Source organism: Ambystoma mexicanum, chromosome 1q (assembly GCF_040938575.1).
Source record: "Ambystoma mexicanum isolate Mex_15411 chromosome 1q, UKY_AmexF1_1, whole genome shotgun sequence".
NCBI classification, from domain to species: Eukaryota; Metazoa; Chordata; class Amphibia; order Caudata; family Ambystomatidae; genus Ambystoma; species Ambystoma mexicanum.
Genome location: NC_090922.1, coordinates 1,100,103,036 through 1,100,175,124, shown reverse-complemented (window position 1 = coordinate 1,100,175,124; position 72,089 = coordinate 1,100,103,036).

The following is a 72,089-nucleotide window of genomic DNA, read 5'->3' as shown; positions in this document are numbered from 1 at the left end:
TGTTGGGGCACTCACAGTACCCCTGAGGCAATTTTGTGTGCTCGAAATGCATCCCCTCATGCGTAAACACGGGGAGGTACTGCGAATCGGGGTGCATGGGTATGGAGAAGGTGGTGTTTTTTTAGGTCTACCATGGTTAAGTGGGTGGCCTCCTTGGGGATACTGCACAATATCATTGCAGGGATCGGAACTTACAGAGGTTCTACCTGAACAATGTCATTTAGACCGCAAAGGTCCTGTTTCATCCTCCAACTCCCCCCTTTTGCCTTTTTTATTGGATAGATAGCTGTGTTGCATGGGGAGGTGGATGGCACTATTATTCCATGATGCAGGAGTGCCACAATGATGTCCCGTATGCCCTCCTCTGCCTCTTTGGACAGCGGATACTGTTTAGCTTTCGGCAACACTGCACCTGGCTTGAGTGTTACTCAAACTAGTGCCACTCCCTGCAAGAGCCCCCCATCATGGGTGTTAGTTGTCCATAACCTTTCTGCAACTTGCTCTAAGTCACTCTCAGTGAAGGGGGACAGGGTGACAATGCCCATCAATGAACTCTGTACCTTCCTATATTGCACCATAATGTCACAAGGGATACAGATTACTAACACAATCTCTCCATCGTCAACCCTGTCTTCAAACAATTCTGCATCTGTCTCTTCTTTGAGGGGCACTGTTGGGTCAATACAGTATGCCACTCGCAGCCATCAGAGCCTATGCCCACCACAAACATCCTTTTAGCTGACACAACCAGGCTATGTAAATCGAGAGAAAGTATCATTCCTGCCACAAGCTCTGGGGTCACCACAGGTCGAAAGATGAAGTCTGATGGTACCCACTGTAAGGAAGGTATGGTATCAAAGTAAGAGACACAAGTGATCACAGTTCAAGGGTGTTTATTAAACTGTACAAATGGGTGAGATAAACGCCTAATCTAAACCTAAATCTAAGATGGGAGCAAGCTATGACCATCAAATAATAAGAAGTGGAGAAAAGGGCCTATACTAAGAAAACCTATTGGCAATCCTTACTGCTATGCTACAAAATAATGTGGGATAGTGTTCACAAAAGGATAAGTCAGGATGTTATGGCCGAGTCTCCCTTCCCCACATTATTAGCACGGGACAAGGCAGGACCATCTGTGTCCAAGTCTCTTTCATGCAAAGTCTCTTGCTTCAGAGGGCCTGATGTATCATTAACAACAATAACAAAAGTTCCTTCTATTTATTCATTTCATAATATGCTTACAGCTTGTGATAGCTTTGCATATAAAAACAATACAACATATAGACATATTTAATACAATAAAAACGTTCGACAGAAAACGTTTATAATATTACAGCACAGTTACAAGATACAATATCACAGCGGATAGAGTAGTTAAACTATTCAAACTTGGAGCAAAAAATGTCATCATATAAAAAATCAAATTAATATCATTGCCCTCGACTAACCGAGTTCGTCTCCCTTTCACATTGTCCTCCCATTTCATATTGTTATAGGCTTTCATATGCCGATTTCAAAGAGAGGTCAAGCTATTACAGTAGCTCATAATGTGTTCTGCCATTTCTATAATTTCCTCGCCACACAATCTGCATAATCGTTCCTTGCGGGGTATATCAAATTGTGCACCTATAATTGCCAATACTCCTGAGATATTGAACTTAAACAGGAGATATTCTCTAACGGAGACACAGTTAGGAAAGGCATAGATGTATTTTGGGGTTTCATGGCGAGATTGTAGGGATTAAATAAAAACATTGCTATTAGTGTTAGTAGACAGGTGAATGAGATCACATTCTGAAAAATTAGAACGAATAATCGTTTTGATTTTATTTTTCTATTTTAGAGCAGATTGCCAATAGCTCTCAGTTGACCAATTCATCCGAATGTATCTCCTGCCGTGATGGTTTTGTAAGCTTGCATTACTTCTACCATGACAGTTTAATTGTCCAGGTGTGTCAGTGTCTCATAGCTGGTGGTGAGATTATATTCTTTTCTGGCTGCAAAATCGCACATAGCGCGGTGCACACAACAAAAGTAGGAGGAACAGAGGGCGTGACACGCGGAATGGGAAACAACGCGTGAAAATGTGGGCGTCACGGGGGAAGTACAGGAGGCAAATGCGCAGAACGCTCACACGCACGTTCAAAACACGTATTCATGGATTCGAACGGGGTTAACGCGTGCGCCAAAAAAGACGCGCTAACCCGGAAACACGTACGGCAGCAGGAAGCAGGCGTACGTGGACCCGCGCAGCATAAAAGTGCACGCAAACAACAAACAAGCTCAGATGCCAGGATGAATATACTGTTTCCTAGCAGCAGTGGTCGTGGGATACCGTAGGGGGAGGAGGAGGATAGTCAGGCCCAGAATTTTCACTCCCAGACCAGCCTTTTTGGGATGCCTGATGACCAGGTGTATGGGAGGTACAGGTTTCCACCTCACATAATACTCGACCTGGTGAGTGAGTGGGAGGATGACCTCACATCACCCTCCCTGTGCTCCCAAGCACTCAGCCCCCTGGAGAAGGTCCTCAATGTACTGCACTTCTTGGCCACTGGATCATTTCAGCGGACAAGTGCTATAGTGGAGGGGGGGGTGTCACAGGCCACGCTGTCACGCTGCATTATGACTGCACGCCCATCAGTCCGCAGGCACATATATCTGCCCAGAACACCTGCAGAAAGGCAGGCTGCGGTCCAGGATTTCTACAGGGTGGCACAATTCCCCAAAGTCCTAGGTGCCATTGATTGCACCCATGTGGCTCTACGTCCCCCCAGGGCATCAGAGCACATCTATAGAAACCGCAAGCACTGGCATTCCATCAACGTCCAGGTAGTATGTGATGCCAAGGGAATCATCACCTCAGTATATGCCAACTATCCAGTTTTATTTACAGAATGTCAACCCTAAACCGGGACCTAGAAGCTGGGCGGCATGGCGATACATGGCTGCTCGGTGAGTATAAATGCCACAGCACATGCAATGCATGCATGCCAGATACTGAGTAATGTCACAACCCAACTAATGATACCCATCACCACCTCCCCAGGTGACAGTGCCTACCCTCTGAGCACCCACATGAGGACGCCAATTCGGAACCCACCACGCCACCCGAGGTAAGATACAACACAGCCCACATTGCAACCGGGGCATAGTGGAGCGCACATTCGGAGTGCTCAAGTCACGCTTTTGCTCCCTTGACCGATCTGGCGGGCAGCTGTTATACGCATCCCCAGTAGTGTGCAGGATCATAGTGGCAGCATGTGTCCTGCACAATGTTGCAACACGCCGGGGGCGTGCCCTTGGACATGGTGGTGCCCCCACATCCACAACCACATGCACGCCCGCTGCGCATGGGAGGGGAAAGGGCACGGGGTGAGGCAGCCCGTACGAAGCTGGTGGCTAATTACTTCACCTAAAATCACACCCCTGTGGAGTGCACACAGCCCTGGCACATACCATCTGACAATCAATGATGATGACATAAGGGACAGTCAACTGTCACAACCACACCAGCCTGAGATTGGTCACCTGGAAGTGGTACATTGTGTGCATCCCTACCTACACAAACACCACCAATGCTGTGTCATCAAAAGACACACTTCTATGCTGCTAAATTCATTACCCCCTTGCAAAATACAACATGACACCAGTGCCATGTCACCCAACCCCTACCCAGCACCGCCACCCAACACACCATGGCATGTGATGCTATGTGAGAGCAAACAAAGCAATCCCCAAAATATGACACAAGTGTCACAAAGTACAGTGTCCCTAATGGAAACTGGCCACACACAATATGCTCCCAGTAATGTAGAACTAACAACACACATGACCAAATACCAACAATACAATGCAGCTACATAACCTCAAACATAGCATAAACATGACAGTACTAAGTTAAAGTAGTGGTAGTCTTACAACCTGATTATGCCAGCACATCGACCACTTCCAACTGTACAGTGTTGCTGCCACGCAAATGTGTAAGTCCACTGCTTACAACATGAACTCCATCTCCAAAGTAGACGGCCTTGTGAAGACATGAGGAATGAACCTGCAAATTAGGAGGAAGACATGGATGCACAAGCACATATCAATACACCATGCAGTGTACAATACAACAACAATATCCACTAGGAATGTATACACCGTATTGACTACAGAATGCCCACACAGCTCATGGGAGTCCAACGTCACTGTGTAAGTCACTGTCACTTGGACACACCCTTTGCAAGCCCATGGAAACGGGAAACAGGAGGGGTGTGTGTCTCACGAACCCAAGCATCTAACCCAAACTCAGGACAAGCCTGCATGTGCCGAGCCGGAATACAGTGGATGCCCACGGGAGCCACACAAGGCAACACACTGTAAAAAAAAAAATCAAAAATGAATAATAAAAAATAAAAAATAAAAAATGGCCATGTGGGGGCTGGGGGGGAGAGACCACCCAGGAGGTCCGAGGAGAGGGTGTGCACCAACAGCCACCTGTATGGATGTTGGGAAAAAAAAACACCTCCATGGGCTCATGGCCTGCACAGCTATGCCAATTTGGGAGAACTGCTGCTGTCGCTCTCATCACCCTCTGCTGCTGCCATAGGAGGTGGTGGTGCTATGGGAGGCAGCCCACACAAAGCCCTGGTATGGTCCTCCATGGCAGCAAGCATGCGGGTGTGGAAGGTCTCGTTCTGGAGGATTATGACGTGATGCCCGGATCTCCTCCCGAGTTGCCTGCATCTCAGCTGAGAGCGAACGTGTGAGCCGCTCCAGCTGCTGTTCTGTCCTCAAGTTAGTGGAAGTCTCAAGGTCAACAAGAGTCTCCCTGAGGTGATGGAGTTCTACCGTCAGGGCTTCCCTGTGGCCCTGGGACTCTATTGATATCGATTGGCGTAGAGTCTCCAGTGCCGCCCGTCTGTCCCTGTTGGACGCCAACATGTCCTCCCTGTGTGATTGGCAAATGGAGTCTGTTGCCTGCTGTAGTTGCTCCATCTGCCTTTCAGGGGGGACAATGGAAGTGGCCACCCTCTCCATTGCTTGAGCCATCATCTCAACTGATGCTGCCTGTTGGGTTGCCATACCGTACATGGATTGTTCCCATGCGGTATTGCCTGGTGGCGTACGGCCACCGCGTCGGCGGGCACCACACCTGTTTGGGGCTAGGCGATCTGCGCCTTGCTGTGCCGGCACTGCCTGAGGCTGCAGGACTGCATTCCCCCTCTGATCTGCTGGCCCAGGAACAGGATCAGATGTTGTGGAGTGTGACCCTGCATCCGTAACATCCCCATAGAGGGTTCTACCCCTGGTGCAGGTGGGTTGGACAGAACAGAATCCCTGCCAGAAACACTTACCTGCGACGGCACATAGGTCTCATCATCTGAATCCGCACCTGAAAAGAGGTCTGGGGAGTTGCACCCAGAGACACCCCTGGACAGAATGGTCTGCAGCAAGATTGGGTTCTCACCCACCACCACACCACATCCCCCACTGGTGCCCGGTCGTGCCTGAGATCCCTCTATGGTCTGCACCATCTCCTCAACAGCATCAAGTGCGTCATCCCCTGCAAAAACATGAAAGACAAAAAATGGAAACAGGCATTAGCACCATAGCACACAAATAGGCTCCGCATCTATAGCATGGCCTAACCGCTGCCACACGGAAGACACTTCCAGTCCTGGGTCCTCCTGCCCTCTGGCCGATGCCTGCCCCTCCGATGTTGATGGCCCCGAGCCATCATTGCTCCCACCTAGAGCCTGCTCCTGCTGCTGCTGTCCATGTGCTGTGTCTGATGGTGCCTGCACATCCTCCATCAGCTGGTCTCCAGTTGTGGTGTCCACCCCTGCTGGGCCGCCGACTCCCAACTGTGGCAGGGATGTGAGCTCCACCAAGCTGGCTGTGTTGATCGGGCCAGGTCCACAGGGGGCCATGGTGGAATCTGGGCCGGAAGACGGTGTGGAGAACGACTGGCGCATAGTCTCCACAGAGAAGGAGAGGTCCGCCAGAGTGCGCGACACATGTAGGAACCCACCAACCAGGGCCCCTCCCAGCAGTGCCACGTCACGACGCTGCTCTCCGTGATGGCGTGCGTTCTCCGCCCAGGAAGAACGCACGTCATCACGAATGACATGCGCCCACAACGCGACACCAACCAGGACAAAGCCCATACATTCATGGGACCCCTCGTCCACAAGTAGTGGAGAGGCAGATGACATGGCACTCTCCCCTACCTGCGGACGGGCCTGGGACGGGGCCTCCCTGCTGGTGCATGGTGGTGCAGTCACAGGGTCAGGGACAGCGACATGCATAGGCCCCTCCGCGGTGACCTGTGCTGCCTCCTGACCCTGGCCCTGGACTGCACCACTTGCACCAGTGGTACTACCCCCACCAGGCCCCATGTGCGGCTCAGTAGCGGGCTTCTCCTCCTCTGTGGAGACCACCAACCTGGATTTCTGCACACCGTCTTCTGCCATTGGAAGCCCCTGTGGGGGCTCACCCGGCCCTTCCGCCACAGCCGTTGTGGCAGACGCAGCACCAGCCCCCTCGCTCCTGGATGATGGTAATTCCTGGGAGGGTGGCTGGGCCTTGCATCGCCGACCAGTGGAGGCATCCCCGCAGCTTGGCTCCACAGCGCCGTCTCCGCCCTCTTCTTCACTTGACGCTGTGTAGAGGGAGGCAAAGAACACAAGCATCAGGGTACAGTACAAAATACCCTAGACAGGAAGCAATAACACATGAGTGGCACTGTCAAATGTCACTTCCATCCTGTCATTCCACAACACATGGGGAATGCACACAACACACATGCATAAACAGTCCTGGCGCCTGCAATCAACATCAACATCCATGTAGAAGGGCCCCTGTAAACCAAGATGTTGCCTTCAAAGTCACATGCATTCATGGCGTTTCAAAGTCACACACAAACTTCTCAGGCACACACACACACACACATGTGCACCATACATGTACATGACATCTGCACCCATTCCTCACCCCCCTTCATGTCCAGGAACAGAGACAGCCATGCTTTCATGTGTGCATTCCGCATAGAGCTCCCCATGTTGCATTAAAACACATGCACCAACTATGTGGTTCACACATAACTGGTCTCACATGCATGACCATGATGTCCCTGCACACACACACATCCATACATGGCCTATGTCACACATACAGGCAAGCATCAGACTACCAGCACACTGCAACTTGCCCTGTCTCACACAGCAGTGCTTGCCCACTTACCGCTCAACTCCAGACGGGTCTGCCTCCGAAGGATCTGGGCGTGGAGCGCTGGGCGTACGCATTCCAGGACCCTCATCTGGATGTTACTCATGCGTGCCCGGCCCCCCTCCGCGAGGTGCCGGGCCTTGTGGAGGGTCCTGGACGTGAAGTCCTCCCAGCGCTTCTTGACATGCTTGATGTCGCAGGTTGCCACCCCCTCCGCGTTGATGGCAACCACTACGTCGTCCCAGATCCTCTCCCGTCCTTCCTTGTTGGCACGTGATGTTCCGAAGAGGGCATCATAATGCCCCAGGACATGCTCCACCAGGACACCAACTTCGCTGGCAGTGAAGCTGGTGGCCCTCTGCCTCTCTGGCTGGGGGTTGCCAGTGGTGCCAGATGGCGATGTGCCCGACATGGCAACCCCAGAGGCAGGAGTGGGTGGGCAACTGGGTCCTGGGGCTGGGCTGTGGAGCGATGGTATCCCAGTCCGGAGTCTTCTGTTCCAGCAGGGGTGGACACAGCAACTGGACCCCTGCAGATGGCTGATGTGCAGGCACCAAATAGCAGGGCACGTGGGCAGCAGACAGGCAGCAGCAGATGGCAGGTGGGAGCGTGCTAGGGGCTCTCGGGGGAAGGAAAATGGCCTTCAGGGCAGGAGCGTGGTCTTCCGTGTGTGTATGCGTGGCCAGCTTGATAAGGAGTGATTTGGCACGTGAGAAAATTGCACATCGGCGTGTAATTCGAGGAAAGGCCCTTAGCGCGTAAGCGGGTCAGCACACGTATGCGATTTCATTGGACCAAAGGCCCTTAGCGCGTAAGCGCGTCTGTGACGTATCGCGCACGGGCGTTGCCCATTCGCGTGTAAAACTTCAAGCAAACCCCAGGAATACACGTACCCCACTCGCACAGGCCATTTCGCGTGTGAAACTTCCCGCGCACCCCCGTAATACACATACCCTGCTGAAATCACGTGTGAGACTTCCTGCGAACCCCAGTTATACATGTACCCCACTCACACAGGCCCTTTCGCGTGTGAAACTTCCTGCAAACCCCGTAATACACGTACTCTGCTCCAATCGCGTGTGAAACTTCCCGCGGACCCCAGTAATACATGTACCCCACTCGCACAGGGCCTATCGCGTGTCAAACTTCCCGCAAACCCCAGTTATACACGTACCCCACTTGCACAGGCCCTTTCGCGTGTGAAACTTCCCGCGCACCCCCAAAATACATGTACCCGGATCCAATCGCGTGTGAGACTTCCTGCGAACCCCCGTAATACACGAACCCTGCTGAAATTGCGTGTGAAAATTCCTGCGAACCCCAGTTATACACGTACCCCACTCGCACAGGCCTTTTTGCATGTGAAACTTCACGCGAACCCCAGTAATACACGTTCCCCGCTTGGCGTTTGCTGTTTGGCAGCCCTGTAAACTGGTCCAGGGTTAGCGCAGCCCTTTGCGCTGGATTGGGGATTTTGATGGCTTTTCCTTGCGCGAGGGCGTTCTTGGGGGCGTAACTGGCGCTGCTGCAGGGTCGCTGCGCCACTCTGCGCCACGGCTGGTTTTGGAGGCTAAAATCCATGAATATGCTGTGCGCGGAAATCGGTTTTCGCGCACGCGGCTGGCGCAGACATTCGCATGCGCACCCTGTGCGCCAGCCGCGAGCACCACTTGTGCGCGAAATTCTATGAATTACCCCCTATATATTATATTAAAGGTACTTATATAGATTACGTAAATGGCAGATGGCGGTTACTTAATTTGCATTATGAAGGGCAAAAGAGAGGTGTAAAGGCATAGCAGCCTCCACTCCATACCTCCCTTTTGTGCCTAGCCGTACAAATATTTAAAATAACGTGGAGGGGGCATTTGTCACATTATGTGGATTTTGTACGCAGGGGTGCATGTATGCTGGCTGTTACAGGAGGTTGTGCCCTCTGCATGTCATTTCCCCAAATGAGAAAACTTCTATTAAGGATGAAATCAGGTTGATATGTGTTCATCAGTACCCTGTGTACATTGGTGCGGACAGTCTGTTTGTCGGAAACTGTTCCCCTTGCGGCTATTTTAGTCATTTGCATATTTGCTTTGGTGTTTTAATGCAAGGTTCGACCCCCAACCTCCCTATAACCCACCCCTGCCACCTCACCCTGCCACTCACATCATAATCCCCTTCCCCAAACGCAGGTGTCTATTTTTCTTTTTAATGCATCGAAAATGGCCGAGGTGAAAACACCATGGCAAATATGCAAACGGCTAAAATATGCAAACGGCTAAAATACCCAAGTTGAACACACAGTAAGCGGTTTGAAACATATCCCGATTGCATCCACCAATGTCGGGCAGCATGGTGACGTGAGAATGGGAGTGGTTGGAAACCACAAGTTTCATCGATGATGAACATAGATTGAAAACAAAGGATATGATCTCAGTTATATCAGAAGGAAAAAAAGGAAGATTTCCAGGTGATGGGAGGCACACCATAGCAAAATTCAGTGAAAGAAACGTTAGTTTAAAAACAGTTATGGTGAACACATTTAGGGCAACAAATCCCTTGAAATTAAGTGAAAAATGTTTAATTAACATCACGTTAAAGTGCTGATTCGATATATTAAATATGTCATTTATAATGCGCCATTGTAAACACGTGTTTCTCAGCGCGAAACAAAAACCCTGAAATTGTTATTTGTGATGTTGTTGTCCTCTAGCACCTTGAAGCGACTCTTGTGCTAGATGGAATTACCAATAAAGATCTCAGATGAAATAACCGGACAGACTCAAAGAATATGGCAAAGTACTACTTTATTGTAATAAAGCAGGGTCAACTGGCAGACATCAGACTTATAGCTTGCACACTTGCACACAAACTTGATCACACAGAGGTCTTATACCCCAATATAGGTCATCTATGATGTCTTCCTACGTGGCAAACTATGAAACTTATTAGCAGGAGGAATTGGTTATGGGAACATGTCTACTTACAGAATACACAAGGATTAGTACACCATTGGCTGGCTCTGATCGGTGAGGGACGCCTCAAACTATCTCCAAATACATATAATACTGATTATAGCGAACAAAATGGCAGCGGATTGGTCTATGCAATATTGGATAGCAGGTTGCCCCATAGAACCACTGATTGGTTGGCATTCTCACCCAACCTTGGACTTTCGGCTTGGCTAGCAGCACGTAAGCGAAGCGAAACCCAGGTGCTTGACTCACGTCAGATTACTCCCCACTTTCCCAATTAGTCCATCATCTCTCATCAGTCCGGCCATGAGCCAAAGTTTCCCGTCTCAAGTTGACCTTGTAGCCTGCTTGCTGTTCTGGGACATTCAAGGGATCCTAAGTACATCACTGTCTTCATCCAAGGGTTAATGAATAGCCCTTGTTTTTGACTTCTGAGTCGCATGTCAAGAGACCACAAATGTGTCAATTTCGGCCTCTTATTTACTGTTATTTGATTTAATTATACTGAGTGTCATTGCTCTTCTTAGACTCTAGAGACTTGCTCACTGTACCTTGTATAGACTTAACATTTAATTGTCAAATACTTGGTTCTTGCAGATGTTTTCGTCTTCTTTAATCTAAGAGAAGTATATCTCGTACATGGCCTATCCATCTGCTTCCCTTTGTGCTTTGAAGCTATTTCTTAAAACTAGCATCCTTGATCCCAAGCCAACCTAGACTCCCCTTTGTTTTGCACACAAAGCTGTTCTTCCAGCGTATCCTGACTTTGCAACCCTGATCTGTTTCTGAGGTAGCTGAATTGAATTTTAACACGAGCCAGCATCCATTTTCCAATAATGGCCGTCCTTGCAAAGTTATATATTTCTCTATAGCAAGCTTCTATGTATCTCATCTATCTTTGCTTATTGCATATTTATACTTATTGGTCAGTAAATTACTTTGTCTTCTTTTGTATTCATGATTACTTCATCATTTTTATATGTTTCTCTTATTTCATTTTATTTCTTTTATTTGTTTAGTTTTAAAAAAAAACTTTACAAAGTTACATCAAAAATTACAAATGATAAATTGCGAATTACTTCTTCAAATTACAAATTACATCATCGGTTGCATTAAATTACAGCGTTAAAACCATTTAAGACTTTAAAAACTTTAAACTTATATTTTCTATTACTCACATTTACAGTAATTTCCATTCATCTTTATTAAATTACTATATGTTGGGGGGCCACCAGGGGGCGCGAGCAAGAGGGCCGCCAAAGCTCTGAGCTCCGCACCCAGCCCTGGGTAATCGAAGGAGAAGAGACGGAACGGGAGCCCCGCCAACCAAACGACCCCCACCCAACGCCACATGAGATCGTGGCCCCCCACTGGGTCCAACTGCGGAACCTCTCCGACATCCACGGGCCGAGATCTGCGGCTCGAGGGCCTGTGCGGCCCCTCCCCCACAACCTTCAGCGACACGCTGGGCGAGATATCTCGCGCCGAATCAAGGAGGAGGGAGTCCACCACGGTGAGGGACAAGGCCGCGGCAGAGGAGACTGGGTGCCTCGGCGGGCACCCAACGAAATGCCGGGGCTCTGTGCCCCACTGTCCACGACAGGCCTCCCGCAGCTGTAGCTATGCGGCCCCGTGGGACGGGCGCCTGGCGCCTCTGCCCGCCTCACTCACCGCGCTATTGGTGGGGTAGTGCCACCCCAACCCCTGCCGCCAGACTTGCCTAAGCATTGGGGGGCCGATGCGGGAGCGCACCCCCCACACACTTTCACCACCGGCGCAGGCCGTGAGGGGGCATACGGATAACCGGACACGGACCCCCACAGGGGACACTGCGGAGCAATCTCGCGGGACGCGAGCATCACGCCTCCTCGCCCATGTGCTGCCTACCCGGGGGCTAACACCTGCCAGAGCCCACCCTGATCCCAGCCACCAGGCGGAGTGAGGCTCCGGGGGCCGACGCGGGAGCGCGCCCCCCCGCCCACAGCGAGCACTCAAAGGAGGCATTTGAGGCATCAGGTGAGGACCCCACCCACCCAGGCGAGGCCCAGCCCACATCTCCCCATACCCCACCTGTGGCAGAGGTGCATCCGGGGGGACCTCGGACTCCCCCCTCCCCACCTCCCCCCCTCGGTTTGGGCCGTCGCAGGAGCGCGCCCTTGTGCCTAACAACTGGGGGCCACAGGAGGCCACACGTTGCCATCCCCCCTCAGGAACAGTGCCCATGGGGGTAGACTACTCAGAAAAGGGTCTTGACCGTAGGGCGCAACATAAAGGACATAATACACGCTAGACCCCCGGATGGATGCATAGGGCACACCCCGACCCAGAGGACATCGAGTTGTGCCGCGTGGCCCGCTAAGACCCCGGAGCCCGCTCTCCAAAAAACCCAGAGAGCACCATCACAGGGGCACCGATCCGCTTCACGCAATCCTGACTCCCATCGGGTGCCACTAACCACGATCAATGCATCCCCAACCCCTCTCCCCACTCGGGTTGTTTCCAACACGGCCACAGGCTGAACAACGTGCACCGAGAGAAATCGCCCAGAACAAACACCCCATGAGCTGGAGAGAGAGCCTGTCTAAATATCAATTTGTGGCCAGCGAGGACGCCATGGCTTCCGGAGGCTCACCCACCCCGCCTCCCGACCTTGGCGCCATCCAGAACAATATCCAGATGATCTTGGAGGAGATTCGTGGGATAAGAACCGACATGGGCGCCAAACTGGCCGATCTCACAACCAAAGTCACCACCTTAGAGGACCGCATGGAGGGAGTCGAAAACAACCAGCTCTCCACAGCACTCCTAGAGACACAGATGGAAGCCAGATTCCAAGAAATGCAACGGCGCGAGGAGGAACTCCGGCTCAAGGTGGATGACATGGAAAATAGGGAGAGGAGAAACAACCTGCGCATTTTTGGATTAGCTGAAGCTGAAGGAGAAACTATACAAGGCCTGGAGGGCAAAGTGCACAACATCATAAGAATTGTCATGGGGGCGGACGCTGATGGCGAGATCAAACTCGACAGGGTCCACCGCGCGGGCGGAGGGGGCAGAGGCCCACGCTCGGTGTTAGCCCGCCTACACTACTATAAAGACAAAGCCAAGATCCTAGAGAAAGCGAGGAATCTCAGTAACATTCAATACGGAGACTCTAGGGTGTCTATCTTCCAGGACCTCTCAGCCCTCACCCTGGCAATGAGAAAGAAGTGCGGCAACCTCACCAGATGGCTTCAGGGAAGGGGGGTCAGATACCGCTGGGGCCACCCCTTCTACTTGACGTTCGAATGGCAGGGGGAGAGACATCACTTAGTCTCGGAAGAGGACATCCAACGGGTCACAGACGACCTGGTGGGCGACCGCGCTGGCTACTCCGGTGACCGGGGGGAGGCCCGGGACCCCCCACAAGGTCCTAGCAGACTGGAGAAGCTCAGTGGCAAATCAAAGGTCAAGGGGGCCCGCAAGTTCCAAAAAACCAGGCACCCATCAACGGCCTCGGAGGACCACCCAAAGTGACACCACCACCTCTGCGGAGGGGGAGGAAATTCTCTTAGGCCTATCGTCACTGGACTGCATCACTGCAACAATGAATCGATCAGCGGAGTGCGGATGAGCGACTCCCACTGCAAAATCAGCCTGTTTGCCGACGACGCCCTCCTCTATGTCACCAATCCCTCACTAACGATTCCCCATGTAATGCGGGGACTGGCACATTACGGGGATCTTTAGGGGTACAAGGTCAACCTGGGCAAATCAATGGCATATGTAGGGGGTCACCTATCGGAAGCAGAGACAAAATACATGGAGGAACTCCCCTTCCGGCTCCAGAAAGATGGGTTTCGGCACTTGGGGATCCAGGTCACGGCCAACCCCGCTGACCTTTTTCCGAACAACTTCACCCCATTATGGACAGAAGTCAAGAGGGGGATAGAGAGGTGGACGGGATCGGGATTCTCATGGATGGCACGTCTTAACCTAATCAAAATGGTGGTCCTCCCCAAATTCCTGTTTCATTTCCAGAGGCTCCCCATCCAGGTGCCCAAGACCTTCTTAAATTCAATAAAACGCACCTTACTCAGGTTTCTTTGGGCTGGCAAGAAACACAGGATTTCATATGACGTACTAACACGACCCAAGGAGGACGGCGGTGTGGGGTTCCCGGATTTTGAAACATACTATAGGGCAGCCCAATTGAGGATCCTCGTAGACCATTTTAACCCCGGGACAGAGAAACAATGGGTGGCCTTAGACAACAGGCTACTTGCCCCGGTCACACTTGATGAGTGGCTATGGGTCACGAGGTCACGGGTCCCCAGAAGTGTTATAAACCATCCGGTGTTGGGAGTCCTGTGGTCTATCTGGAGGGAGGGGGGCTACTATAGATGGCTCACAACCTGGCCTTCCCCGTTGAGCTGTATTTGGGCTCCCCCATTTATAGATAAAGTGGCCGAACCAGCCGCCTACCAGCGGTGGTATGAAGCTGGTCTCACCAGGGCGGGCCACCTCTGGGAGGGAGGGTCATTCATGCCGCTACTGGACCTGGAGAAAGCCCTGGGTCTGGGAAAACTGTCACAATTCCGCTGTCTCCAACTTAAGGGGGTCCTCACTGAGCCTTCATGGGGCGACACCCTCAGGAGGGACCTAACGGACTGCGAGAAAATGATCATCTCTACCCGGGGCTCGAAGGGGATCATATCCCATCTATACAAACTCCTCCTGTTCTCAACTCCAAGGGACCCCTCGCCAGCACGGACGCAATGGGAGAAAGACCTGGGGGTGGCTATAGACGACAAGAGGTGGACGAGGATGTGTATCCGAGCCCACCGCTCAACAACCTCCCCAAGCTCTAAAAGTATTACATAGGTGGCACTATCCTCCACAGAGGATCGCCAGAACGAGCCCGGGTTACGACCCCCACTGTTGGAAATGTCGCAAAACAAAGGGTGATTACATTTACATGTGGTGGAGGTGCCCCAGGGTACAGATGTACTGGGAGGAGGTCCTGTCCTGGATCAGGGGTGTTGATGGAATCCGCAGACCCTTGTGCCCTTGGTTGATTCTCTTTGGGATTGGGGTAAGGGATGACCACAAAGACATCCAGGGGCACATGCTGCAGGTCATGCTAGTGGCAGCCAGGTGCTGTCTGGCCCAAAAATGGAAGAACCCGCATATGCCCGAGGAGAAGGAATGGGTCACCAAGGTGCGGGCCATATATGACATGGACTTCTTGACTCATGTCCTCGATGAGTCTAGGACCAACATTGAGGAACTCTGGCTCCCTTTTTTGAAAAATATGAACGCCCGGCCTAAATGGAGGAACCTACACCTGGAGTCATGTCCGGTCATCAGACCACGACCAAAAAGTTGCCCCACAAACAGAAACCAATCTATAAGGGATCCCCTCAATGAGGCACCTACGAACTGAGCCCATGACACGTGTGCACAAGATAAATGGACAGTCGGAGTCTACGAACGAACTCTGAGGGCTTGTTGGACATATTAGAAAACAACACTTGATCACTGGCTAAGGGAGGGTGGGGGAGAGGATAAGGGTTATTATTAAAAGGTTTCTTTTTCTTTTCTGTAACAATTCGTGGTTGAAACGGCAGACATGATGTAATAACCTACAAAATGCTAATAAAAATTCTATTTACAAAAAAAAATTACTATGTTACTGAGTCTATACCTAGTCTTGTTCTCAAATAACACCTTGCATCGACTCACATAATAGCTTTTTTTATACACATCCACAATTGATAGAGCCGCATGTGTACTGCTCGAGATTCTGAATTTAAGCAGTATAACCAAAAAGCATAACTTTTAATATTATCATAATCATGTACTAGATGGCCTAGATTGATCATATATTCGGTTCCTAAACCAGGGCATTGAGAATGTACATGCTGTGGAGTCTCCAAGTTATTGTGTTTCTTACAAATTCTGCATATTCTCTCCTCTCGTGCTATTTTTAATTGTGCCCCAATTACTGCTAGGAAAGGCAACTGGTTAGTTCTTAACCTTAAACGAAAAGATCTACCTGCCGGACTTGGACATCTTCTTAAATATGTTTGTGTTTGTAGGTACTTATGTACTATTCCAGTCACATATTTGTGGCTACTTAATAGTTCGAGATGTTCATAATTGTGTATCCAATCCCAAGCCTTAATTTTTTCCGCAAATATTCTCTTACAAAATGGATGGCATGCAACCAGCTGCAGCTTAATGCAGCAAAAACAGAGGTGATACTGTTCAAATCAGAGAAAAAGAACAGAAGCATAGAATTAAATATGACACCGCAGATTCTGGGCGAAGAGATTCCGTTTGCGAAGAAAGTGAAAAACCTTGGGTGTATATGGCAAGAGAACCTGGCTAGTGAGGCACAGGTAGGGGCCAAAGTAAAAGCTGCATACCATTCCTTACGGATGCTCAGGATCTTTATAGCACCCCAAGATCACTCTGGGGTTGTAGGAGCGCTGGTAAACTTACATCTCGACTATTGTAATAGTCTGATGATAGGGATTCCAGCGAAACAGATGTTGAGACTTCAGAGGGCACAGAATGCAGCAGTTAGGCTTATCGCTCATTTAAAGAAAAGAGACCATGTTTCAACATCCCGGTGAGCACTCCACTGGCTCATGGTGGAGGATCAAGTAAAATTCAAAGTGGCATGCCTTATGTATAAGTGTTATTATAAAATTGCACCCAGATACCTGACCACAAGAATCCACCATCATCAACCAACCAGAGACCTCCGACAGGAGATAAACATTTGGTGGTTGTTCCACTGACCAAATGCACCTCGAAAGGTGTCAGGAGGTTCTCTGTATCTGGCCCAAAATTATGGAACGAGCTACCGTTTGCCATACGATCATGCAAGTCTCTAGAGGGTTTCAGGAAAGAATTGAAAACCTACCTATTTAAGTGAACCCAACTATAGGACAAGTACTGCCCCTCAAAGCTAAATGTCGACTCTTAGTTAACAACTGCACCCGAATGCAGTTTGGTCTGTCTGGTGCGCGTTTAGAAATAACCAAAATCAAAATCAATTCAGTATCTCGTATGGAGTCTTTTGTGGATACAACGGATGCCAGTTTATTGTATTAAATAATGTTTCGATTATACTTTCAAAGCTATCATTCTTTCTAGTTCTATCTTCTAGCAATCCTAACAGCTTGCATTGTGGAGATTGTTAGGCAGAATCCTATGCAGTTCCCTTAGGGAGCACTACAGAAGATTAAAACTACAGGTATGAGCAAGAAAAATCCCCTTTGATATCAGTCTGTACCACAAAGATTTAGTTGGTAGCTGTGGCTAAGCAGTCAGACTTATCTCAAGAGGGAGATGAGCAGTATTCAATGTTTACACAATAGGTATCACAGTACTATGGCACAAGGAAACACTGACCAAAGCTTTGTATCAAAAAGAGAATATATTTATTTTTTACACATCTAGTACAACACCTAAATCACAGTTGATAAAGAAAGTAAAGTCAAGGAAAGTATATACAACTCCCTAGTCAATTGTAGACAAGTTTGCGGTAGAGTGAAAACTGAGCAAAACGTCACAGTGGAAACCAACTACAAATGGCACTCTAGCAATTTAACGAAAGGGTGGGAAAGTGCAAGTTAAACCGAAATATCTTCAGACACCCCCTAGCAACACTTCCCTGAAGTTTTGTGAACAAGTAATGCACAGTAATACTTTAGCAGAAAGATAAGTAATTGAAAACTGAGCAAAATGGCACTTCACAAGTTAAAACAGTTAGGAAGGAAGAGGTGTTTAGAAGATTCAGGTGCATCAACACATTTCTCATTGAGAATCAATCTAGTGAGAGCAGATCTAACAAATCAGCCAGAGTCATTAGGCCAGAGTCAGTGGTACAGGACCAAGAGTTTAGGAGCAAAAATGTTCTTGTAGCTGCAGTCAAGTCTTTGGTTAACGAATATTGAAAAGGTAGATGCAAGGTGAAAAACAATGTTAGACGAAAGGGCGGCCAACCCAACAAGTAGCTAAAGGATTTAAAACACCTTTATGGCTACCGTGCAGAAAGGGAGGCCTGGCGGAACAAAGTACCTTTGAAAGAAGAAGTGGCTCCTGTGGTGGCGGTTGTTCCTGGTAGTTTCTGCAGTTCGGGGGATCCAGCAGAGGAAGAGAGGCTCTCGTCATGGAGAAAGGTTTGAGTTACTGAACTACCCAGGGATGAAACCAGCCGCGGTACTGCTCAACGAAAAAAAGGTACGCTCCTTTAAATCACAAACCGGGTGGATGGCTGCCTGGCTATCCGGCCTCCAAGTGCTGAGCACTGGCGATTCGACCAAGGCAGGTCCGAGAAAGCGATTGGTGAACTGGTTGGTCCCACCAGCTCAAGGGAAGAAGGCTCTTGTGAAGAAGATCTCCTCTCGTCGTGTGGAAGGAAAGTGGTGAGATGCTGCAGCAGGACTTCACCGGTGGTGCAGGTGCTGAAGATGTCCGTGGCTTCTCTCCCCTTCGGTTCCGTAGTTCCAGTGGCGACGTCTTGCTCTTCCAGTCCTCAGGACCCTGCTTTATGCAAAAAGAACCCCATTCATACAGCCTAGCTGTCACTCACACAGAGGAATGGTCATCTTGGCGGGAGACCCTCACGCCTATCAGGATAGAGTGCAACATGGGTTGCGGAGGCAACCCTGTCCAGGGGGCCTACTCCCCCTCCCACACAATGGACCCACCCCAGACTCAGTGGCGCCGAAAGGAGGGTTTCTTGGCAGAAGCCAGCCAAAAAGACGAACAAAGGATCCCTGACCTGGGTTAGGAGTTTAGAGTAAGACACGAGAAAGAATTTATATTAAAGTTCTGGCAAATAAAACCCACCGGGGTAATGTTAATCATAAAATAAACCAGCGGTATGTTAGAGGGGGTCAGAAAAAGTGGTAGCCTCGAACAATGCGAAAATCCCATAGAAAAATATTCACGGTCGAATATTTATGGTAGTGACCACTGCCACCAGCCAGAAACTTTAGAGAGAGGGACTTTACGGTACCCCCTCGAAAATGAACCTAAGGGAAAAACTATTACCCCTTTCCAGTACCTCCATAGTAAGATGGGTTGTACTGGTTAAGTTCATAAGATTTGACTAGTAAAGTCAATGGGGACTTTACATGCCCTGGGAGACAGTAGTCCGTCCCAGGGTATAGAGTCTATGTTTGGGGGTCGCTACGACACCCCTGGGTCACTGCACTGAGGGTGCTGTGTAACACATGTGAATAAAGATGGTTCCTATGGGGGAGAGAAAATCCCATAGGCATTAAACACAAAAATAGCCTAGAACACACATAGCAAAAGTGCCTAAGAGTGGGAAAAAGAGTCTCACTCTTAGCAGGTAAAAAGAAACAAACCCTTCAAGTCCAGCAAAGCTGCTGGGGGACTTTATAGGTAAGGGAAATTAGCCATAGAATGAGAATTCTCCCTAACACTCGCCCCCCCCAGACTAAGGGACAGGAGGATCTAATCCACTCCTGAATGAGTCTCTTACCGCTAGTCGGTTATAAGCATCCTAGAGAGACCATCAGCATTTTGGTGGTGACATCCTGACCTGTGCTCAATGGGAAAATCAAACCCTTGGAGGCAGATTGACCATCTTAGCAGTTTTGGGTTGAAGTGGGAGAATGGGATAGTACCCTCTCCTCAATCTCATCCAGACCATGGCCTAGGGGATCGCGGGCCAGACACCCTCCACGAGACGAATTCGCCTACCTGCCAGATGACAAAATACCCTGGTTCAGGAATTTACACATAAGAGGAGTATGCCCACCAGTACGGCCAACACCAGCCCGCACGGCTGATGACGACATCTGTGGCATGGATGAACTCGACTAGAACAACGACTACAAGTATGCACATCGTTTGAGATGCCATGACGACATAGCTAACAGACAATAGCACACGTGCCACCATGCACACTGGTCACTCACACACCAACCTACACGAAGAACATACTCAGTGCTATGACGTAGCGGACTGTCACACACACGGACGTGCATCGGTTTTTATTTTTCACATAGGCCTTCTACAGCACCGCAGAAACGCAAGACACCTGAAGAGATTGTGTATATGCTTGCTGATGCTTCCTCGCCACCTATCTCTATGAGACGCTATCATGTATATCTAGTGCTACATATGATGATTTGTCATTCCACTACCACCGTACTATGGATTATGTACCGCCACCCATCAACTAGGCCCGAGTAGGCCGCGAGCAAGAGTCCCCAGGCCAAGGCCTCGCAAATGAAAACCCTCTCGGAACGAAATACAAGTGCTGACATGCAGAAAAAGCCCCTAACGAGGGCCTGCAGCCAAAGCCACGATGTTGCAACCCGCATGCCGAGAGCCCAGCGCCAAGGTTACACCTGCAAACGCCAAGCCTCCAGACATCGAATACAAAATCAAATGCCTATAATTCTGCTCCAGCTACAGTCTCTCTACACGTGACCAAGCCAAACTGACAAGGTGCCAAGCCTACGAGACAGAGAAGCCGCCAGGGTCTCACAGGTTGCAACAACGAAGCAGCAAGATGGACACCTACAGCGATGGGAACGACTCGCGTATGAGCCTATGAGCAGACCTGTCCGTTGTCCGCACAAACACATAGTTGCACATTGTTGCTAATGACAGGTACACCGCGAGCTGGGAACAACGATGGTCCCAGGCTTGGGGACTTGCAGGAGAACCAATCCGAACACAGGGGGGCTCACTACAGACGCCATTACTCAAAGCCAATCATCGAGGGTCCCCTTGTTGCAATTCTGAAGTAACAAATGTTAGGGACAGACCAAGTATACCACCTGATCTGGTTCCTTCCAATAACCTACGTCTCTATATGCTAACCATACTAACCCTACCACTCGAAGAACCAATCCTGAGTGGCAATAGGTTTTTGTACTAACTTTCCCAGGTGAGGTGGGTAGCACGTCATACTGTAGTAAAAAGGGCCTGCGAGCCCATCTGGAGGTTAGGTGCGCTTTCTTGGATGCATACGAGAAACCCATCCCTGCCGTTGAAATAAACAGCAGTCTCAGCCTTGCTCCTTGTGTGTGTCTCATACTCATTTTTGGGGACACGGGAGGAGTTGGGGCCTCCCCAGCCCGGAGGTCCGCGGACGGCTCTGGCGACCCCGGGATAATCACCCCGACAAGTTGGAGGCACTGCTGAGATATTTTTGAGGTCTACCTCTTTCATATTTATTCCAAGGCCTCTCGTTGCGAGGCGGCCCGGCAGCGCGGCCCCCTCTGCTGCTGCCCCCTTTTGAGGACTATAGGCCCATGGCGGAACTGCGAGAAGACCAGACGGTGCAATCCAGATATTGGCCCTCGGGAGCCAATTGAGAAGTATCCCGCCCGCGGTTGGCGAGTGTCCGGACGAGTCCAGACGAGGGGAGGTGGCGAGACGCTTGGAGTGGTGAGGGCAGTCGAGTGGCCCCGCATCAAGGGAATTTGGTGAGTATGACACACCCAACAAGCAACGTGATGTTGTGAGGGAGGGGGGAGGAATTGAGATAAGTGTGGCGGGAGGTATTTACAGTGTGTGCTAAGGATTTGAAAACTAAGTGACGACAGGTGAGCGAGCGGTGGCCAGACAGGCACGAAAGCCATCTCCCACTGTGGCGCGGATGAAGGTGGGTGGAGCCGAAAGGCGCCACACGTGATTGTTAGAAGGCACTGATTTGTTCAAATCGAGCGCACTTGTAGGGAAAGGGGTGTGGATTTCCTATGAATTTGCATTTTAGGTCAATGAGTAGATGTGGATACCTATTGAGTATTGAAGCTTGTTAAGTAGATGACGTTTTCCCGTAGGAGGTAGCTAGAGTGTTGCCGAGTGTGGAAGATAATTGGCTGGTTAAGCTCCCACGTTAGGGGCCTATCACACGCGAAGCGACACCACGTTCGCAGTCCGATTATAAGAGTTGTATTGTTGGTTCCCTTGTTACGGGCATAGCAAGAAGACAGCTGTGGGGTTGACGGGGTCAACGAATTAAAGTATATTGTACATTTTAGTAGTGTAAAAGTTCTTACCGGTAATAGGGTAACGAGGTTGGTGACGTCACCTGTAAAGATACCATAGGACACCGCGGCTGCCTAGTGTTTCGCTCGGTTCGCCCAGGGGTGACCGGGAGTAAAACAACAGGGAGAGGGGCGGAATAGAAGAGGTGGGGTGGCCGTGCACAGAGAACGCCGGTCACTCGGAGCACAGTGGTGAAAAGGTGGAGAGTGAAAGATGGGGCGGCTGTACAAGCATGTCACACAGGGCACGCAGCCGCAGTGTGCTTCGTGTACCAGGCCGCAGGGGGCCGTACACGTGATATCAAAAAAAAAAAAAAAGAGAGACTGTATATTTGTGAACTGAATTGCCTTTCAGCGGACAGTCTGAAGTCCTCAAATTACGGGGCCAGGTAAAGAAGGTTGCAATTAAAGAGTGACAACAAAGTACAACCATGTCTTGCGAGTCAGGGTCCGGAGGGTGGGGAAATACTCTAACTACCCCCCTCCAACATATTTGTAAGACGCTACAACCACACAGGGAGAAACTTATCAAATACAGCATAGCATGGACACATGGAACAGACAACAAAATGACAACACCATGGCCGCCTAACTGCAGTTTTGACCCATACGTCCAACACTCGCTATTGTCGCACATACACAACACGTATAAAGGGAAGAAGTTAGCTCATCATGTGGAAATGTTTAACTTGTGGAGGATGTTCCAGGGGTCCAGGCCAGGACCAACATGTATGTTTACCATGGAAGGAACAACAGATGAGAAAGGGAACAAGGAAACAAGAGAGGGCAAAGGAGTTAAGGAAGAAGAAGGGAGTGTGGGAACGGCGGTTAGCCACGCACGGTGCAGTGAGAAGAACAAAGGGGAGGACGAGGGGCCTGGCACCACACGCGATGTGGAAGTAAAGAAAGAAAGGATTGAAGAAATGCCTTTAGCGAAGGCGGTGGAAAAAGAGGAAGGTGGGCTGTATCCAGTGACGGAGTTACGAGAAGAGAGGGGTACTCAAACCCCATATACAGCCCTCCACCATATACGGCTACTGGTGGCTACCAGAGGGGGGAGGTGACGAGCACGGTAGGTTCCGGTTCCTCAGAGATGGGCGAAAAAGGAGGGAAAAGAAGTGAGGGACACATCATGACCATAGTGCCAGACAAATGGGTAGCAGCCCAGGTGCTCTTGAAGCTGCGGGGGTCACTAACAGGAGAAGAAGAGAATGCGGTGAGGAGAGTGTATAAGGACGATAAGGGCGACGCACAGATAGTGGATGAGGTGAGTAAGGAGAGGGAAAGAGAAATATCACAGGAGCAGGAGGAAATGTTGGCAGAAAGGTTGGCCGAATTGAGGGATGCGCGGAGCGCACTGATCAGGCAGTTCGAGCAAGAGACACGAGGAAGAAGGAAGGAAAGGAAGGAAACCAAGGATGAGCGGGAGTGGATGAAAGAACGTTTGGAAGAGAAGAAGAGAGAGGCGGAGAGGATAAAAGCAATAGCGCAGAGGATGTCCCGCGCAGAGCAATGTGACATGAAAAGAAGGGAAGAAGAGAGGGAAAAAGAAATGGAACTGTGGAAAAAGAAAATACTATCTGAAAGCACCAGTAAATACGAAGAGGGTAAAGTAATAGAGAGCATACTACAACGGGAACAGGAGAAATGGGAGAGAAAGGAAGAGGAAGAAAGGATATTAGCAAGGGTAAGTAGTGAAGGGATGGAGGAACTAAAGAAGAAGAAAGAGGAAATTGGGGGTGAGATAACAGCAAGGAAGGACGAGGAGAGCAAAGGCAGGAAGGTGGGGCGCAGAGCAAGAACATACACACGCCAGGACTTGGAAGTACATACAACATCAACACAGGGCGAAGAGTGAGGAACAGACCTAATAGACTTAAAAACGGTGACAGTGGGAGAGAAGAGAACAGAATGGGGGTTGTCGCTGTTGGACGGATTTTGCAGTGAAGAAGATGAGGGTATCGGGAAAAGAGGAAGCAGCAGCAGTAAGGAAAGTGTAGATAAATACCTCACACGGCTAACGGCGAATCACCATGGGCATGCAGAAGAAAGGAAGAGGGAAAGGTAGGAGAAGAACAGGTACGAGAGGTAGCAGGAGGAACGCCGCGCTCCGCAACATCCGTGTCAATGCGCTCACCACGCCCACTCACGCCTACGCCTGAGCACACCCCATACATTGACAGGCTTAGGGATCTCCCTAGACGCAGACAGGAAGAACGACAACACGCACCTGTGGTGGAACAGGACAATGATAGGAAAGGGAGAAAGAATGAAGGAGAGAATATGACAAGCAGCCGTAGTATAGATATGGTAACATAGTTCCCTGATATGGAGAACGAAGACGAGTGCATTGACACTACCCCGCAGTCCCGGGGGGAACAGAGGGGTTATAATTTAATGCCATTATTGGAAAGGGGAGGGGTCAGACCACACTATGTTCCCTGGAAGCATGCTGATAAGGAAAACATAAAATGTAGACTCCCATCACTAAGCGGGGGAGCAGGGAAGTGGATATACGAGATGGAGAAGCACACTGCGGGGCAGAAGTTAGCAGTGGGAGATGTGAAGGGACTACTAATATCAATATTGGGGGCTGCAGCAGATGACATTTGGAAAAGGGCGGGCTTCCCTGGAGTCACGACTACAGACACTTCACATGATGGGGCACCATTTGCCAACTGTAGGCATGCACTATGGCACGGCCTGAGAGTCCAGTATCCAGACACGTCAGACATAGGAGCTATTACCTCAAGCAAGATGCGTGAGAATGAAGATCCTGTTGATTACATCCAGGAGATTCAGGAGAAGTGGTGCTTGGAAACTAGGGAGCAGTGGGATAAAACACCAGCCATCTTTTACCACATTTAGTACAAGGGCTCCCGGAGGCAGTACAAAGACAACTAAAGAAAGTGGGAATAGAAGCAAAGCCATGGCCGGAGATACAACTAACTATAATACACCACTGTAGAATATGGCAGGAGAAGATGAAGCAAATGGAAGAGGATAGGAAAGTGGAGGAAGCAAAATTAGTGCAGACGAAACATACCAAATATTCAATGGAGGGAGCACTAATTACCACACCAGGAGCAGTAACACAGACCCCCACATCAGTAGTGGTTGCGCAAGACACAAGACAGCAACATATAGCCCCATTACCACAATCAATGCAAATCATACCACAACAGATGCCACCACCCACAAAGTACACGGCTCCCGCAGGGGGAGGGTACGGGACATTAGGAAATAGATATTGTAATACCTTCCGGGGAACAGGGGGTGTGATGAGAGGGAGAGGATATGACCAGCCCACACAGTAGCAGGTGGGAGGGCTCCGAGGTTACTACCCTAATGGGCAGCAAGGGTACCAAGACAACACAGGGAACTTCCCATGGCAGGCCAGGGAACCATCGGTATGCTGGATTTGCGGGACGGTAGGGCACATGTCACGCACATGTAGAGTAAGGCCCACCCCTATAGCATGGGGAGAGTAGGGGCAACAAGGACATATGGGGGAGCAACAGGTTTACCAACAACAGCAAGGAACACAACAGAATACCATACAACAACAAGCACAGCAATATGCCGCACCACAACCACAGACACAGAGCTACGCATCACCGCAGCAACAGGTAATGGTAACACAACAACATCAAGTGCAACCAGCACAACAACCCACACTGGTACAGGACAGCAATGTATAAACCACTGACACACCACTACCGCAAACACAGTTAGGGAAAGTGACAATATTGGGACACAACCCCTACACAGGGGGTGGTATGTCCCTATACCCGCAATAGGATAGCCCACAGATGTCCTTGATGTGTCCCATCCTGTAGGTAACATCCGAATGGTGCAGAAGAACCACGCATACAGGTGACAAAAGGTTTTCCTTCCTTGTTGACACCGGGGCAACTAGGTTGTGTATAAGGGAGGGTAAATTTAAGATGTCAGGCAAAGCTATGCACTCTCAAGGATTCTCTGGGGCTCAAGGGTTGGTTCCCTTTACTGATAACATCTCCTTATCTATAGGAGACAATGAAATGTCTGTCCCGCTCCTGTACTCAAAGGAGTCGCCAGTAAACATACTTGGGAGGGACATAATGAGCAGATTGAACATGACTATCTTTCACGGAGAACAGCATAATTTGTTCCACACCAGGAATAAACATGCTCACAGCACGACAAATATTGCAAGCTTACTGTGGCAAAACAGTAGTTCGGGCTGAGCCAATAGACGGAGAAATGTCTCAATACGGAACAGATATGGCATTTGCATGGATGCCAGGGATTGAGGGCAAGATTTGGAGGAGACCAGCAACGTATTTGTTCAGGCCCGAGACGCCAGCAGATGAACCCGAAGGGAAGGTGATTTCAGTGAGAATTGAAAGTATCATGGCAACTGCAGATTACATTGCGGCACATGCCCAAGACAGGGAAGGCAGGACATGGAGAACAGTAATAGCACTGGCTGAGGGGTGCAGGCTCACGCAGGTATCTGACGAAGAGCTTTTCTCAGATGACAGAGGAGAAGGGGAGATGGTGTTCATGATGAGTATCGACATCTGGCTAAGAGTAACATATAAGCAAGTGGCGCTACATATGGCAATGGCACTAGAAGTGCCTACTTCTACCCCAGTACCATTCTATGAGGAAGACATGGCGAAGGTTCCAACATATTTGTGGACCACCAGTCCATATGACGTGGGCTGCATAAAGAGCATCGGGGGAGTAAAAATAAAATTGAAAAGGGGAGCAATACTACCAAGAGTGAAGCAGTACCCATTGTCAAAGGAGGCAGATGAGGGCATATACGAGACGAGAACAGCCCTGATAAACAACGGCATATTGGTACCATCAGAATCAACATGCAACACGGCTATTTACCCAGTACGCAAGGCAAAAGGAGGGTCTTGGCGTTTCATCCAGGACCTTAGGCCCTTGAACCACATTGTAGAGGCAGAGTACCCCATAGCAGCAAACCCGGCCACAATACTATGTGGAATACCACCTGAGGCATCACGGTTCACCGTGATTGACCTAAAAAACGCCTTTTTCACCATACCTCTGCACCCAGACTCACAGGATCTCACAAGCTTCACTTATAGGAACACAAGTGGAAGCATACCAGGTTGCCCCAAGGGTACTATGAATCACCCTCAATCTTTAACAGGGTAATACCGGTGGATTTAGGTATCAAAATGGAAAGTACAGTGCTGCAGTATGTTGATGACATCATGATTTGCAGCACCACTGAAGAGAGATGCAGGGAAGATTCAATAAAAATGCTCAGAGTGTTGGCTGAAAAGGGATACAAGGTGGACAAGGAAAAGTTACAGTACTGCCAGGAACAAGTACTATATATTGGCCAACTCATTTCCCAGCATGGAAGGCACAAAGCGCCACAGAAAGCACAAGCGATAAGAAACACACCACAACCACAAACGGTGCGAGAACTGCAACAATTCCTGGGCTTATGTAACTATTGCAGAGCATGGGTTTTTGATTACAGTTCATACATAGGACCCCTGCTTGAAGCACTGAGGGAAGCACAGAAAGGGGACAAAAGGTTCAAGTGGACAAGGGAAATGACAGAAGCATTCGATGAACTGAAACATTCTATATACTCAGCACCTGTACTAGCCACTCCAAACTATGAGCACCAATTTTTCATTTTTTCACATTGCGACTCAGCAGTGATGAAGGCAGTAATGACTCAGAAAACGAGCATGGGGCACAAACCAATAGCATTTTACAGTGGCCACTTGGACCCCGTAATGTTAGGTCACTTCCCATGCGAACAAGGTCTCGCTGCAGCAGCATTCGCGGTGGAAAAATCGTCATCAATAACAATGGGGTGCCCCACCACACTATTTGTTGAGCATGCACTATTCGCAATTTTGAACAAGTCCAAATCTACACTGACCACACAAGAGCTTCAGTTACGAAATAATCCTATCCAGACCAGAATTGACCATTGTCAGGTGTAGTACCGTAAATCCAGCCAGGTTCATAGCAGAAGTTATTGAAGAGGGTGAGTATGCCCATGATTGCACACAGACAATTGAAATGTACTCTTGCACAAGGAAGGTTGAGAAGGATGCCCTAAAAGAGGGTGAGATACTGTACATTGATGGGTCATCAACTATCGACCAGACTGACGGGGTAAGGAGGACGGGAGCAGCAGTGGTTAGAATGATGGAGGATTTGCTATATGTCCGGTGAAATGTATCCAACTACCACAACATTATTCGGCCCAGGCAGCAGAGTTGGTGGCGCTGATTTCGGCACTGAAAGAAAGTTCTGAAAAGAAAGTTACTATATACTCTGCATATGTAACATCAACTGTGCACTATGGATTAATTAAGTGGCAAAGAAGGGATTTTAGAAGAGCTGATGGTACCCCAGTACAACATGCCCTCCTACTAGCCGAATTAATAGAAGTAATTAACGAACCCCAAGAAGTAGCATTGGTTAAGTGTCAGGCACACACCAATGGTGATGACCCTATCTCGAAAGGTAATGAAGTAGCGGACGCACATGTAAAACATGCTGCGTATTTTGGTGAGATGTGGATTCCCACAGAATCAGAAAGAGGCAGAGGGAGGTCGATAGCAAGACAAATGTTGTTAAAGGACGGGTACACCCATCTCCCTGCAACACAGATTATGGAGTTGCAGGCAGCGGCACCAATGGCAGACAAGGAGCTGTGGGTAAAAAGAGGGTGCACAATGTCTCCCACAGATGCACTATGGCGTCAAAATAACACTGGAAAGGTAATCATGCCGCTAGCACTGTTAAAAACAGCACTTACTCAGCTACATTATCCAGCACAGACAGGAAAGGAAATGATTGCAGCACAAATTAAGGAAAACTGGTTTTGTCCAGATTTAAATTCCCATGTTGCCAACTTCATCAGCAACTGCTTAACATGCCAACAATTTACAGCCGGTCACACGCTGCAAGTGATAAAAGGTACTATACCCGGGCCAGAAGGACCATTCCTACATCTCCACATTGACTACGTTGACATGATCAATGTATGTCAAGGACACGGGTACATGATAGTTGTGGTGTGCCCATTTTCCAGGTGGATCGAAGCTGGGCCCTGCATGCACACGGATGCTTTCAGAGCTGCCAAATTTTTAGTGAGGGAGGTTTTCCCTAGATGGGTGTCTGCTAAGTACTACGGTCAGATAACGGCGCGAACTTTGCAAACAAACTATTTCAGCACATCACTGCCCTCCTAGGAATTAAGCACAAGTTTGCATGTTCATATCATCCGCAAGCCAATGGCGTATGTGAACGCCTAAATGGCCTCCTGAAGGAAGAAATAGCGAAGACTCAGCAGACAACAAAAAGAGCTGGTTGTACTATCTCCCCTTGGCACTATTTGCGCTGAGGAACAGACCAGGGTCCGACCACCACCTCACTCCCCACGAGGTGGTAACTGGTCGTCAAATGCGCCTCCCATTAATGCCAGTATCAAGGGTACTAACTGATTGTGAAAGTACTGCAACTGTTTTTGGTGATGAAATGCATCAATATGTGTCTTCTTTGATTACTAGTGTCGCCTTTATTTCTCAACAGCTCGAGCGCACGCGGGGCGGGTCGAAGAACACCCAACTAGAAGAAGCAACTGAAGACCAAGAACAGCAAGGACTGTGTAACATAGCGAAAGGTGATAGTGTACTCCTCTGCAACTTTAATCGTAAATGGAACGACTCACGTTTCACTGGGCCCCACTTAGTAGAAGCAGTAGCTCCTCGAGCAGTTAAGTTGGCTTACAAAAACACATGGACCCATCTTCACGACGTTAAGCCCTACAACGGCGAGACCAGCCCTCGCGTTGATAGTAGGGCCACTGCGCAGACGACACCTTCAGCAGCACCATCGGCAGACAAAGACAAAGCAACAGCCAAGGAGGACTATTGTGACTATACCCCTAACCTACCCCAAGCCACGGACCCACCAATAGATTTTGAACAATCATCCCTAGCGCATCCTGTGGTTACAAGGTCTAAAACGAAACAAACATCTGCTCAGACCCGCCCCGGCCCATTCCACCACTGAGTAAAGGACATTATGTAATGAAGTAGAATGTTGCATACACTACTATAAACACTTGTATGTTCTCTCCCTCTTTTGTCTCGCACATGCAGGTATCGTATATTACTGTATTGTCTAGAAAGTGCAATAACTAACGTGGTGTTCTGCCCAGGAGTAAATGCGACCCACAGATGATAATAACCCTGAAGCCCTATCACACCAATTTGTATACCACATAAGGAGACCGAAGTATCTGAAAAGAAGGAGGGTACGTGTGTATTACACAGCATTTGTTTTGGCCATAGAACAATCATTTCCCCATCTTCACAAACACCTACCGGCTCTGAGGGATAGGTCTCTGAGATTAATTTGGGAACAGCTTTTCGCCTGGGCAATGAACAATTACCTGATAGGGAGTGCTTAATTAACAGTACTAACCACGATAATGCATACCTTCAGAATTTTCAGGCGGGCAACTTTAACGTCGTAAGAATAAGATGCAGGACCGCAGCACAGGTAAGAGCAAAATGCCAGGGAAATTAGCGACTGTAATAAAGATCTTAGGTGTGTTGGTGATCACTGGTCTATTGGCTGCCTCTTTCTGGCAGAACACCTATGCTTTGCAAACTATGGCTGTACCCAAAACTAACATACCCCCTCCTATGGCTGCAACAGGTACAGTATCAGGTGGTAGAAGTAGTACTAGAGGTAAGGGTAGTAGAGTTAAACGCAGCACATATGCAGTGGAGAGGGAAATTAACACATATCTTACAGATTCAGCACACGTCTCAAACAACATGTGGTATAAGCACATGACCAAAATTGGTAAGCAGACAACGGAAGACAACTGCTACGTCTGCTCATTGATTCCGTACGCCATGAGCGCATCAAGAACATTCGTAGCCACCGAAGTACCAGCTAAAACAATGTTATGTCTGATATATTTAGCACTAATTCAGACGAGAGGACGATTCCAAGGGACGGTGGTGAGAATTTAATGGAAAACAAGGGACACGTATCCATACGAAAATAATTTTCTCAAAACATATTCGGCCTACCACAAACGAAGCCTACATACTGAAGCCTTCAGGTACATGACGGACGGCCCGATAAAGGAGAAACGAAGAAGGTTACATTGGACTACCTGCCATGCGATTGGTATGCAACTGAAACCCCTGGGGAACAAGGGTGTTGGGAAAGGCCTCTCATAACAATAACTGGAAAAGTATATATGAACAATGAATGGGAGATAAGAGTAGTAGGGAGCAACATGGTAACAATAGAAAATACTACCACCATACAAGAACACAATGACAGATGTTGGACGACGTGGGGTACGTATGTTCCAATGTTTACGTGGATGGAGAAGGATGAAGACCCAGTAAGAATACTACCACTGACTGCACCCACATTGTGCTATCAACACAAAGGAGATGTGGATGTAGGGTTTAACACTAACTGTAAAGGCATAGTGGCGATACCTGAGGGGGGGCGTGGGCACAGCGGTTATAATGGATCACTATTGGGCCTGCGGTGACAATGCATACCATACATTGCCCTCTTCATGGAATGGAGTATGCACCATGGTGCACATCAACGTCCCATCACTAGTTGTGCCTCAGAAACACGTAAACCTGGCTAGTTTCCCCAAGATGGACAAAGGGAAGAAGAGGTCACTGAAGGTTGCAGTAGGTGACAAGAACAACAACAATAATGTCGTATCAAGAGCAAAAAGACAGGGGGAAAAGATCACAGGAAACTAACTGTGGGAGCGGTCAGAAACAGCACTCACCTCCATCCCACCAGAATATAGACTATTCAGTAGAGCGGCAATGTACTTTTCATCAATAATTCACCCAGGACTACAGGCATACGCAAATGCAAAATGGCTTCAGATAACATTGTGGGAGCTGATGATGACAATAAATTCGACTGTCAATGGATTCAATGCAATTAAAGAAGAGTTGCGAGCAGTAAGCATGGTAGCACTACAGAACAGGTATGTGCTGGATCTCCTCACGGCAATGGAAGGAGGGGTCTGCGCTAAAATTGGACAATAATGTTGCACGTTCATCCCAGCTAATGACGTGGATAATTGAACACTTACTGAGGCAGTATCCAACTTGCCTTGATGCCCTCCAAAATGGAGGAAGAGAGTAAAAGAATGAAAAAGGACAACAGCTGGTTTTCCTTTCTTTGGTCATGGATGCCTTTGTGGCTGTTGGATGGGCTAAAACTACTAGTAGGAGTAATAATATTGAGTGCAGCTGTGTTGATTGTGATAAAGTTTTGGAAGGCGAGAAAAGCACGCTCAGTGGATGAAATGATAGAAATGGCCAGCATGCACGCCTTATTACCGGCTGATGACGTCCAACACACGGATATCATAATACAAGAAAGAGAGAGGCTACGCAAACAGATTATCAACAATCACAAAGATCCATCATCTGTGAAGGTGGAGAACCCAAGGAACCCAAGAAGTTATGTAGGAAGGTGGGTATACTGCAAACCCGGCGGCACCTGCGTCTACATGTACTGATCGTTTGAAGATCATGTAAACCACTATGGACACTTGGCTGGAATAACTAAAATATGGAGAGTAAAAGGAGATAAGGAAAAGGATGAGTTTGTGGTCGACAAGTCGACCAGAGGGGGGACTGAAGTGGGAGAATGGGATAATACCCTTCCCCCAATCTCATCCAGACCATGGCCTAGGGGATCGCGGCCCAGACACCCTCCACGAGACGAATTTGCCTACCTGCCAGATGACAAAATACCCTGGTTCAGGAACTTACACATAGGAGGAGTATGCCCACCAGTACGGCCAACACCAGCCCGTACGGCTGATGACGACATCTGCGGTATGGATGAACTCGACTAGAGCAATGACTACAAGTATCCACATCGTTAGAGATGCCATGACGGCATAGCTAGCAGACAATAGCACACGTGCCACCATGCACACTGGTCACTCACACACCAACCTACACGAAGAACATACTCAGTGCTATGACGTAGCGGACTGTCACACCCATGGACGTGCATCGTTTTTATTTTTTTACATAGGCCTTCTATAGCACCGCAGAAACGCAAGACGCCTGAAGAGATCGTGTATATGCTTGCTGATGCTTCCTCGCCACCTATCTCTATGAGACGCTATCATGTATATCTAGTGCTACATATGATGATTTGTCATTCCACCACCACAGTACCATGGAATATGTACCGCCACCCATCAACTAGGCCCGAGTAGGCCGCGAGCAAGAGTCCCCAGGCCGAGGCCTCGCAAACGAAAACCCTCTCGGAATGAAATACAAGTGCTGACATGCAGAACAAGCCCCTAACGAGCGCCTGCAGCCCAAGCCACGATGTTTCAACCCACATGCCGAGAGCCCAGCGACAAGGTTACACCTGCAAACGCCAAGCCTACAGACATTGAATACAAAATCAAATGCCTATAATTCTGCTCCAGCTATAGTCTCTCTACATGTGACCAAGCCGAACTGACAAGGTGCCAAGCCTACGAGACAGAGAAGCCGCCAGAGTCTCACAGGTTGCAACAACGAAGCGGCAAGATGGACACCTACAGCAATGGGAACGACTCGCGTATGAGCCTATGAGCAGACCTGTCCGTTGTCTGCACAAACACATAGTTGCACATTGTTGCTAATGACAGGTACACCGCTGGCTGGGAACAATGATGGTCCTAGGCTGGGGACTCCAGGGAGAACCAATCAGAACACAGGGGGGCTCACTACAGACGCCATTACTCATAGCCAATCATCGAGGGTCCCCTTGTTGCAATTCTGAAGTAACAAATGTTAGGGACAGCCCAAGTATACCACCTGATCTGGTTCCTTCCAATAACCTACGTCTCTATATGCTAACCATACGAACCCTACCACTCGAAGAACCAATCCTGAGTGGCAATAGGTTTTTGTACTAACTTTCCCAGGTGACGCGGGTAGCACGTCATACTGTAGTAAAAAAGGGCCTGCAAGCCCATCTGGAGGTTAGGTACGCTTTCTCGGATGCATATGAGAAACCCATCCCTGCCGTTGAAATAAACAGCAGTCTCAGCCCCGCTCCTTGTGTGTGTCTCATACTCATTTTTGGGGACACGGGAGGAGTTGGGGCCTCCCCAGCCCGGAGGTCCGGGGACGGCTCTGGCGACCCCGGGATAATCACCCCAACAGGGTTTTCCCCTTTCATTTGCCTCAACCATCTCAAGGGTTGGTGGTCTGTTTGAATGACAAAAGTAGATCCATACAAGTATGGTCTAAACTTCTTCAAAGCCCACACAATGGCAAAACACTCTCTCTCAATAGTTGCCCACCTTGTTTCAGGTTCCTTCAGTTTCCTACTGATGAAGCAAATGGGGTGCTCCCTACCTTTCTCATCCAGTTGACTGAGTACTGCACCTATACCTATATTGGAAGCATCTCTTTGTACAATGAAGGGTTGGTGGTATTGAGGAGCTCTGAGAACTGGAGCTTGATAAAGGGCTTTCTTTAGTTTTTAGTTTAATAATAATGTGATACAGTTTAGAATATAAACTTTACACATATGTATATTAAGGAGTAAAATACAGATCTATAACATCAATAAAAAGAAATCAAACAATATTAAATAAACAAAAATAAACAAGCCAAAATCAAACGGGACAAGGGGAGACATATGTTTCTAGTTCAAGACAAGTTTGTTCTTATGATCAAGTTATCAATGATGTATCTAGTTAATTTGTCATCATGTAGTCATATTACTTAGGATTTACACTAATCAGTGTCTCCCCTTTCCTGGTCTAAAGAGCAGCTAGTTTCATTAGATTGAAAGTCAAAAATTCATAGACCTAATAGAGGGAAGCAGTCTTTTAGGACTTGTGATATATACTTTAGGTCTACCTAGTCCTATTCGCATTAGCGTAATTTAACTGTTATAGGACTAAATGCTTATCGCCAAAGATTTCTCGATATTCAGCCATATGCTATACATCGCTGTTTGAGTTTTTATAGACGTTGAATTTAAGCTATGATGCCAAAACCATGGCTCTTCTATGTGGGCAGGATTATGGACCACTTTCCCATAACATTGTTCGTATATTTCGAGCATTGTAGGGCAGGCTGTTAAAAGGTGCATAGCTGTTTCGTTGATGGAAGGGTTCCTGCACATACGACAGTATCTTTCGTGTGGTAATATATGTTTCTCTACCCACTTATTGGCTAATACCGGAAGACAATCCAGGCGCAGCAAAAGAAGGAAGCGTCTAAGCTTACTAGAGGGACTCAGGTTTAGGTACAACTGTGGTTTCAGGTAGATGTAAAGTCTGTACTGCACAAATTTGTACTTTGTAAGTTTACTTAAATGGTCATAATTTTCGAGCCAGTCCCATAAATCTATACGTTTAGATAGGGCCTTCTTAGTTGTGGTATGTATATCCTTAGATACAGGGAACCAACCTATCTCTTTATGCAACTTTTCCATGTTTGTTTTTAGATGGTAAGAAGTTGTTTCCGTGGAGATTTCTTGATTTAGTAAGTTTAAGAGAGGATTCGTAGATTGGCTAGTCATTTTATGATGAATCTCAGCTCTTCTTTTAAGTACCGTAGCTTTAAGGGAAGTTAGCCCTAGTTCCAGTCTTAATATGGCCATTGGAATGCAAGACCCAGTATCCGCCTTCAAAATTTACCTTCTATAACTTGGAGCCAGCTCAGGTTAATATGCAATAATGCCTCCAGGCCATATATGACCATGGGGACCAGGATCTGAAGGTAAAGCTGGCGCACACCCCACAGAGTATAGCCATAGTTTTTTATAGCAAAGCTGTGTATTAACGCTGTTAGTTGTGCAGCTCTGGTGGTGCGGGTTCGTATGCAGTTAGTGTATTCACCCATGACATCGACCTCAACCCCTAGATATTTATATGAGGGGGTGTATTTTATCTCTGTCCCCAGGATAACCAATTTTGGTCTGGAAATTATTTTTTGCAGAGAATACCATTAACTGAGTTTTTTCTGTGTTAATGGCCAGATCATTCTTGAGGGCGTAATCCCAAAGTGCGTTGGCCGATCTCGAGAGGCCGCTGAATGTATGGTCCATTATAATCAAATCGTCCGCGTATGCAAGTACTGGGCAATGCTCCGAGCCAATTCGAGGAGGACAATTGTGGACTGCTGATACCGCTATGGGGATATCATACGTGAATACGTTATATAGGAAAGGAGCTGTAACACAGCCTTGTTTTACTCCACAATTTTGAGGAACTGGTGGGGTCATGTGGCCTTGGACATCTAACCTGAGCTTGGCCGTTGTGTTTTGATGGAGGGCTCTTAAATAATAGAGAAGTTCTTCTGGGCAACCCAATAGTTTCAATTTAGACCATAATTTGTCTCGAGGGACAGTATCGAAGGCCGCACGGAAATCTATAAAGAGGGCATAAAGAGTGGGTTTTCCACTGAGATTTTCTCGGGTCCTCAATAAATCGAAGGTCATTAAATTCATAGAGGTCGTGTACCCTTTTCTAAATCCACTTTGAAACTGATTGAAAATTCCAGTTTTGTCTGCCCAAGTTTCCAATTTGTCAAGAAGCGTTGATGCAAATAGCTTCCCTGTACAATCCAACATGGATAACAACCTATAATTTCCTTTAGGGCCATTAGGGCCAGGGGCTCTAGACGATTTTAATGATTTAATTTCGGTGAGCAATTGCTCAATAGTTACTATGAAAGGTTTTTCATAAGGGACCTTTTTACAAATGTCTTGTTGAGCCGATGTTGTTAGGGAATTTCGGGCAGACAAAAATTTAGACCATTCCAGGGTACCTATCGGATTCACCATAGTATGTTCAGTAGAACCCCTCATTTCATTTAATACGCCCCAGATGTTTTTTGTTTTTTTGGAACATACTACTTGTACCATTTGTTGCCAGCGATTTAACTTCTCTGTTCTTCTCTTGGTCTTAATCCAAGCATGATATTTGTTTTTAAGCGTTCTACGCAGAACAGAGAAAGAATCTGGTGAAGCGGCAGTAGTTCGTGCTTTACGGATGGAAGCCCTTAATATTCGTTTGGCGTCACGAATGGATTTATCAAAGGGTAAAATCTTCTTTCCATCTCGAATCATCGTGCTGAGAGATGTAGTGGCATGGGATGATGAAAAGGCCGCAATCCATATCTCTATATCATTGGCAGTCAGTTCAGTGAAGGTTTGAATATCATAGCGTAGCAAAGCATGTGTTGTACAAGCCGCATTTTCAATATTTTTAGGGTGCCAGCGTATGCACGTACCAGTTTGGTTCGTTACCATATTGCCCATAGGGCAAATGTTCGTCTTTGGCTGGTCAGCCGCAAAGATAAGGTTTAGGAGGCTGTGGTCACTCCAAGTGTTCCGACTGATCCTCATATCTTTAATTCTGCTGGCTATATTAGGGCTGACAAAGATGTAGTCCAGGGTACTACTAGTAGAGGCATTATGCCATGTAGGTTTTCCAGGATAGTCGCTTACAGTTCTTCCATTGATAAGTTCCAAATCCCATTCAGAGAATTTATTTTGCCAATTTGTGCCTTCTGGATCTTCTTTGCAATGGGACATATATCCCTTTGGATGTAATAGAGGGTTGAGGGTGGTGCCTTTGGAGCCCTTCATGTGACAATTGAAGTCGCCTGTGAATATTACTGACTTGTTCCCTAATTTCATAGTCCATTCACCAAGTAGGTTGTGTATTGCCTCTTGTAGTACTTCTCTAGAGGCAGCACCTACTGGATTGTATAAGGTTACCAGTAAAATTCTTACCAAGGCATTTTCGTTAGGGACTGCCATTTCCACAGCTAAGATGTTATCAGGTTGGCTTGTATTAATTTGGCACGATTGGACAGAATGTCTGACACCCACTATCAAACCTCCAAAGGGTCTACTTCTGGGGCCCTTCTTGGCTAAGGATTGGTAGAGTGTATATCCGTTAAGTATCACCGGAGTGATCAGCCACGTTTCCTGTAGACATATGCTCAGATGATCTGCTAGAATATCTGCCGATCCTTGTGATGATAATAGATGGCTGAAACCTCTACAATTCCAGGAGACAATTCTGTAATCTCATTGCTTGTTTATAATTTGAGGTAGAGAGTCAGCCAGCCAGCTTAAGACTCTCTGTATATCCCCAATCACAGCTTTGTCTGCCTTGGGTAGATCTGTGTTCAGGGAGACTTTTTTCAGTGGAGGAGCCACGTTACGCGGACAACTGGGATCTTCCATTTCAGGGTCGGCATCTATTTCAATGTCCACGGTCCAAAGACTTTGTTTAAAACTTTGCATTAGCTGAGCTGTTGCAAGGAATTTGCAGTGTATAGCAGAAACATTCGGTTTGGTCACATAGAGAGGCTCCACATATTCAAAGTCCGCAGGGCTAAGAACATGAAGCTGAGGTACTGAGTGGAGCCTAGTCATAAAAGCTGATCTTGTGAGCCAATTTCGTTCGTGCTGCTGATACAAGTTTTTAATAATGCATATGCGATTGTTGATTTGATCAGACGGAGGAGGCTCATTAGAACTGATAGGATTGGGGATATTTATAGCCACAGGACCTCGACTAGAACTTTTATTGGGAGTGGATGAGATCTTCTCGACATCGTTGTTTAGCTGAGTTGTTTCGAGGTCAAGGACATTTGACTCCATACATATGGAATCAACTGCAGTGTCAGGGATTAGCCAGCTTGTGAGAGAGCCTGAACCCTTCGCTTTGCGTTTCAATGGCCTGGTAGCTCTCTTTTTGACTTTTTTTGACGGTTTTCCTGGCAAGGCCGCCGCGGGCAATGGTGAGGCGACTATGCACGGCTTCTTCTTCATGGCTGCTCTTCTAGCCAATCTTCTTTGTTTTCGAGAGAAGAATATTTCTGACTCATCAGGTGGTTCAGAGGCGGGTATTGAGTCGATAAGAGACGCCTCTAGGGCTTTGTCCATAGGGCTGGGATCCAAATTTTCTTCTGACCCAGCAGAGTTTTTCGTTCCTTCTTTCGCTGCGATTGTAAGGGTAGTCTCCAGAATGCGGCCACACATTTTCAGTAAAATTTTCAAAGCAAACTGAAGGGAGGCCACTGAGGACTGTAGTTCGGCCAAGGCCGGAGTGTTCGAGGTAGAAACCCTACTAGATTTGGTATTACTTCCGAGGACAGAGGGCTCTTGAAAAGGGGCCAAATTGGGAGATGCTGATAACCTTATGCCGTGGGCCCCCTGTAAGGATGGAGCACTTGGAGAAGGAGTCTGTGAAGTGTTGCATGATTGGCGCGGGTGAGCTGGTGTCATAGCCCGCTGCATTGATAAACATAGATCAAGTAATGAATTGTTATCTATGTCGCCGTAGTTAGTGACTTCATGCAATATTTCAACAGGGTTGTTTGCTGGATCTACTCCTTCGATGACTGGAATTTTCTCAAGAGGAATGTTTGTTGGAAAGAAATCTGTGATGGTTCCTTTTACAGGAAGTTCTTTCTTTTTAGATTTCACTTTAGTCATTATACTGTTTCTTCGAGCGTCAGAGAACTTGCTATTGCGTTCACGAAGATTGTAATTAGATTGTGCACCTTGCCTATGATACGGCATATGGGTTACAAGGAGAAAAAAAAAAGAAAAAAAACTTTAGAGTTGTTCTGTCAAGAAACAACGTGTCCTCCTTATCTTCTCCGTATGAGTGTAAGACGTAGAGTTCCAGCCTTAAGGCTGCTTATAACCGACCAAATGGCTAACTAGTATCACTTCAGGGGTGTGAACGCGATCAAAGGGCAAGCCCCACAGTCTCGCGGCTGAACCAACAAAGCGGTCAGAGAGAAAATGATTTTAAATTCAGTAGGGAATTATGTTGCATTTAGGTAGACTTGTGCATAGTCAAAGATAAGAATTTCCAGTTTCAGAATCGTGTTCAAGAGTGCATTGCTCCTCATACTCTCCAGTTCGTAAGATGGTATACTGTAAATAATGCCTGAAGGATCCTACCTGAATTGTCCAGCCACACAGCCTAACAGCATAACAGCGGCTCCAGCCCTTACTGCCTCCAGGGCTTAACGCTGCAAGGGTGGCTCACGGCTGAAGATAAGGCCAGGTGGTGTCACGTGATCAGTCACGTGTCGCCGCTTTGCTCCGCCTCCTCCAGGAAGCAACAGGAGCACAGCAAGAGCCACACTCTGCTCGCAGTGCTGTGCTATGAAAGGCAGGTAAATGTTCACTTTTCTTTAAAAAAACGAAAGTTCCAAAGGCAGTAAAACACCTTAAGGGCTTTCCTTAGGCTTTCAAAGGCCTGATTGCACTCCTCATTCCATTTGATCTTTTTAGGGAATTTAGGAGAAGAGATTACATTCAGTGGAGAAGCTATGGACCCATAGTTCTCAATGAAATTCCTGTAATACCCAGTGAGGCCTAGGAAGGTTCTCACCTGGGTTTGAGTAGAAGGGGTTGTCCAATTTTGCACAGCTTCAATCTTGCTGAGCAAAGGCCTTATTTCACCACCTCCTACCTCATTCCCAAGGTAGACCACTTTACTCTGACCAATCTGGCATTTACTTGCCTTTGTGGTCAGATGGGCCTGTTCCAGAGCCTGCAAGACATAGCCTAGGTGGTCAACATGCTCTTTCCAAGTCGGGCTGAACACTGCAATGTCATCCAAGTATGCCATGCAGAAGTCCTCCATCCCATTCAGAACCAGATTAACCATCCTTTGGCATGTAGCAAATAGCCTGACGTGAGATCAAATGTGCTGAGGAACTTGGCTGAACCAAGTCTGCCCACCAGCTCATCTGTCCTTGGCAAAGGATGGGCATCAGTCTTAGTGACTGCATTTAGAGCTCTATAGTCCACACAGAATCTCAACTCCTTGGATCCTGCCTTTGGTAGTCCACACATAATCTCAACTCCTTGGATCCTGCCTTTGGTACTAACACAACTGGGCTAGACCATGGACTAGTAGAGGGCTCTATTACCCCGAGATCAAGCATCTTGTTGACCTCTCCTTTGATGTGGGTTCTTACATTTTCTGACATCCTGTAGCCCCTGCTTTTGACAGGTAAACAGTCACGAGTTTGGATATCATGTTGGCCACAAGGGGTGAAGCCTGGTGCTAGAGAAAACAGAGGGGCAAATTGATTTAACAAAACTTTGCACTCCTCCTGTTGCTCACGTGTCAGATTAGAAGAGAGATTAACTCCTTCTATTTTCTCATCCAAAGGTTTGCCTCTGAGGAGGTCAGGTAGAGGTTCAATCTCCTTCTCCTCTTGAGCTGAAGCTAGAAGCAGAGCTCCCAGTTCTGGTCTCGAGACATAAGCTTTTAGACGGTTGATGTGAAAGACTCTAGGAGCCTCCTTAGGATTGCCTAAGTCCACCAGATAGTTCACCTCTCCAAGTTTTCCCACAACCTTGAAGGGTCCCATCCATTTGTCCTGCAAGGCCCTCTGCCTTGTTGGGACCATAACAAGAACTAGCTTGTCTTGAGCGAACTCAACCATGTTTGCCTTCTGGTCATGCCAATGCTTGACTAGAGCCTGACCTGCTTTCAAGTTATCACTTGCCTCAGCCATCATGTGTGGCATTCTCCTCTGGAGTCCTATCACATAGTCAGTGACTGACTGGTGTGGGGGAAGGAGCACTCTTCAACCCCTCCTTGATCATGGCCAACGGACCTCTGATTGGATGGCCATAGAGAAGTTCGAAGGGACTGTAACCCACTCCCTCCTGAGGGACTTCTCTATATGCAAAGAGAAGGCATGGCAGTAGAAGATCCCACTTTTTCTTAAGAGGGTCTTCTAAATCTCCTATCATGCTCTTCATGGTTCTGTTAAACCTTTCTACCAACCCATTTGTCTGAGGGTGGTATGATGTTGAGAACTTGTAGGTAACTCCACAGTTTTTCCACATGGCCTCCATGTAGTGGGACATAAAATGTGACGCCCTGTCGATATTACCTCCTTAGGAAACTCAACCCTGCTAAAAATACCAAGGAGGGCCTTAGCTACAGCCAGAGCTGTAACAGTCCTCATAGGAATTGCTTCAGGGAACCTAGTAGCATGGTCTACTACAACAAGTATAAACCTGTTGTCTGAAGAAGTTGGAGGATCAAGGGGACCAACAATGTCGATTCCTACCCTCTGAAATGGTGCTCCCACCACAGGGAGAGACACTAAAGGTGCCACGTTCTTGGAACCACTTTTACCAGATGTTTGGCAAGTGTGGCAACTCTTGCAGTAGTTATCTACCTCAGCCTCCATTTTAGGCCAATAAAAGTAGAGAGAGAGCGCCTTTCCTTGGTCTTCTTGAAACTCAAGTGACCAGCCAAAGGTATCTCATGGGCTAGTTGCAAGAATTGGAGTCGGTTCGCGTGGGGCACTACAAGTCTCTTGTAGTCTCCAGGGGTTGCCTCTGTTGGTTCACTATAGAAGAGGCCATCTTCCCAGTGTAACCTATACTTCCCAAGCTCTTGCCCTTCAAGCTGAGAAGCTGCCTGGTGGCGAAGACCTTCCAGAGTTGGACATTCTCTTTGTCCCTTACTGAAGTCTGCCCTTTGGGGTCCACCTTCTGCCAGTAAAGACTGCAGCTCAGGATGAGCCACAGGGTCAAGATCTCCAATGAGTTCCTGGCCTCCTACTAGGTCTGAGTCCTCAGGCTCTAGTTCAACCACACAGGGTTGTACCTCCCTCTCAGCCTCAGCTGGAGGAGGAATCACAGGTGTGATTTTTAACAATCTAGGAGATTTCCTGGTTGGCAGTACTGGAGTGTTCTCTGCTGGTTTATTCTTTGAAGTCTTGGGTTTCCCCTTAGCTTCTGGTTGCTTGGAAATAGCAGTTAGTAAGTCCAGTGGAGTTGGAGTGATCTCGTTTCCCATCATCTCCTCAGGAGAGCCTCTTAAGGTCCTCTCCCTTGCAGGTCTGGTAAGCTCCTGTAATCTCTTACTAGGAGGTCTGGGAGTACTTGACACTACTCCCAGGTCTTTCAGATCATTGCCCAACAGCACCCTTCCCGGTACTTCAGATTGTACACTCACAGGTATCCTGACAGTCATTTCATTGCACTGGATGAGAGCTGGTAATTGGGGAAGCATCTGCACAGGCCCTCCAGCTAACCTGGTGAGGCGTTTGGGTGCCTTAGCAACATCCTCCACCTTGAAAAAAGATTCATCCACCACAGTTATGCTGGCCCCAGTGTCTCTAATGGCAGGGGTCTCCTGACCATTGACTAGGACACTGCCTTTATAATACTCTTTAGTATTAGGAGGGATAGAATTATACACATATAAATTCTGTTGTTCCCACAACCCTATGGATACTAAAGATACACTAGCTGAGACTCCAATGGGGTCTTCAGCTAGTAGTTGAAAGTTTCCACTGACCATATGTACTTCCTCCTCTGGAGCAAAGGCTAAGGAGACAGTGTGGACCCCTGAAGGTGTACCCTTACATCTGGGATCCCCTTTCACATGATCAGTAGAGCCACAAACATAACATTTCCCAAATGTCTTTATGAATGGTGGCTTGTTCTGACCTCCTTCTGGTCTGCGACCAAAGGGTACACTAGCCTGATTAGGTTTTCCCTTGTGGCTTACCCTTAGGATTTTGTTTGGGACCCTCTTTGGAATTGGGATTAGTTGAATTATCTTTGTTGTCTTTCTTAGGCTGCTTTCCCTCATCCTTTTTCTGAGTTACCCCTTAATCCTTGTGAGTAGCCCTGTTGGCAACCCACAAGTCAGCAGCCTTAGCTAGCTTCTTAGAATCCAATTCATTTGAATCAGCCAAGTGCTGTCTGAGCTCAGGAGAGCAGGCATCATAGTTAGACTCCATCATGACAAGATTTCTCATTCCTTCATAAATGTTAACTCTGTAACCCTTAATCCACCCCTCTAAGTTCTTCAAACATTCATTCACCCAAGTAGCCCAAGGGGTACTATCATGCTTTTTGAGGGTCTTAAACCTCTTAAGGTACTGGGAAGGAGTCTTCCCAAATCTAGCTATTAAAGCTAGCTTTACACATTCATAATCCATCCCAACCACCTCCCCCAACTCCATTACCACATCAGATGCAACAGTGGGGAGCCTAGAGAATAACCAGGGGTCAACTGATTCCCTGTGATATCCTGGAGCCCATGATTATATTCAAACATGGCAAGCCAATCTAATACATAAAACTTCGGTTCATACATACCCACAATCTCTTTAGGCATCCGGGGTCTTTTTGGACTGGAAGATCGAGGATTCGGGGAGAGAAGCATTTTCCAAAGACAATCTCTTCATCTCAAGCTCATGGTTGAGCTCCATTTCTTTGAGTCTTAGTTCTTGATGCCTCTGTTCAGTTTGGGCACCAATTCTTTTGAATTCTAGTTCAAATCTCATTTTTTCTAGTGAGATAAATTTAGGACTTAATGTGGGACCTGGTAAGGGTCCTGTAGCCACAGGCTGAGGCCTTTGAGCAGGCAGAGGGCCAGAGGGGGTGACATTGGTATCCTCCTCTTTCTCATCTGTCTCAACAATAACATCTTCAACATTACGTTCATTACTGTTTGCTACATTTTCTGGAGCAGTAGGGTCTACAGCACCACTATCCAGACTTTGTTTCCCTAACAGTCTATCAATCATTTCTGTTTTCTTGCCTTTGACAGGAAGACCTTTCTGTCTGCACAAATCTTTAAGATAATCAGCAGTTTTTGTAAGGAGGGTGTCCGGACTATAACTTTCCATACTTGATTTGTTAAAATAAACTTTTTGTAATTGTTAACCTTGTGGTTAATTGAACCAAGGTACTAGTAGCACACTAAAAGTAAATCCAATACTTTTATTCTCACCACTGTACATCAGTGTTAGGCAGAATCCTATACAGTTCCATTAGGGAGCACTGCAGAAGATTAAGACTAAAGGTATGAGCAAGAAAAATCCGCTTTGGTATCAGTCTGTATCACAAAGATTTAGTTGGTAGCTGTGTGTCATAAATCACCACTGTATCAACTGAAAAGGATACGGAAACCAATAAAGGATACAATTTGGTAGGGCTCTTCCGGATCCTATTTTCACACGACTTGATTGTAGGCAGGTCAAATTAGACCTTCCAAATGATACAACTCTCTGACTGGATAAAACAGGCAGAGAGATGGATCACTGGAAAGGGCGTGGGAATTGTGTAGGAAGTATACCTAGGATAGATAAAGTATCATAAGAAACTGTCCCAATCGAATTACTAAGATAACACAGTTTAGCATTAATTCAGACACTGACCTTATGGCAAAAACTGAAGTAATCCACAAAGGTTCTTTGAAGAAAACCAGAAGTTGAACAAACGACAAAGGAAAGGAAGATTAGTAAGGGAGACTTATCCCGAACGGCACGAGGCTCTCGCTAGATACCGGGTTGGTGCACCACAGGATAGCGTCCAAAGTACTGTGCACAATAACCTTCAAATAGTTCATGAAATACTTCCTTTCCCATGATGAACAAAAATTAGAATTTCACCTGTTCACTGTCACAGGTACCAAAGGTTCAAAATAGTTCAGAAAACCACATGCAGGATTGCACGCAATAGAATACATGCAGCCAGGCCAGCCGCGCTTGAAAACAGCATCCGCGTGTAGATATTTAACACGCAAACAGGATACACGCAGCTCAGGACAGCCGCGCTTGCAGACAGCGTCCGCGTGGAGATTTGACACGCGAACAGGGTTCACGCAGCTCAGGACAGCCTCGCTTGCAGACAGCGTCTGCATGGAGATTTGGCACGAGAACAGGATTCACGCAGCTCAGGACAGCCACGCTTGCAGACAGCGTGCGCGTGGAGATTTGGCACGCGAACAGGATTCACACAGCTCAGGACTGCCGCGCTTGCAGACAGCGTCCGCGTGGAGACTTGGCACGCGAACAGGAAACACGCAGCTCTGGAATTAGCGTGTGGAGGAAACACGCTCAAAATAGGCCAAAGAAGTTGCTGAAGGGAATGCGAGAACGCAGGTCCGGAGTTCAGCTACCAAAACGCCAAAATTGACTTAATCAGAAGCAGCGATTGGAGTTTCCACGCTGCTTATGTACGCACTGCCGTGATACACGTGACGGACCTAAGTCACGTGAAATTTAACGACGTGAAAAATGCAGACGTCATTTCCCGGGCAATGCATCGAACAACCTCCATTTGGAGTAGAATGGTCTAGTGGTTCTATGGGCGTAACTCATTTTGTATGGAGAAGTCGTTCCTGGTCCAGAGGTATGTCCAGCAGGCATGACAGTGCCACCCCCCAAAGGAGCAGCCTCTCCCCTTTTCGAGTGGAATCGCCTTAATAAAGCTGGAGCATGAATGTTAGACAGAGGTTTCCAGGATCTATCCTCGGGACCATAACCTTTCCAATCCACCAGATAAAATGGTTTCCCAGACTGTAGCCTCATGTCCAGAATATCATGTACTTCATATTCGTCTGACCCTTTCACAGAAATAGCAACAGGCCGTATAGGCAATCTAGTAGCATCCGAACACGGTTTGATGAGTGACACGTGGAATACAGGATGCACTCGCCACCGTTGTGGCAAAGCCAGACGGACAGCAGCCAGATTTAAAACGTGGAGTACTTCATATGGCCCAATGTATTTAGGCAACAATTTCTTTTTACCGGGTATCCACAAGTTTTTTGTGGACAGCCATACCTTCATACCTGCCTTGTAGACAGGTGCAGGGATTCTATGAGCATCGGCATAGGACTTGTCTTGTTTTTTAGCTTGCTCCAATTGCTGCTTAACTTTCTTCTGTAGACTTTTAAGATCCCTAAAATTACGTCCTGCTGCAGGAGTATCCAAAGACAAACTGGAATCCAAAGGAATGGAACGTGGGTGTTGCCCATACAAAGCATAGAAAGGTGAAGTACCTATAGCACTATGATAGGAATTGTTATAGGCGAACTCTGCTGCCGGCAGAACATTGAGCCAATCTGACTGAAACTGCAAGCACAAACATCGCAGATATTGTTCCATAGGGCTATTTACTCTCTCAGTCTGTCCATCCGTTTGAGGGTGATAAGCACTAGACAATCTGTCATCAATTAGTAATGCCGAATTTTGTGCTCTCCAAAAAACGTGACGCAAATTGTGAGCCCCTGTCAGTGATTATCACTGAAGGTAGACCAAAAAACCGGAATATATGCCGGATGAATAGATCAGCCAGACCAGCAGCTGTTGGTACACCAATACAGGGAATGAAAAACGCCAATTTTGTAAAGTAGTCCACCACCACCCATATGGTATCGTAGCCTTTATTTCTTGGAAGTTCAACCACAAAATCCATTGATATCATGTCCCATGGTTTTTTGGGAACAGGTAGAGACTGGATTAAACCCACTGGTTTGACAGGAGTGTTCTTGCATTGACTGCATACCGAACATGTTAAAACATCATTTATAACATCTTGTGTTTTAGACGGCCACCAACACCATCTTTTCAGTAACTCTAGAGTCTTCTTCTGTCCAGGATGGGTGGCAATCAAGGAATCATGACCCCAACTGAGGGCCTTGTTCTGAGTGGTACCAGTTGGTAGATAGAGTACTCCTTGTTTAAAAGGCAAACCATTGTATATATCAATATTCAATTCCTGAATCAATTGTGGATTTAGTTTCACCCACTCCTGTAACTCGTTTTTTAGGGAAGGTTGAGCAGAAGAACTACATATCACGTGATCTGTCAACAACTTATTTTGCACCGATAATTCTTCTTTCACCTCTTCACCGATGCGAGACAAAGCATCCGATTTGACATGTTGTCTGGCAGGGCGATAAGTAATTTGAAAATCGTATTGAGCAAAAAAAACATGCCTTCTGGCCTGTCTAGCTGTAAGACATTTCATAGTTTTGAATGACTGAAGATTTCTATGATCCGAATACACCACCACCTGATGTTTGGCCCCAAGAAGATGATGTCTCCATTCTTGGAAAGCATCCTTGATTGCAAGTAATTCACGCTCAGTGACAGTATAGTTTTGTTCATATGGGGTAAGTTTGCGTGAGAAGAAAGCAACTGGATGCTCCTCCTTAGTTTCTGCACAAACCTGCGAGAGTACAGCTCCTGCAGCGACACTGGAGGCGCCTGCTTCAACGATAAACTGACCATCCGGATCAGGATGTTGAAGTACAGGTGCAGTGGTAAATGCTTCTTTTAACTTCTCAAAAGAAGCTTGGGCATTCTGGTTCCAACAGAATGGAATTTTAGAACTAGTTAAAGCTGTCAATGGGGCCACTGTTTTGGAGAAAGAACGAATAAATCTGCGATAAAAATTCACAAATCCTAGAAATGACTGTAATGACTTGACATTGTGTGGAACAGGCCAATTCAATATGGCCTTCACTTTGGAACGACTCATTCGAACACCTTGATTGGTAATGTCGTAACCCAGAAATTCCACTTCTTGTGTATGAAAGACACATTTCTCGGCTTTAACAAAAAGTTTGTTCTCTCTCAGTCTTTGTAAGACAGCTAAGACGTTTTTAACATGTTCTGGAAAAGACGATGAATATATCAAAATGTCATCCAAGTAAATCACCACGAATTGATCCATCATATCTTTGAAGATATCGTTCATGAAGAACTGAAATGTGGCGGGAGCGTTCCAAAGACCAAAAGGCATCACTAAATATTCGTAAAGGCCGTACTGCGTCTTAAAAGCGGTCTTCCATTCGTCTCCTTCGCGAATGCGAACCAGGTTGTAAGCACCGCGCAAATCCAATTTAGAGAAATACTTGGAAGTTCCTAATTGATCTAACAGAACATTAATCAGTGGTAAAGGATACTGATTCTTTATGGTGATGTCGTTAATAGCCCTGTAATCAATGCAAGGCCTTAGGTCTCCTTCCTTCTTTGGAACAAAGAATAAAGGAGAGGCAGCCGGCGATTGAGGTAGCCGTATAAATCCCATATCAGCTTTATCGATGTATTCTTTCAAGACAACATCTTCTTTGAGAGTCAAAGAATAAACTCGACCAGTAGGAATTTTAGCTCCAGGAATTAATTCAATTGGACATTCATATTGCCTATGTGGAGGCAGCCGTTCTGCCTGACCTTTGTCAAACACATCAGCAAAATCTGCATATTCACTTGGTATATGTGTACCGCTCTGATGTACCACATTGATAGTGGAAATTCCCTCAATAGAGGCCAACATATGTGATTTATTTGACACCACCTGGCTGGTAAAGCAATGTTCGTTGCAAAAAACGGAAGGATATTGGATCAATCCCATAACCCAGTCTATGGCGGGATTATGAAGAGTCAACCAATTAAGTCCAAGTAATATTTTGTATTGAGGAGCCGCAATGACATCGAAGACTATTTCCTCCGAATGACCATTTGATAAAGTCATCTGAATAGGTACAGTCTCCTGAGTTACCATACCAGAAATCAAGACTGATCCATCCACAGTATTAACAGTTTCAGGTTTGTTCTGGTCTATAAGGGGTATAGAACATTTCTTGGCATATGTGATATCGATGTAATTATTAGTGGCTCCAGAGTCAACCATAGCCTTGGAAGCCAAGTCTTGATCATTGAAATGTAAAATCATCTCAACAGCTATCGGTGCATGAGCTGGAAATGTAATGGAGTCCGATGTAACACTCGACACAGGGACTCCTGCTACTGTCGAGTTTTGGCGTTTCCCGAAGGCTTATTTGGTCTTTTAGGACATGCCGCCAATAAATGCTCAGATGAACCGCAATACATACATAAGTTATTTTTCCTTCGGTTCTCTCTTTCGGCTCTAGACAACCGGCCTCTCACCGCGCCAATTTGCATTGGTTCAGGATCATTCGAAGAAGGTGCCGGTGTATCAGAACGAACTGGTGCCTGAAGGAAAGGTTTTCTCTCTCCTTTGCGGGCATTTCTTCGGGCATCAATTTGTAAAATTAAATCAAGAAATTCTGAAAAACCTGTAGGAACCACTGGGACCGTGGACAAGGCATCTTTGAGTTCTTCTGAAAGACCCTTGTAGAAAACAGCCGTCTTCTTGTCTTCCGGCCATTGGGTTTCGGCTGTTAATTGGTTAAATCGTGCAATGTAAGCCAACAGAGGTTGAGTACCTTGTTGTAAATTCAGCAACTCCAGATCTGTGGCTTGAGTAGCGTAGCGCATATCAAAGACTTTGTTCATAGCAGCCAGAAGATCATCGCAATCGCACAACAAGGGGCTATTTGATTCCAATAAAGGATTTGCACAAGCAGCAGCTGCACCCCCCAAATGGGAAAGAACGAATGCTGCTTTAGTAGTCAGATCAGGAAATGAATTAGGCCGGCAAAGAAAATGAAGTCGGCACTGATTAACAAAAGTTCTGTAGGTTTTAGGATCACCTGTGAACCTTTCCGGGGGAGCCAATGGAAACTGTGTGGGCATAACCACTTTAAGAGTTTCCTATGGTAATGATGGTGTCGTAGTCCCAGATCCAGATGCAGTGGCTACTGGAACCTGTGCTCCCTGAGGAGTGGCATGCATGGCATCTTGCATAACATCAATTCGATGCCGTAGCACGTCCTGTGCCGTAATCATTTCATTTCTCAAGTCAGTGATTAACTGAGTCAAAACAGTTAAAGGATCCGTACCCTCCATGGCTTCTGATTCTGTCATAAATCACCAATGTATCAACTGAAAAGGATACGGAAACCAATAAAGGATACAATTTGGTAGGGCTCTTCCGGATCCTATTTTCACACGACTTGATTGTAGGCAGGTCAAATTAGACCTTCCAAATGATACAACTCTCTGACTGGATAAAACAGGCAGAGAGATGGATCACTGGAAAGGGCTTGGGAATTGTGTAGGAAGTATGCCTAGGATAGATAAAGTATCATAAGAAACTGTCCCAATCGAATTACTAAGATAACACAGTTTAGCATTAATTCAGACACTGACCTTATGGCAAAAACTGAAGTAATCCACGAAGGTTCCTTGAAGAAAACCAGGAGTTGAACAAACGACAAAGGAAGGGAAGATTAGTAAGGGAGACTTATCCCGAACGGCACAAGGCTCTCGCTAGATACCGGGTTGGTGCACCACAGGATAGCGTCCAAAGTACTGTGCACAATAACCTTCAAATAGTTCATGAAATACTTCCTTTCCCACGATGAACAAAAATTAGAATTTCACCTGTTCACTGTCACAGGTACCAAAGGTTCAAAATAGTTCAGAAAACCACGTGCGCGATAGAATACACGCAGCCAGGCCAGCCGCGCTTGAAAACAGCGTCCGCGTGTAGATATTTAGCACGCGAACAGGATACACGCAGCTCAGGACAGCCACGCTTGAAAACAGCGTCCGCGTGGAGATTTGACACGCGAACAGGATTCACACAGCTCAGGACAGCCGCGCTTGCCGACAGGGTCCGCGTGGAGATTTGGCACGCAAACAGGATTCACGCAGCTCAGGAAAGCCGCGCTTGCAGACAGCGTCCGCGTGGAGATTTGACACGCAAACAGGGTTCACGCAGCTCAGGACAACCGCGCTTGCAGACAGCGTCCGTGTGGAGATTTGGCACACGAACAGGATTCACGCAGCTCAGGACAGCCACACTTGCAGACAGCGTCCGCATGGAGATTTGGCACGCGAACAGGATTCACGCAGCTCAGGACAGCCGCGCTTGCAGACAGCGTCCGCGTGGAGACTTGGCACGCGAACAGGAAACACGCAGCTCCGGAATTAGCGTGTGGAGGAAACACGCTCAAAATAGGCCAAAGAAGTTGCTGAAGGGAATGCGAGAACGCAGGTCCGGAGTTCAGCTACCAAAACGCCAACATTGACTTAATCAGAAGCAGCATTTGGAGTTTCCACGCTGCTTATGTACGCACTGCCGTGATACACGTGACGGACCCAAGTCACATGAAATTTAACAACGTGAAAAATGCAGACGTCGTTTTCCGGGCAATGCATCGAACAACCTCCATTTTGAGTAGAATGGTCTAGTGGTTCTATGGGCGTAACTCATTTTGTATGGAGAAGTTGTTCCTGGCCCAGAGGTATGTCCAGCAGGCATGACACTGTGGCTAAGCAGTCAGACTTATCTCAAGAGGGAGATGAGCAGTATTCAGGATTTACACAATAAGTATCACAGTACTATGGCACAAGGAAACACTGACCAAAGCTTTGTATCAAAAAGAGAATATATATTTATTTTTTACACATCTAGTTCGACACCTAAATCACCGTTGATAAAGCAAGTTAAGTTTAGTCAAGGAAAGTATATATATTTTTGTATATACAACAGACAAGTTTGCGGTAGAGTGAAAACTGAGCAAAACGTCACAGTGGAAACCAACTACAAATGGCACTCAAGCAATTTAACGAAAGGGAGGGAAAGTACAAGTTAAACCGAAATATCTTCAGACACCCCCTAGCAACACTTCCCTGAAGTTTTGTGACCAAGTAATGCACAGTAATACTTTGGCAGAAAGATAAGTAATTGAAAACTGAGCAAAATGGCACTTCACAAGTTAAAACAGTAGGAAGGAAGAGGTGTTTAGAAGATTCAGGTGCATCAACACATTTCTCATTGAGAATCAATCTAGTGAGAGCAGATCTAACAAATCAGCCAGAGTCAATAGGCCTGAGCCAGAGTCAGTGGTACAGGACCAAGAGCTTAGGAGCAAATATTTTCTTGTAGCTGCAGTCAAGTCTTTGGTTAACGAATATTGAAAAGGTAGATGCAAGGCGAAAGACAATGTTAGACGAAAGGGCGGCCAACCCAACAAGTAGCTAAAGGATTTAAAAAACCTTTATGTTTACCGCGCAGAAAGGGAGGCCTGGCGGAACAAAGTACCTTTGAATGAAGAAGTGGCTCCTGCGGTGGAGGTTGTTCCTGGTAGTTCCTGCAGTTCGGGGTATCCAGCAGAGGAAGAGAGGCTCTCGTCGTGGAGGAAGGTTTGAGTTACTGCACTACCCAGGGATGAAACCAGCCGCGGTGCTGCCCAACGAAAAAAAAGGTACGTTCCTTTAAATCGCGATCCGGGTGGATGGCTGCCTGGCTATCCGGCCTCAAAGTGCTGGCCACTGGCGATTCGACCAAGGCAGGTCCGAGGAAGCGATTGGTGAACTGGTTGGTCTCACCAGCTCAAGGGAAGAAGGCTCTTGCGAAGAAGATCTTCTCTCGCCGTGTGGAAGAAAAAAGTGGTGAGACGCTGCAGCAGGGCTTCACCGGTGGTGCAGGTGCTGAAGATGTCTGTGGCTTCTCTCCCCTTCGGTTCCGTAGTTCCAGTGGCAACGTCTTGCTCTTCCAGTCCTCAGGACCCTGCTTTTAAGCAAAAAGAACCCCATTCATACAGCCTAGCTGTCACTCACACAGTGGAGTGGTCATCTTGGCGGAAGACCCTCCAGCCTATCAGAATAGAGTGCAACATGGGTTGCGGAGGCAACCCTGTCCAGGGGGCTTACTCCCCCTCCCACACAATAGACCCACCCCAGACTCAGTGGCGCCGAACGGAGGGCTTCTTGGCAGAAGTGCCGCCAAAAAGACGGACCAAGGATCCCCGACCTGGGTTAGGAGTTTAGAGTAAGACACGAGAAAGAATTTATATTAAAGTTCTGGCAAATAAAAACTACCGGGGTAAAGTTAATCATAAAATAAACCGGCGGTATGTTAGAGGCTGTCAGAAAAAGTGGTAGCCTCGAACAATGGGAAAATCCCATAGGAAAATATTTGCGGTCGAATATTTATGGTAGTGACCACTGCCACCAGCCAGAAACTTTAGAGAGAGGTACCTTACGGTACCCCCTCGAAAATGAACCTAAGGGAAAAACTATTACCCTTTTCCAGTACCTCCATAGTAAGATGGGTTGTACTGGTTAAGTTCATAAGATTGGACTAGTAAAGTCAATGGGGACTTTACATGCCCTGGGAGACAGCAGTCCGTCCCAGGGTATGGAGTCTATGTTTGGGGGTTGCTATGACACCCCTGGGTCACTGCACTGAGGGTGCTGTGTAACACATGTGAATAAAGATGGTTCCTATGGGGGAGAAAAAATCCCATAGGCATTAAACACAAAAATAGCCTAGAACACAAATAGCAAAAATGCCTAAGAGTGGGAAAAAGAGTCTCACTCTTAGCAGGTAAAAACAAACAAACCCTTCAAGCCCAGCAAAGCTGCTGGGGGACTCTATAGGTAAGGGAAATTAGGCATAGAATGAGAATTCTCCCTAACAGAGAGGAGTGTATTTTTATATGCAGTATTCCACATTTCTTCAACAATGTACTTTTCAATGATATTAGTCCCAATTCCAGGTGTATAAATTGGATTGGAGTTGACGGTTTCAGTTTAAAAATCCTTCTCCGAAATCGTCCTTCCAATACGTCTAGCCACGATATGTCTTTCATAGCAAGTGCTTCCAACTCATATAGGTTCTCTTATCACTTCAGTTACATTGTTACTCTTCAGTATTTTATATCGTTTCAGTATGTCCTCATCTAGCTTCCTTATGACATCACTCTGCCCATTTCAGATTTCACTCAGCACTACATGATAGCCAATGGTGCGTGCTGACATCCTTCCACACGTCATCCTTCCACACTTTCAGTGCAAGGGCACATTTGATACGGTTGTCTGAGTGCATATCATCTTTCGTGCACTCGATGCAGTATAGGCATAACACATGGAGTCCTATATAAGGCCTGTCTCCTGCTGTTCCAGTATGACAGCGGTGCAAGGGCGGGAGTTATTGAAAAAGCATCCAACTGCTCCTCGACATCGTCAGTGAGCTTAGGAGCTGCACAATGGGGGGCTCATAGTTAAGGTGGAATAGCATCCAACACCTGGCGAATTTCAAGGGCTTTGTTTTATTAAATTGGCACCTTAATGTCACTTCAACTAAGTGAAACAGGTGACTTACAAAGGTGACTTTGATCTATGGGGGCAAGTGCTTCTAACTAAAGAGGAGCAGTGTACAAATATACAAGGTTACATTATTAGGCAGCAGCGGAGGGATTGGTGGGTCAAGGCGTGGAGGATGAGGGAGAGGGCAGGGGAGCTCCCTCTTTGGCAAATAAATGAAGTTTATCTGAATTTTGAAGCGATCCACAGTTGGGCTGGCTTTTATTGTGATGGGCAGCTGGTTCCAATGTGGGATCAGGTAGGGAGGATATGTAGAGGGCTGGGGGAGTTCCTTCTTTGGTACGTAAGTTAGGTTTAAGCTGAACTTCAACCAGGGGGAGCAAGAATGTTTATTGCAGGACACAGGAGGAAGTCTCTCCTTGCAGTCTCTCCGGGGCACCTGAAACTTGGGCGACCATTCTAAAAAGAACTGTACATTGCACAAATGAACAATCTGACATTGGTGAATGGAACACACTAGAATTATAATTGCATATAAAAATGTTCTATGGAAAGCACAACGAAAAACGTGTTGCATAAAAGTCCTATACAACTGAGATTATTATGACCTCAGATATATTTTTGGTAGGCCCCTGTCTTTTAAGGCCCCTAATGTCAACACATCACTTGATACTCTTTGGGACAACATTGGAGAAATCCACTCTGTGGGATCAATAGACTCAATTACACCCACTAACTGTAAACATTCCTACTATTTATACACATGGGGGGTCATTGCGACCCTGGCGCTAAGGGATTACCGGTAAGGGTACCGGTGTCGGTAATCCCTTAGAGCCCAATTCCCATAACGGCGGCTGCAACCAGCCTTTAATGCAGGGACCCGCTGTCAGGAATGGCACTCTGTCAAGAGTGGCACAGGGTACCCAGGTAGGGTTTGGGTGCCTGTGCTGAGGTAAGGTAGCAGATAAGCACACACAGCAGGAAGTCAACAAGAAAGAAGAGTAGGAAACAGTAGCTGTGAGCCAAAAGGGGCAAAAGATACAAAGGTACAAACAAACTGGATTCCCTCCTGGGGTGTATGCTGAAATGGGAAAGAGTGTTCCACGAACCTTAGGAAACTCCAGCCTTCTGCACAGATTGCTATAACAGAGGCCACGCTGTATGCTCATGGCTGGGAACAACAGCAGTGGGTGTCTGTAACACTGAAAACGCGACAAAGGAAGGGGCAGAGGTTGCCTGCCGGAAACCAACAGGCAAGCTCTGTACAAAGGGATTACATAAGACACATGAGAAGACAAGAACAGAAATATCCAGCGAAAAGGAAGTCAATGAGCAATCTAGCAGAGGGAAATGATGGAAAGGCAGTTAAACTGAAATAGATAACCTAAGGTGGAGTACAGAGGACTCAAGGAAGAGAACAAGGAGCAGCAGTCAGGAAAACAGAAGGCTGCAAAGTAGGAAGCAGGTCTGCAGTCAAGAGTGGCACTAGGTGCAGGCAAACTGTATTGGACTGCGGAGGACTGTAGTAGGCTACAAGGCAGGGAGTCCAGAAGAACAGGGCAGAGAGAGATTAGTAGTAGGCGACAGACAGAGAGCCCAAAAGGATAGGGCCGCTAGGTAGGGAGCCCAGAGGAGCAGGGCTGTAGGCAGTGGAGGGAGACAGGCTTCAAGGAAGGAGCCCAGAGGACACGGGCTGGAGGCAGCAGAGGGAGGAGGCTGCAAGGAAGGAGCCCAGAGGACAAGGGCTGTAGGCAGCGAAGAGGTGCAGGCTGCAAGGTAGAGAGCCCAGGGAACAAGGGCTTGGAGACAGCAGAGGGTTGCAAGCTGCACGGTAGGGAGCCCAGAGGACTAGGGCTGTAGGCAGCCGGAGTGAGGCAGGCTGCAGGGCAGGGAGCCCAGAGGACAAGGACGGTAGGCAGCCGGAGTGAGGCAGGCTGCAGTGCAGGGAGCCCAGAGGACAAGGATTGTAGGCAGCCGGAGTGAGGCAGGCTGCAAGGCGGGCTGCAGAGGACTAGGACTGTAGGCAGCCGGAGTGAGCAGGCTGCAGGGCAGGGAGCCCAGAGGACAAGGACGGTAGGCAGCTGGAGTGAGGCAGGCTGCAGGGCAGGGAGCCCAGAGGACAAGGATTGTAGGCAGCTGGAGTGAGGCAGGCTGCAGAGGACTAGGACTGTAGGCAGCCGGAGTGAGGCAGGCTGCAGGGCAGGGAGCCCAGAGGAGCAGGGCAGCAAGGAGTGAGCCCAGAGGAGCAGGGCCGCTGACTGAAAAGGGCTGTAGAGGACTGTAATAGGCTGCAAGGCAGGAAGCCCAGAGGACAAGGGCTGTAGGTAGAAGGCAGCGGAGCGTGATCGGCTGCAAGGCAGTGAGCCCGGAAAGGGCACTGGAACAAAACAGGATAATGCTGTAAAAGGAACAGCATACAAAGTAAAGGGTCAAGGCAAACAGGAGCGGGGAGAACTCAAGATGCAAGACACTGTTCTCCTGCAGGCAGCTGCTTATATACAGCCCTGCCCTGTTCTGAGACAGGCTAATTGACCGCACCTGGAGCCGCACACCTGAAGACAATCTGCCTCCTCCCTCTCTGGTCCTGAGCAGGTGGAAGCAGCACTGGCCGCTAGGGCTTCTGGGGATTGTGGTCCCAATAACGATGAATGAGAATAGCCAGGAATTGAGGACTGTAGCCAGGTGCATTATGGTAGATGTAGTTAATTGAATAAAATAAGAAAGAACCAAAGTTGAGCAAATGGAAATAAAAGACCAAGGCGTGAAAAGGAGTTGTTCAAGGAGTATTAGGAGGATAAATGAGTATCAAGTAGTCCATGATGGTTGCCAATGCGTGCGCCAGCGGCGTGGGCATGACAGTATGCCCCTCTCCATGCCCCTCTCCAGCCCCCCTGAAGACTGACCAACAAGAAGAGCATTTCCAAGGCCTGTCACACCGCGAGAGAGTCTTATACCAAAAAGGCACATCATGAAGCACCAAAAACTGTTTAATGCTGCAAGGTGAGAGTCTTGAAGGGAGGAGACATTACCAATGTTTCGAACCTTTGAGGTAGAATTCAGAAAAGACAACCTCTTAGGGACCAAAATCCCAACAGTGCGTTCATGAACTGAGGAACTGTGGAGATGTGCTGCAGGCTCCATGGCATATATTGCTTTGAAAGAAGTGGTCTTCCTTAGGACTGGCAACGATACAGTGCTGAAAGGTGGAACCAGAGATTCAGCTGAATTGGTTGCTCTAGGACGGTCGTCCAAATAGTCAGAAGCAGCAATGGCAACATGAAGATTTGTGACAGAGACTTCAAGAGTAACAAATGTTGCAGGAACTCCATGAATTACAGGGAGATCAGGAATGGCAGTAGGAAGTTCAGATGCTGTCACAGCTGGAAGAATAGGTGTCACAGGAGCACCAGCCGACAGGGACGCAACAGAGACTGATGGCGTTGTGACTGGTAGTTTAGGTGCTGCAGAGGCACCAACAGGATCTACCGGAGCTGTAGCCTTAATAGGAGACCATTTAACTGGCTTTGCAACAGGTACTGTCCTTGCAGGCAGAGAGGAAGGGGGTGCTTCGACTGCAGTAGGAGTGATTTGAGATAAGGCATCAGTAGCAGATTCAGGAGTACTAGCAGGGGGAGCAGCAGAGATTGGGCTTGCAGATCTTGTAACAAGTAGCATGGTGGATGTAGGACCAGGAAAGGGTAAGCCTTCCGAAGGCTGGCCTGTAAAGTCTTGTGTTCCCAAGTTGATACATGGATCTGGGGTATTGACAGTAGGCAAAGTTGGATTCCAGACATGTACTGGGTACTGGGTATGTTTCAGGATCTGACTCATGGTCAGGAGTGCCAATGTTCATAGAAGCAGAGTACATCTCAGATCTGGTCACTTCAGTAGAGGCTGTAAGTGGGAGTAAAGGATCGACATCAAGGGCAAGAACGGAACAATCCTTTGACTCAGCGGAATCTCCAGTCAGATGATTACACCTGATTTTTGGCGTAATGGCTTTGTGAGCGATCTGGCCCACTGGAGGAGTCAATTATTCACCATCTGAACGACAGCCTGAGTTACTGTGGCTAGTAAGTGAATGAGCGGTGTCAAGCTTTAACTGGTATGCATACGCCAAGTTCAGGTCTTCCATCTGCTCTGTATAAGTCTGTATCCTCTTCTGTGTTACAGTACAGGCCTTAATCTGTTAAACTCTAAAGACAGAATGTCGGGTGTTGGACATAGTGTCAGATGGTCTGGTAAATTATGTCCCTTTGCTAGATTCTTATAATGCAGATAGACAAATTCCTCATAGAGGTCTTGGGTTTGTCTTTTAAGGCGCAAGAGCTGTTCTTGAAACTGGTATGTTCCATTAGCCAGTTCTACAACTTCGGAATCTGGTGTAGCAGAAAAGCCAGGTGTTACCATCTGAAGACTGACCTTAGAGTTATCGTGGTTAGTAGTTACAGGGGAAGCATTAGGACAACCGATGGTCAGTATTGGTCTTTTGTACCCAGGACTAGCAGCTCTAACTTCAGGATACTGAATGTTTTGTCCTGTTAAATGAGTGGTATCGGTAGTCTGGGGAGGCTGTGTAGCTTGCCAAGCTGATCTTGAGGATGTCAGTTTGGCAATAACGTACTCTGGTTGAGAGTTTGCCACAATGAGTGCAACATCTTTGGTTGAAGCAGTGTCAAAAGAAATGCCAGAAAGCGCATGAGTGTCTTCCACTGGTTGGGCTAACAAAATCAGCAAGAGTTTGTTATCTAGCTGTAGTTCTTCTACAGATAGAGACTGTGGATCATAGTTGCAAATGTCATAATAGTTATACATAGAAGCGTCAGAGAGCCAGTGAGTGTAGTACTGTGCTTGTAAACCTTTGTTTACTAGGACGAGTCTGTCTTTTAAACTAGGGTTTTTGTTTGCTGTCCTTAGGAAAACTTTAGATCCTTGTAGAGGTTTCTTGAACCGAAAAGAAGGCATCTTTGGTCTGTGTGTGCTTTTCCTGCCTATGGAACAAGCATCTTTTGGATCTTGCATTCTGTCAGGAATGGCACTCTGTCAAGAGTGGCACAGGGTACCCAGGTAGGGTTTGGGTGGCTGTGCTGAGGTATGGTAGCAGATAAGCACACACAGCAGGAAGTCAACAAGAAAGAAGAGTAGGAAACAGTAGCTGTGAGCCAAAAGGGGCAAAAGATACAAAGGTACAAACAAACTGGATTCCCTCTTGGGGTGTATGCTGAAATGGGAAAGAGTGTTCCACGAACCTTAGGAAACTCCAGCCTTCTGCACAGATTGCTATAACAGAGGCCCACGCTGTATGCTCATGGCTGGGAACAACAGCAGTGGGTGTCTGTAACACTGAAAACGCGACAAAGGAAGGGGCAGAGGTTGCCTGCCGGAAACCAACAGGCAAGCTCTGTACAAAGGGATTACATAAGACACATGACAAGACAAGAACAGAAATATCCAGCGAAAAGGAAGTCAATGAGCAATCTAGCAGAGGGAAATGAAGGAAAGGCAGTTAAACTGAAATAGATAACCTAAGGTGGAGTACAGAGGACTCAAGGAAAGGAACAAGGAGCAGCAGTCAGGAAAACAGAAGGCTGAAAAGTAGGAAGCAGGTCTGCAGTCAAGAGTGGCACTAGGTGCAGGCAAACTGTATTGGACTGCGGAGGACTGTAGTAGGCTACAAGGCAGGGAGTCCAGAAGAACAGGACAGAGAGAGATTAGTAGTAGGCGACAGACAGAGAGCCCAAAGGAATAGGGCCGCTAGGTAGGGAGCCCAGAGGAGCAGGGCTGTAGGCAGCGGAGGGAGACAGGCTGCAAGGAAGGAGCCCAGAGGACACGGGCTGGAGGCAGCAGAGGGAGCAGGCTGCAAGGAAGGAGCCCAGAGGACAAGGGCTGTAGGCAACAAAGAGGTGCAGGCTGCAAGGTAGGGAGCCCAGGGAACAAGGGCTTGGAGACAGCAGAGGGTTGCAAGCTGCACGGTAGGGAGCCCAGAGGACTAGGGCTGTAGGCAGCCGGAGTGAGGCAGGCTGCATGGCAGGGAGCCCAGAGGACAAGGACGGTAGGCAGCCGGAGTGAGGCAGGCTGCAGTGCAGTGAGCCCAGAGGACAAGGACGGTAGGCAGCCGGAGTGAGGCAGGCTGCAGTGCAGTGAGCCCAGAGGACAAGGATTGTAGGCAGCCGGAGTGAGGCAGGCTGCAAGGCGGGCTGCAGAGGACTAGGACTGTAGGCAGCTGGGGTGAGCAGGCTGCAGGGCAGGGAGCCCAGAGGACAAGGACGGTAGGCAGCCGGAGTGAGGCAGGCTGCAGGGCAGGGAGCCCAGAGGACAAGGATTGTAGGCAGCCGGAGTGAGGCAGGCTGCAAGGCGGGCTGCAGAGGACTAGGACTGTAGGCAGCCGGAGTGAGGCAGGCTGCAGGGCAGGGGGCCCAGAGGACAAGGACTGTAGGCAGCCGGAGTGAGGCAGGCTGCAGGGCAATGAGCCCAGAGGAGCAGGGCAGCAAGGAGTGAGCCCAGAGGAGCAGGGCCGCTGACTGTAGAGGGCTGCAGAGGACTGTAATAGGCTGCAAGGCAGGAAGCCCAGAGGCCAAGGGCTGTAGGTAGAAGGCAGCGGAGCGTGATCGGCTGCAAGGCAGGGAGCCTGGAAAGGGCACTGGAACAAAACAGGCTAATGCAGCAACAGGAACAGCATACAAAGTAAAGGGTCAAGGCAAACAGGAGAGGGGAGAACTCAAGATGCAAGACACTGTGCTCCTGCAGGCAGCTGCTTATATACAGCCCTGCCCTGCTCTGAGGCAGGCTAATTGACCGCACCTGGAGCCGCACACCTGAAGACAATCTGCCTCCTCCCTCTCCGGTCCTGAGCAGGTGGAAGCAGCACTGGCCGCTAGGACTTCTGGGGATTGTGGTCCCAATAACGATGAATGAGAATAGCCAGGAATTGAGGACTGTAGCCAGGTGCATTATGGTAGATGTAGTTAATTGAATAAAATAAGAAAGAACCAAAGTTGAGCAAATGGAAATAAAAGACCAAGGCGTGAAAAGGAGTTGTTCAAGGAGTATTAGGAGGATAAATGAGTACCAAGTAGTCTGTGATGGTTCCCAATGCGTGTGCCAGCGGCGTGGGCATGACACCCGGAAAGGGACCCTGGCGATAATTACGGTACCGCAATTTGCGGTACCGTAATTAACGCCTTTCCCCATTCCCATTATGCCCTATGGGGCAAAAATAGGAATGGGGAAGGGCCCTGGTGAAATGGGGAAGTACCGCCCCGCCAACCTTGGAATGGGGTGGTACTTCCCCATTTCACCATGGCGGACTCATTACAATACCGGCAGCAACCATGGTGCTAATAGCGCCATGGTTTGGCGCCGGTGTTGTAATGAGGGCCATTATCTAAAAGGCTCAAGGGAATATTTCTCACTTTGGAAGTCATAGTAGTGGGACCCTCTCTCTGAACACACTATTATAGCTTAACCCTTCTGGCTGTGCCAAGCTTCTTCGAGAAGACCTCATAAGTTCAAGCCTGTATCTGACTGTGATTATCATCGAACCCCATAAATGTTGATGCTTCTTCAACAAACAGAACCTCAGTAGGTTTATTGGATACGAGTATTATTCCCAGATAAGTCTGTTCACTCCACCCTAAGGTATTCCCATCAACTGTGGATAAATAAACATTAGCATTTGTCCTTAAACCCAATTGCTGCCTTTAATCCGCCAATGTCGAAAATCGGTTGCTCGCCATAGGCATTGATGCACATTTCTGAATTGTCTAAAGGACACAGTTCACTCTGTGAGATGCACTTTTTCATAGATAACATCTATGGGCCTCATTACGAGGTTGGCGGTAACACGCCGGTAACACCGGTGGGTTGCCGCAAACCCTGAAACACCGTTTTCAGCACGTGACTTCCCGGTGCCACCGGGACAGTACAAGTCCTGGCGGTCGTGGGAAGTCAGGCGTCGGATTTGGTAAGTCCCCATTCCCGTGGAGTCCAATAGGATTCCATGGGGATGGCGACTCGGAAGCACCGGCACTGTTGGTAACAGTGCCAGTGCTTCAGTGAAAACTGTGCCTACCGGGTAAATTGCACCTGGCAGGGTCAGACCTGCCAGGCAAAATGGCCCCTGCAGGCGGACTTGTAGTGTGGTAGCCCGGAAACAAGCATGCTGGTAAGCTTACAGCACCCTTGTTTCCAGACCGCCACACTCGTAATGAGGCCCTATGACTCTTATAGGACGCTGCTTTCACCACCCACTGACAACCCGATATCAATTACTCCCACTTTCCTTGCACCTTCTGAGTTACACTGACTCTTCTGGCTTCCCCTTGGTTCATTCCTTTTAACTTTATTAACTTCTCTACAATTAATTTCTCCTGATTTTGTAAAGCTTTGTTTTGGTGTTCATTAAACATGCGACTTTCAGCTTAACACATTCAGGTGAAATAAAACAAAGAAAAAAACATGAAATTAAACTTAAATCAATAGTCGTAAGAAGGAGAGACAATACAGTAGCATCAACATGCAACATCATTCTACACGCCTTTGAAACAAGCATGTGAATATTAATGTGTGATTCTCACCCATTCACAATAATCTCAATCAGAAACTGTTCCTCGTCTCATAAATAGCCAATTAATGGGGACCATACCTGCATACATTTTCCAGCATTCATTAGCGGTTAGTGATGTAATAATTTCCAAAAATAGAACTTAACACACTTTACCCACCAGTAGGCCATTACTAGAATGGAGGCAAAGGCAGGATTACCCTATTGAGTAGATGCGCCAACCAAAGCATATTTTATAAGCATATACTTTGACGGACATGCTTCTCAAGGAATTATGTTCTCATTGCCAAATGTGAAACCAAGACGCTTGTGGGATAGACACCCTCAGCTCACATATTCATATGAAAGTATAGGGCACTTTGTTATCCAGAGAGGAGATGTCTAGCCATTTGGACCATTGGGATATGCGTTTGTGATCCATGGAGCCATTGATAATTCCAATCACCTCAGTGTCCTAGACCAAGTGGTGGAGACCACACGATGGGAAATTCAATAGTAGATTTGTATGTGATGATAATGTTCATCCTTTCTGGAATGGAAGTAGGTTTTGATTTCCTCAAACATGAGTGGGTGCCCATCAGAGTATAACTCAAATAATTTGGGTGGCTCACAGTGTTCACAAGCACCTAGCCTTCCTGAACCATCTCTGCAGAGAAACTAGGTTATCTATAATAGGCAGAAGTGAATTAGCACACATGGAACCCAAGTCCCCTATCCGAATAATTCAGAGAGCCTGAAGTGGAAGCTGTAAGGGGGCTTCCATCGGTCTATACCCTGTTGGTGAGAAGTGGTAGTTTGAAGTGGGGAATTTGTGTAGGCTCCTGTTTGATATCTAACCATCATTTCAACACACCAAACATATATTCACATTTGTGTTGGGATTGTACACCATCAAAGCTACTCAGTATATGGCGCACACAGGAAACAGAAACCAGGAACGGAATGCCTGGGCATCGCACATAAAGTGGCGCTATATGCTGATGACGTAATTCCTTTTCTGAGGGATGCATGTTCTTCCCTCCCAGCAGTGGCTCAGGAATTGGTTTGGTTTGAGGGGTCTCAGGATTCACTATCTAATGCTCCAAATCAGAACGCCAAGGGTTATTCTTCGATTTAAAACTCAGATTCCTTTTCAGCTGGTCCCCAAACCACTTAGAATGTTTCTTTCTTGCTCATGGCCTGTGTACGAAGTCGGTGGAGACATGAGAATTCACAGTGTCTAGGTGTGAAAGAGTATGAGAGGGTACGTGATGGGTTTAAGATGAGAGATGCAAGAGAGATTCCACCAGTTGCTATTCATGATAATTTGTTGAAGAAAGCCTACAAAGACCAACTTGGGGCCACAAAAAGGAAAGGTATTCTTCATTCAGATAACTGGTGGCCGGGAACAGATGTAGGGATTGAAAATGTGATCAAACATTGTGAGTATAATCCTGACAGTGACAATGAACTTAGGGTTTGAAGGCAACCAGTGTTCACGATTACTAAGCAGACCTCGGGAGGATGTGGCACTGAACTTTGTTGTCCTGCAATTGCCCAGGGAGTTGAGATGAGGTACCTTGTGGCTCTGTTTTCAAAGTGTCCTGAGATTTAGATTATTAAAGAGGTTAGAGCAAAGCTTGTCAAAGTGAGAGAATTCCAGGAGGACGGTTTGCCAGGTAGATTCATAACTGTTAATGGGGTACAGATGCAATTCATGAGATGGAGGAATTTCTTTGCTAAAATGTCATTAAACATAGTAAGTGCCCTTTTTATCATCCAGAGTCTAATGGGGCAACAGACAATTTCAATTGTATCTTAATGGACAGTGTGCAGGAAGTCTTTTACTCTGGGAATGAGTGGTGCGTGAGATTGGCTGCATTTAATTTGGACAGGTTTCGCAAAGGGAGAACTGGACACTAGGATATGTACGAATGGATGGAGATGGAAAGGCTGTGAGTGGAGTAACATCACAGAGTGAAATCAGAGAGAGATTGTGCAAAGCCAAGTTTAACATCAAGAGCTGCTATGATTTGACATTTGGCTGCAAAGAAAATACTTTTAGAGTAGACCTTGTGCAGGGTAAATTGTCAAAACGGGTTCCCAAAAGTGCTTCTCAATTTTCTAAACTGTTCTGGGTTCTGATAGTCCTTCAAAATTGAGTGAAATTAAATGTTGGTAGAATATGGAACAAATCACATGTTGAGAAATAATTTAAATTTGGCTACATTTTCTTTACAGCAAAAGTTGTGGGGTGGGAGGTGTATTGGAATTATCTCACGTATGTTTTAACTCCAAATCCTGCTGCTTCTCGCCTTGAAACTGGTGTTACCATGGTTCTATTTGGGAACAGTCTATGCGTAGATAATGTGGGTATGGCCTTATTTCCATGGGTCATTTGAATGTTGTTGGGACCTTGGGGTTTCAAGAGCTATTTTTTCCAAGTGTCCTTGTATTACTGCATTTTCTTCCTGAATTAGGTGTAAAAAGAAAACAATATCAACTTTAAAGATCAGACATCATGGATTACAAAATGGCCACCATGAGGAGAGCTGCGTGAAACAGCTCTCCTTCCCCCTGGGGCCTACATCGCAGAATCAGGTGGATAAAACCTTACCCAGGTGCGGGAAACAGGGCAGAGCTGAGCGGTCCACTGCCCGACAGCAATATAAAAATTCAGCATTTCATTCCAAGATGGCCGCCGACACCAGATACACGTGTGTCGACGGCGCTCCAGAGCCCCTGTGCCTGATAACGGTTCCACCACCCCAATCAGTCACCAGGGAAGCCGAAAACAGGAAGAAAGAGCCCCTCTCTGGGGGAAGCATACCAGGTGCCACCCTCAGAAGCAAGCTCCTATGTTATGGTGCTGGACGAATTGCAGTCGAGGGAAGCGGGGGCACGGCCCAGAATCCCGGGGAAGAATCCGCAGCCCACTGAGAGGATGGGGCGAGCCGAGGCGGGTATCCGAAGACCAGGCCACCTCGGGGTGAGCAACGGCCGAGATCGTGACTTGTCGACCCATAGCGGCAAGTACAGCTGGGGACGGCGCACGAGGAAACCCAAGGAGGTGAACAGATCACAACATAATCCACTCCAGGGAGCCGGAGGTGAGGGCCGGAGGCGTCAGACTCCACTGCACGCTCCCTGTCACTTACCAGTGCTGTTCCGGATGACGCAGAGGGAAAGCGGACAAATCCAGCTTCAAGGCAAGTCTCGGAGGGAGCAGAGACCCAGAGCCTCCCAGATTCAGGGCCAGCGAGGTAAGCCCGGGAGTCTGGGGGGAGCAGGGGGCCCTGGATCTGCTCCCCCTGACTCAGAACAGGGACAAGGCACTCCGCCTACAGAAAAGTTGCATCCATGGGGGGGGCCCCAGCCCGAGGAGAGCCATACGGGCGGACACTAGCCCAGGGAGACACTAGAATCTGGTCCTTTCCTGCACACGGAGGGGGGACCCTACAAGAACAGCCCCCAATCCCTCAATGAGGTTGAAGAAGCGTCTGAACAGGCGGACCAGATCCTGATTCATCCGGTAGCGAGCTCGGAGGGCAAAGACAGTGCCTCCCTGGCGAACTCGCCTTCCCTCCATCACTCGACAACCACACGTACCGGTCAAAGGGAGGAAATACCCGAGGCCTAGGAAACAGGACCGGTTACCCTGGAACTAAGCACCAGGGGAGCCCACAAAGGCATTTACTGGGCGCAACGGCGGAAGGGACGAATAGACTAGGCATACTGCATACTGGACGGGGGTGAGAGACTTGGATCACCGACCAAGAATTCTAAAGCCGCCCAGAAGAAAAGGGAGACGGGACCCACCGGCCCAGATAAAATCCAACACCTTCCCTACCACAAACGATCAGTGCACAGCACACCAGATCCAGACGAAAGGTTCAGAGGAAAATTAAAGCCAAGGCCCAAACCCCTTATGCACAGATAACTGACAAACAATTATAGACCAGGCCTAGCAAGTATGGCCGCCTAAAACAAGAGCAGAGCAAATAAGAGTGGAATGTCACAGGGAGATATCTCGGGCCCCCTTATCACAATGTGGGTGAACAAAGACACCAGCTATGTGCGTAGGGATCAACAAGAAGGAGCTCTGAGCCAAGACCAGGCGGCTGAGCTAGGAACGGCAGCACAGATGACCCACCAAGACTTACACAGGGAGATGCTCTCCCTGCAAAACACGCTGGAAAGAACCTTCCAGGACCAGTTCCAATTAATAAGAACAGACATAAACCAGGCTTTGGCTGCAATCAAGCATGAGGTGGGCCAGTTGGGGGAGAGGACTGACATCATAGAAAAAGGCCTAGAAGAGGTTGGCAGAGAAACAATGGAGAATAGTGAAGCAATCGAAAGACTAGATATGGCAACGCGAAATCTAGAAATCACTATGGAAGACCTGGAAAAACGGTCCAGAAGGATCAACATTAGGGTGAAGATGTTGCCAGAAACCGTGTCAGACAGTGACTTAAAGGAGACAATCCAGGACCTATATGCGGATCTGCTGGGGGAAGCTATCCCACATAGAGCTGGACAGGGTACATAGATTTGGCCGCCTCAACAAGAATCAGAACGGCAGACCTAGGGATGTCCTAACTGCCTTTGCGAGATATGCACAGAAAGAGGCGGTTCTGAGGGCAGCTAGACAGAAAGAACCGTTTTTTGTATAAGGGCCAAAGTATTGAGCTGTACCAAGACCTATCTAACAGCACCCTACTAAAGCGACGTCAGATGAGCCCAGTGACTGCAAAACTTAAAGAACAAGGGACCAAATATAAGTGGACCTTCCCCTTTGGCCTACTTTTTGAGTGGGCCGGCAAGCAGAGGAGAGGAGAGGAGAGGAGAATAACTACGCTGCAAGAAGGGGCAGACATCTAGCACCTGAGCTGGAACAGGAACAAGGGACGGCCAGTCCAGAGAAATCACCGAATGCAGGAAGGGAAACAAGACCTAGGCCATGGGAATGGTCAGTGGTGAGCGAAGGGAGAAGAAGGAGACCTGCACTGAGGGGAGACACTCGTGGGAGGCACACCGACACGGGGAAGGAGAGCCATCCATATTCAAGTGGGTAACCCATAACGTTAGGGGTCTTAACTCCCCACTGAAGAGGAAAAAGTTGGAGCTCTTCAGGAAAAGAGGTAAACCAGACTTCCTGGGGCTACAAGAGACGTACTTACTCCATAAGGACCAGAACCGGCTCAGGTTAAGGGGATTTGACTAAATACTTCACGCAGCAGGGGCAACAAAATCAGTGGGGGGTGGCCCTGGCTATCAGGAACACAGTGAACTTCAGGACTGAGGAGACCATAAGGGATAAAGAGGGCAGATATATAATAGTAAAAGGCAAAACAGGAGACGGGATATACACAATAGCGGTCATCTAAGCACCCAACTCAGGGCAGGAGGCCTTCCTGCGGGGCGTTTTGGGAAAAATAGAGGATCAGGCATGGGGACAGATAGTTATAATGGGAGACCTGAACATAGCTTGGGACAGAGCCAAAGATAGATCAGGAAATAAAAACTCGGGAGGGGGTGCTGTGGCCTCGCCAGAGCTAAGGGAGAGAATGTCCGGCATGGGATTAAGGGATGTGTGGAGAGACCTCAAAGGAAATGCGGAGGGCTACACCTTTCTTTCAGAAGTTCATGGAATGCAATCACGAATAGATTATATTTGGATCTCAGCTGAATTGGTGGGTAGGGTCAAGGAGATAGAGGTTGGCACCATGGGAATTGCAGTCCATAAAATAGTATCAATGCAACTAGAACTGAGGAACGGGAGGAGGGGAGTTTGGGGATGGAAATACCCAGAAAACCTAATGAGGGACCCAGTCCTAAGGGAAGAATTGGAGGAAAATATGGGTCACTTCTTTGAGAATAATAAGAGGGGGGAAACGGGAAGATACTATATGGGACGGGTTTAAGGCATCAATGAGGGGAGAAATCATAGCAGCCAAGGCACATAAACAAAAACAGCTCCAGACCCTGGAGAAACAGCTGGAGGCAGAAGTAGAAGAGGCAAGGCAAAGGGGGGTGAAGACACCCAACAGAACTAACCAGAGGGAATACAGAAGGGCAATAGGTCAATTGGGGATCGTGCGGGCTAAAAAGGCAGAGGGGGCCCTTCTCTTCGTACGGCAGAATTACTACGCGAAGGAAAATAAAGCAGATGCCCTACTAGTGCGCCTCCTTAGGGGGCATCAGTCGAGAAACGCAATCACGGCCCTAAAAAGTGAAGCTGGAGAAAGAACCACACAAATAGAGGACATCCAGGAAAGCTTGGTCAAATTCTACGAGACACTATACACATCACAAGTCCCTCAGTCCCAGGTACAGGAAGAGTTCCTGGAAAAGATAGGGTTACAGGGAATAAGCAGGGAAGCCCAGAGCACCTTAAACCAAGAGATAACGGAGGACGAGGTAAGGGGGGTCATAGTAAAGCTGCCCATGGCCAACGCTCCAGGCCCCGATGGCTATACAGCATCTTTTTATAAAATCTTTGCGGGGACACCCCTTTTTAATACCTTCAAAGACAAAGGTCAAATAGCTACCTCAATGAAAGAAGCCAAAATCACTCTAATATTGAAACCAGGCAAGGACCGCGCGGAAAGGTCGTCCTACAGACCATTAGCACTCATTAATGTGGACGCTAAAATGTACACAAAAATCCTGGCCAACAGATTGGAGGGGCTCCTGCCAGACCTGATACATCAGGACCAGGCAGGCTTAATAAAAGGCAGGCAAATGGCAGCCACCATAGGCAGGGTTGCACACCTTATAGAAAAAGTAAACAAAACAAACACCCCAGCTGTCCTATTATCATTAGACGCCAAAAAAGCATTTGACCGGGTGGAGTGGTCGTTCCTCTTTAAGACTATGGAAAAGATGGGGTTCGGGACGCCTATCTGCAGATGGTTAAGGCGAATTACGAGGGCCCCCAACCGCAGACAGTAGTAAATGGCATGACATCACAACCATTTACGCTACAAAGAGGAACAAAACAGGGTTGCCCATATCCCCGCTACCTACGCACTGCACCTTGAACCCCTACTTCAAGCTATAAGAGAGGCAGATGAGATCCGGGGAATTCCATTTGCAGGCAGACAACACAAGGTGGCGGCTTTCGCTGATGACATGCTGCTTACCCTCACCAACCCCTCGGATTCAAGCAGGGCAAGCATGACACTGCTGAAGGGATATGGGGAGGCGTCGGGACTAAGTATTAACATGGGGGAAATCCGAACTATTGAACCTGACTTTGGGGACAGAGGAAAGGGAACATCGTATCCATAAAGAAACCCTTATCGCCCTTATCCATAAAGAAACCCTATCTATCAGAACCATACTCCACCAACAGGAAGGAAATGTTGACATTCTATCAAATAAGCTAGCACTCTCGCCTAACAACACTATTAATATTTATACAGTATATCGCCCACCTGGCGCCTCTACCAATTTCCTAGGTCAAATGAATCATCTCCTAGGAAACAATATTAAACAATCTACAAAATCACTCCTTATAGGAGATCTCAACTTAGGACTCAACAACCCTAAAGATAAGGCTGCGCTATCCCTAGCCAAAGACCTCCATAACCTAGGCTTCTCCCAAAAAATCATTGCACCGACACACGCTAAAGGACGCACCTTAGACTGGATCTCAGACCACAACTGCAACATAGCAGTCACTGCTAACACCAGCCTCCCCTGGACAGACCACAACCTCATCATATTCGATATCCCTGTCGCCAGAAGCACTAAAGTGCCCACGACAGCAGTAGCAACCTTAGCTAGAAACGCAAAAAAACTCACGGCAGCCAATATCAGCACACTCCTTAATATTGCCTGCCTAAAGCCCCCATTCTCGCCAGACCCCACTATTCTTGCTGAAGTATTCAAAGATTCCATTACTAAGGCCGTCAACACCGCTGCCCCCTTAGAAAACAAAAAAGAGAAAAAAAATCCTTCCACTCCAACTCTATCCCTGTGCACCGACAAACGGCACGCGCTAAAAAATTGGCAACGTAAACCCTGTGATAACACAAAAGAGATATTCAAAAATATAGCCAAAAAATATAAGGATGCCATCTTCCTTGCTAAATCCGAAGCCTACAACCACCGCATCACAGCGGCAAACTCCCAATCTAAAGAACTGTTCAGTATCCTTAAAGAACTAACCATACCACCTACATGCCCCGATGAGATCATCAAAGACGAGGCATGGTGCACAGGCATACAATCAGCCATGCTAGAAAAAATAAACCTCCTTCAAAAAAAGATCTCCCACCACTACAACTCCCTACCCAAGCATAGCACACAAGCACAGACGAAGCCTAGTGTCAAAACCAGCAACCTACCCAAATTTACCTTCACTGAAGTTTCAGAAACCGAGGTCATTGACAGCCTCAAACACCTCAAACCAACTCCATGCAAGGGTGACATATGCCCTCCTAAAATCATCAAAGACTGTGCACAGCAACTCGCCCCT